At 37.2% G+C, this 69,034-nt stretch overlaps 7 protein-coding genes across 12 annotated transcripts; 6 read left to right on the top strand and 1 right to left on the bottom strand.

The window, feature by feature from the left end:
* Positions 1-10,169: 10,169 nt before the first annotated feature.
* On the bottom strand, positions 10,170-14,356 carry LOC133707120 (putative glycerol-3-phosphate transporter 4). Its single transcript, XM_062132658.1, has 3 exons — positions 12,939-14,356; positions 11,387-11,929; positions 10,170-10,600 (listed from the first exon to the last, which is right to left on the bottom strand). The coding sequence occupies exons 1-3, from the start codon at positions 13,984-13,986 to the stop codon at positions 10,563-10,565; spliced, it is 1,629 nt and encodes a 542-aa protein (XP_061988642.1). The 5' UTR covers positions 13,987-14,356; the 3' UTR covers positions 10,170-10,562.
* A 1,315-nt stretch (positions 14,357-15,671) lies between these two features.
* Positions 15,672-17,393, top strand: LOC133707285 (large ribosomal subunit protein bL19c-like). The gene is made up of 5 exons (XM_062132846.1): positions 15,672-15,831; positions 15,928-16,293; positions 16,515-16,601; positions 16,692-16,825; positions 17,047-17,393. The coding sequence occupies exons 1-5, from the start codon at positions 15,808-15,810 to the stop codon at positions 17,153-17,155; spliced, it is 720 nt and encodes a 239-aa protein (XP_061988830.1). The 5' UTR covers positions 15,672-15,807; the 3' UTR covers positions 17,156-17,393.
* A 7,030-nt stretch (positions 17,394-24,423) lies between these two features.
* Positions 24,424-29,064, top strand: LOC133746560 (vesicle-associated protein 2-1-like). Of its 3 annotated transcripts, none has more exons than XM_062174729.1 (9): positions 24,424-25,564; positions 26,670-26,740; positions 26,828-26,909; positions 27,320-27,435; positions 27,539-27,619; positions 27,815-27,886; positions 28,260-28,290; positions 28,516-28,569; positions 28,724-29,061. In XM_062174729.1, the coding sequence occupies exons 1-9, from the start codon at positions 25,435-25,437 to the stop codon at positions 28,747-28,749; spliced, it is 663 nt and encodes a 220-aa protein (XP_062030713.1). In that variant the 5' UTR covers positions 24,424-25,434; the 3' UTR covers positions 28,750-29,061. The 3 variants fall into 3 exon arrangements, with proteins under 3 accessions (XP_062030713.1, XP_062030712.1, XP_062030711.1); XM_062174728.1 differs by having other exon boundaries at positions 24,425-25,564; positions 28,516-28,621; positions 28,724-29,064; XM_062174727.1 differs by having other exon boundaries at positions 24,431-25,564; positions 28,516-28,658; positions 28,724-29,060.
* A 1,569-nt stretch (positions 29,065-30,633) lies between these two features.
* Positions 30,634-34,602, top strand: LOC133746559 (vesicle-associated protein 2-1-like). Its single transcript, XM_062174726.1, has 8 exons — positions 30,634-30,868; positions 31,002-31,124; positions 32,284-32,354; positions 32,448-32,529; positions 33,032-33,147; positions 33,244-33,366; positions 33,843-33,917; positions 34,248-34,602. Exons 2-8 carry the CDS (start codon positions 31,064-31,066, stop codon positions 34,416-34,418), a joined length of 699 nt encoding a protein of 232 aa, XP_062030710.1. The 5' UTR covers positions 30,634-30,868; positions 31,002-31,063; the 3' UTR covers positions 34,419-34,602.
* A 7,511-nt stretch (positions 34,603-42,113) lies between these two features.
* On the top strand, positions 42,114-48,500 carry LOC133742061 (uncharacterized). 3 transcript variants are annotated; one of them, XM_062169756.1, is made up of 16 exons: positions 42,114-42,530; positions 42,629-42,678; positions 43,259-44,911; positions 44,990-45,056; positions 45,159-45,221; positions 45,408-45,471; positions 45,563-45,656; positions 45,774-45,857; positions 45,944-46,033; positions 46,130-46,157; positions 46,415-46,549; positions 46,658-46,945; positions 47,031-47,089; positions 47,611-47,720; positions 47,824-47,911; positions 47,999-48,500. In XM_062169756.1, the coding sequence occupies exons 1-16, from the start codon at positions 42,149-42,151 to the stop codon at positions 48,233-48,235; spliced, it is 3,492 nt and encodes a 1,163-aa protein (XP_062025740.1). In that variant the 5' UTR covers positions 42,114-42,148; the 3' UTR covers positions 48,236-48,500. The 3 variants fall into 3 exon arrangements, with proteins under 3 accessions (XP_062025740.1, XP_062025739.1, XP_062025741.1); XM_062169755.1 differs by having other exon boundaries at positions 44,996-45,056; positions 46,415-46,945; XM_062169757.1 differs by having other exon boundaries at positions 46,415-46,945.
* Positions 48,501-50,132: 1,632 nt separating this feature from the next.
* On the top strand, positions 50,133-52,575 carry LOC133743184 (bax inhibitor 1-like). The gene is made up of 6 exons (XM_062171033.1): positions 50,133-50,299; positions 51,111-51,254; positions 51,347-51,438; positions 51,732-51,918; positions 52,022-52,177; positions 52,267-52,575. Exons 1-6 carry the CDS (start codon positions 50,183-50,185, stop codon positions 52,312-52,314), a joined length of 744 nt encoding a protein of 247 aa, XP_062027017.1. The 5' UTR covers positions 50,133-50,182; the 3' UTR covers positions 52,315-52,575.
* A 1,321-nt stretch (positions 52,576-53,896) lies between these two features.
* LOC133743187 (vicilin-like seed storage protein At2g18540) lies at positions 53,897-56,411 on the top strand. 2 transcript variants are annotated; one of them, XM_062171034.1, is made up of 4 exons: positions 53,897-53,983; positions 54,078-54,245; positions 55,470-55,580; positions 55,986-56,411. In XM_062171034.1, exons 2-4 carry the CDS (start codon positions 54,129-54,131, stop codon positions 56,217-56,219), a joined length of 462 nt encoding a protein of 153 aa, XP_062027018.1. In that variant the 5' UTR covers positions 53,897-53,983; positions 54,078-54,128; the 3' UTR covers positions 56,220-56,411. The 2 variants fall into 2 exon arrangements, with proteins under 2 accessions (XP_062027018.1, XP_062027019.1); XM_062171035.1 differs by having other exon boundaries at positions 53,928-53,983; positions 54,057-54,245.
* Positions 56,412-69,034: the final 12,623 nt, after the last annotated feature.

Genomic DNA, 69,034 nt, shown 5'->3' with positions numbered 1-69,034 from the left:
AGTTTTAAACACAGCGATTAGTTTGTTTACGTTGCTGTCCCAGCCTCATTCTCCGTACTGATATGCACCCGCTGGCTTGTTTATTAATGCGATCTCTGCACTTTTCAAACATTATACTTTTGAAGCCACCATCAAAGATTCAACATGCCAATGATACTGGGTCATTTTGAAATAGATTACATGTGCACTTATATTAGCGAGGAATGTCGCTGTAAGACCATCTCCAATGGATTAGTCTTTTTGCCACTTAGACAATTGAACGGCTACTTTTGACATATTTGTTTACTCCAATTCATGTGCCATTTCTGACGTGGTCTGATGTAGCAAAAGACAGATTGAGGAGGCTGTCAAATTTGACAGTCCAAAGGCAAACTGTCTTTTATTTTTTTATTCTCCTCTCCTCTCTTCTTCTGTCTTCTATCTTCTCTCTTTCCTCATCTCTCTCGTTCATTCTCTTCTTCATACCCAGTATCTACTATCCAGACCAAAGCAAAATCAAGAAGGAGAATCTTCATTTCAACAACACCCCCTTCCTAATTTCTTGGGTTTTCCAAGAACAGCAAAAAATGGTCCTAATTCTATCCCCAAAATTTCTTCTCTTTCTCTAATTCTCTGGGATTAATGGCCCGCTTGCAAATCCACCTATGGCAAAGCTACGAGGAAGCGCCTCTCTTGGTTGCTTTGTTGGTCTTTGGTCAGCTTTTGGTCTGAAATCCGTGTTAGAAATGGGGAAGGGAGATGTTGGGCAGAAGTTGTTTCGGAGACGATGGTGGTGGACGGAGATGGACATTGAGGGAGGTCAGACTTCACCGTTATGCAGCGATGCGGCTCGAGATGGTAGATGCCTGCTTGGCCTTTGTAATACGTACGAAGTTACTTTAGTTATCGATGCAAACAATTTTTTTTTTTAATTTGACCAGCATATACATTGGCCTGATTAGTGAGTCACTACAAGAAAACTAAAATACTAGTTTTTCTTTGTTAGTTTATGGATTTGATTGATTTTGAGTGTTTCTATTCGTACCTCCAAAATTGGTATTTGGACCTCTATACTTTTTATACCTCCAACTTTCTTTTTTAAATAACCAATATACTAAGTACACCTCCCTAGTTTTTCTGAATTGGCCTTATCTTATAAACAAAACTCAAGTTAAAATTTTTCTACATAAGCATGAATAGGTAAATAGCTACCATTAGTTCTTCTCTCCAACTTAAACTATTATTGTTCATGAAAATCTTACCAACAGTAATAATCCTGAAATATCTTAGGTTTCTTGAAGATTATGAGAATTAAGCTGATAATCTAGTGATTTAAACAACATAGCAAGATCTCATGTCAAAGCTATTCCTTGGCTGAATCGTCGATTGACTTAGAGTCTAGAATCTACCTTGGGCTTTGATGGGATTGAAGGAGATGATGAGCATCCACTCCCATCTTACCTCTGAGATCATTGATGCTCCTCTCTCTAACTTACTTGTATATTCAATAGAAACTTAAATGTATTACTATCAGACCCACTTTTGTTTTACTGGACATATACGTTTTGTAGATAAAGAACTATCAGACCCAATTGTTGGCCAATTTCAAGAAGATTCATGAGCAAGGACAATCACTCTTTTATAGGCTAGACAACAACTGATTACATCAACAAGCAAACCCCATTTATATTTTCTTTCGTGGACTTCTGGAATACAAGGGTTAGCATAAGATGACCACGGACCTCAACATGCAACACAGGCCGGAACCATCTTCCAAGAACTATATCTTCCCATAGCATTCATAAATTTAACCTTGAAAATCATACAATTTCATTCTTCAGTTTGTTACTCTTTGTCACAGGTCATGACTAAAAGATAGTATGAATCATCATCTCATGCTGGGTTCATTTGAATAGATAGAGATTGTTTTTCTCTCATTTGTCCTAATTTGTAATTTTGTACTAGTTGACAAAGTCAATTATCAGTTAAAAAAATAAGAAGGTCTAAATACCAATTTTGGACGTATGAATAGAAGCACCATTGATTTTTTGTTGACACAATTCTTAGGAATGTAAATGATCAATAGTTGAAATCGTTGAGTTAGGTTGTACAGTACTAGGGAATAATAGTAAAAATCCTCAAATTTAAAAACTAAGGAGGTTCTCTCTAGAACGGGCCTCATATAATTATAGAAGGAGGTTCTGGAGAAGACTTCATTAAATTTGAAATTTGAGAATGTTTTTATTTTGAGCAAGTAGTTTAAGAATCTAAAACCCTCATTCTCTAGTTACATATACATGTATATGAATCCTACAAAAAAAATAGCCAAATCAGAAGACATTTACAATTTTTTTTTCTTTCACTTTCAAGTTTTAGGGACTCTTTCAAACATCCTCTATTTCTTTCAGTGACATTTTTTCATATAAAGACTTTTTTTTATTGTAATAGTAAAATGATATTTTTATTAGATTTGAGGACATATTTAGCATTGTAATAAACATTAGATGATGCTTTTATGAGATTCATTGACTTTTTTCAGTGTCTTGTGTCCTATTATACATTAGAGAAAGTTTTTTGAGTTTAGATTACATTTTTCTTGCGTCCTACTGATAACTAGATGACACTTTTTTAAGAATAAATAATGTTTTTACAATATCTTTATAGTCATTAGACCATATTTTTCGGACATCCTCGTAGGATACTTACCATTACTCCTTAATTGATGACGTTTTTGGGAAGTGTTATCTAGTATTTTCAATGTCATTAAAAAAAAATTTGGTATAGTGTGGATAAGTTTTGATTTCGCGTGCAACTCTGTATCATTGGCTTACATGACCCTCTTCAAAATAGTATTTGATTATCTAAAGTATAGTGGAAAGCCTTATGCAACTAGTGTTGTTGCTTCTAGAGACTACAAGGATGAGTTATAGGATAGGGATTCCATTGTTTATATAGGGCAAGGAGCATATGTGATGACTGATTAGGACCTTGAACTAGATCACCTAGCCCCCGCAAATAGTGTGGATCTTAAAAATCTAGTGAGAGTGATCTAATTCTAAGGATGATCTTCTTCTATGATGGCCTGTACATTAGCTATCAAGAGGAGAATGACCACAGTGATAAATGTATATTCAAATTCAAACTCTACATGAATGAGGAAAGTTAACCTTCATGAATAAGGTAATTGGATGTTTCAGTTTGATAATGTTGAATGTTTTATTTTGATAATGCTGGATATTTTAGCTTGATAATGCCAGATGTTGCAATTTGATAATGATGCATGTTTCAATTTGATAATTAATGGCATAAATACTTTGTTTTTTCCTTGATTCTATTATCAGTTTACACACTAAGTTATCAATTTTACCCAATAAAAACTATATTTTCAAAAGTTTGCCAGTTTTCACATTTATGTTATGGTGTGTTTGGATGAAGGAAAAAAAACGAGGAATTCAAAATTCTTAAACATTAATTATCAAGTTTGACATTCTACACTTGGAAATTATAAATTTCTCTGTGAAAAAAAATGAAGGAATTGGTTGTCTGAATTCTTCACTTCAATTTCCATCAAAATATGTGTCATTTAGAATTTCCTTGTAGAAGTTTCCTTCATTTCGTTATTAGTTTCCACAACAAAATATATTTTTTCATTTTAAAATTTAATTTGTTTTAAACTTTCTTAATTTATTACACATTTCCAAACTCTAAATAGATATAACCAAAAAATGGAAATTGTAATTAATGGAATTATAATTGATGGAGTTATAGATTCAATCATTCCACAATTTCTCAAAAATTTAAAATTGTCTCATTCAAACGCAACGTTAAGTTTCATCGTTAAGTATCCTCACATTGCAAACACGTGAGGATACTTTGATTATTTTCATTACTTTGATTCTTGGATTACATTGCACAAAGTTGGTTCTGCATTTGGATTGATTTGTTTTTGTTTCTCAATCGCCTTCCATGCCTGGTGTTAGTGGTGTACCGGATCAAAGGTCACCGCCAAATTCGCCAATTCTAAACCAATGTTGACTCAAGAACAGGAGTCAAAGCATAGTAGTGATCTATGATCACTAGAGGATTAACCCGCGTGATGCTGTGGGTTTCTTTTCTTCCTGAATTTTGTACATAACAAAGTAGCAATCATAATTGAAGAAACGTTATTATTTTACGTATTGCCAAAACCAATACATCCATGTAGTAGTCCCCTAATACGGTGAAGGAATCGTAGACCTCCCCGTCACTGCTTTTCTTGTACTAAAAAAGAAAAGATGTGTGATTGAATGCTGTCAGTTTCACAAATTCCCAGCCATGGTTAGAGACTCCAACCTGGTTGTTGTTGGCTAAAGTCAGATAAGTGGCTTCCAGCTCCTCCAACAACAACATGGTTTGTTCCCACAAATTTCCCGAAGTAGCGAGATCTTTCTGAAGATATGCATTGGTTACCACCACATGTTGGACATCACTACCGAGTGTCGACACCTCCATTTCACTTTGTGAGGGTAATACAGATAGCGAGATAAACTTAGATATGTCTGATCCAGCTGAGAAGATATTGATAATTGTAACTTAAACCACAGTTTAAGAAATCAATAGGGCAATTTATTATGCTCGTCAACAAAGTCTCATACAATGCACTCTTTGGTTTACTGACTGCACCAAAATTAGTACACAATTTAAAACCATATCAATGTAGTAAGAATAAGTGGGGATCGTTCTCAACCGGGGATTGAGGATTATTTATTCCTACAAAAAGAAAATGTTAGACAACAAAAGAAAAATATATTTACATAGTATTATTAACGATTTACAAGAAATAGCTAAATTTTAATCGGACAACTAACCAATATATAAGTGACTAGCTCACCAAAACACAGAATCAAGTAGATAATCATAAATGAAATGAAATATAGATGTAATTAACCACTATTAACATGTTGGCAAGGTTTCAAAACTCAAATCACGAATCAAAACATGTCATAGCAAGGAATCAATCAAGAACATAGATGAACACATACAAAGTCTTTTTTACTTCCGTTAATTAAATTAACTAGATGAACACACCATAGTTAACCCTACTAAGCATGCAATTACTAGTGATAGCTAATCACTAACAAAAACACAATCAACGCATTAAGCATATATGGAAGTTTGATCAATTCAAGCAAAGATAACAAGTTAGAACGCTAATCTTATCATGCAAAACTCATTGTTGATTTACCTAAGGAACTATAGGCTTTCCACTTCAATTACATGCTTATTAATCAAAGTATGCATCCTAAGATCAATTAACATATAAACGATGGGTTATTCGCACAAAACCAACAATCATGCATAAACATATTGAAATCACAATTTTCTGTTTTGAAAACCTAAAACATGCTTCATAGTATTCGAAAATTAAACATCTAAAATCAAAGCTTCATTCTCACAGAAATCGCAACAACCATTGAACAAAAACAAAAACCAAAATCGAAATTGAAATAGAATTTGTTTTACAAAGTATCAAAATCGAAAACAATAAAAAGGTGTTCATGGTTACACTTTTGTATTTTTCAAGGATGCAAGAAGCTTCAAAGATGGTGGAATGTTGAAGATGGCTCACGGCAAGGACGCTTGATGGAGCTGATGATGCTTCACGGCCTTGAACTTTGGAGAATGGAAGAATGCCGAAACTTGAGAGAAATAAGGGAAGTGTTTGTGAATTTGATTATGAATTTTGTGGTGGTGAAAACGTCTTCAAAATGCTCCCTATATATAGTGCACGGCCTCTCTCCTAGAGTCTTGATTAATTTATACTTCAATGACATCATTCAACCAATCAAAATATTCCTTGAGAAGTAGAGAACAATTTTGAATTAATTTTCATTGTAATCTTCTTTGCCAAAAATACTATGCACTTTCCCTCAATTTGATCTTCATTCAACTTGTATGCAATCAGGAAACCTAAATTGATAATTATTCTCTTTTATTTTCTTTTCCATAATTCCTACGAAGTAGATATTCTCCAAAACTCTTCCTTTTTGATCAATTGCTGAAATCTTCTTTTATTTTCCTTTATTTCTCACGGAAAAAAGAAAATATTATGGGATTAGGACTCCTCCAAGATGTCTTGATCATTCTAGAAGTCACATAGAAGTCATATGCTTCAATCTTTGGGCCAGGCTTTTTCACTTGGACATTTCAAAGCCCATCTTCTAATTATGACACCAACTTTGATATTTTAGAACATTCTTGCATATTCTTGAGTCATCTTGAAGCCACGGCATCTCCTAACCTTCCCAGATATTCTAGTATCATCAGGACTGCTAATGTTAACAGGTTTCCTAATCCATTTAGGACTCTTCATTTCCGAGATGTTCTAGAACCTTCCGAAGCTTTCCTTGTTCAACAGGGACTCCTAGTCATGTTAGATTTCCTTTTCCTAACAGGAACGGGTTTCCTTGTCCAACTGAGATTCTATCATTTGTCATTTCTGTCATCATTTTCACAAACTTACTCTTAGTTGACTCAGGATTCCTACTTCAACTGGGATTCCTTCTCCTAATAGGATTGAAAAAACTTTATTTCTCCATTTCTTTCTCATTTCTGCGCTATTTCTTCCTTGCCTGCCTTTATGGACTCAAAAGTACCTAAAAACAGAAACTAAGTTAGAAATGATGATGTTAAGAGAATAACTAAGTAAAATGTAGAGAGAATAACGTTAAAAACATAGTAAATATTGCTCTCATCATTTACTGATAATGACAGTAAAAAATGATTAAATTAACCAAATATGGTCGGTTAACATATAATTAGAAGTGTAGTACATCATGGTAACACCACTTATCTTGTCACTCACCTTCTCCCAATCCTAAGGTAATCCCTTGAACAAAACAAATGTTCCATTACTTGAAAGAAACTTGCAATTTAGGTCTTACTAATTTTAATGTTTGCTTTCTTCTTTCACTCTGTTTAGGCAAACAACTTAGATTTTTTTTATAAACGGACATGACCATTGCTTGCAGTACATCAATGATCCTAACAGGTACATATAATTCTCATATCAAACTATATGTTCTTCGCATGTGGGTTTGGTTGTTACCGCAGTAAAATAGAATTTTTTTACCTGTAGAGGTGACTCCAAGGGAGAGGTGATATAAAATGGTGGGATCCAAAAAGAGTACTATGATGGCCAAGGTTTTATGTCGGTACAAATGACTAAAACCAGTGCTGATATACAATTCTATGATATCTTTGGCAATGTTTTGCACAAATGGAGCAAATTTAAAGAACTCAACTCAGTACGTCATGCATAGGAAACCTATGCTTAAAAGAAAGGGAAAATGTCCATTTACCCAAATATCTTATGAGATTGCCCACTTACCCAATAATTTACATATCTTTTGCCCTAATACCCAATTAAGTTTTTTTTATTGTTTTCTATTTATTTTTAGGACAATTTTGCCCTCTCTTTCTTTGTCACTTAGAGAGAGAGTCATCAGAGACTTCGCGGGACTCCGGTGATCGACCGCTGGAGTCCGGTGGCCGGATTCCGGCAACCGGTCACCGGACAGTGATCGGATTCCTGCAACCGGTCACCGGAATCCGGCGTCTGATTTTATTGCCCCCCAATAATTTTATTATTGGCCCCCAATAATTGTATTATTACCCCCAATAATCTTATTATTTCCCCCCAATAAAAAGTTTATTAGGGGTCAATAATGTTTTATTAGAGGCAATAGAAGCTTTAAAAACTTTAAATTACTTTAAAATAATCTCATGTATTTCTTAGTGATCCATAAACCATTGCCATGAAATAAAACTAATACAGCAATAGTGGATAGTATATACGGCCACTCACTAAAGACCAAGATTACACTGCCAAAGTATCAAATATATACAAGAACATGGAACAAAGACTCCAACCTCACCCCTAACCCATCTGCTACCCACCACTAACATATTTAAATATTCAAAAAACTTCTTTTTGCTTCAAAAACTTAGGTTTTGTTACCAGTCATCGGAAATTGAGTAACAGAGCTGTCATACTCCAATACAACACGTGTAAAAGTACAGCAGCCAAGCACAATTAACCGATCATCCTTCGTCGAAATCACTCTTACCAGAGCCATGGCAATAGCTTCGAAAAGAAACCGTCTTGAAATAGCCTGTTCAAAACCACCATAGCTTGGCCGCCGTGCTTCAAGTCCTTGTTCCTCAATGACTGAGTTTATCAAGAATACGAATTTAGCAGCAATCTGGATTATGAACAATGCAAAAGAAATGGAATTGTGTACATTATTGAGCATAGGGATGAGAATTTCATCGAGAGGCTCGTTTCTCCGAGCGGCGTCGTTTAGGTACTGGTAGAGGAAGCGGAGGGAGTTGTCCAGCGAGCCTGAGATGGAGACATGGCCGGTGGAGTTGTCGAGGAAGAGGAGAGAGTCGCGAAATGGCGTCATGTAGCTTTTGGGGGCGGGTGGAGAGGAGAGAGGCCATTACTCTGCCGAGCGTGACTGACGTCATTGACTTCGGTGATGAATCTGATAACTCCGACGAGGTGGAGTGGGGGAGTAGGAAGTGGCTTTGTGGTTCCATTGGATTGAGAATTTTCGCTGGTGAGGATCAAACCGGAGTCGAAACCGGAGACAAAAGAGAATCATCAGAGAGATTTTTAGAGATGATGACGGGCACTATTCCGGCTACCAAGCCCTCGTCGTCGTGAGAGAGAGAGAGAGAGAGAGAGAGAGAGAGACAGCGTCGTTGCTGTTAGGGTAGGAGAGATAGATAGTAGCACATTGTAATTTAATAAATGAGTTGAACCTAAAATTGTATTTCTACCTTTAAATTGGATAAGTGGGCACACAAATCTTTTAGTGAAGTAAGTGAGCATTTGTTAGGCCTAAATTGGGTAAATGGTCTATTTCTACCTTTAAATTGGATAAGTGGGCACACAAATCTTTTAGTGAAGTAAGTGAGCATTTGTTAGGCCTAAATTGGGTAAATGGTCTAGATCCCTAAAAGAAAAGCTTTGATGCATGAAGGAAAAGTTGTATAACTCATATCTAGTTGGAAGCGTTATCATAAATTACTCAATAATTGTGGAAGCAGGAGACAACGACGTGAAAATTGAGACTGACAATAAATGGGAGTGAATAACAATCTGTTGGAAAGCATCAACTAAAAGGCAGAGATAATCAAGTAATATATATATGCATCATACAACAAAACCAATGTAAATGAGATGAGCATATATACACACTATAAATAGTGTAAATGTTAAAAATCATAATTCGGGAAGCACAATGAGGAGAAAAACTCCAAAACATGAAAAATAAGGATATACATGATTGGCGTTGCAGTTTATCATACTTAATTAAGGCAACAATGAATGAAAAATGTACACATTTAAGAAGATAACATTAGATTCAAATGGAGTGAAGCAAATGTGATCCAGTTAGTTCGATAGTTGATGGCAATTTCTCGGTTCAGGTGGTTTATACATATGGCCACAGAGCAGGGAAGAGGTTATGTCTTGTTTACTACTGTCTAGTGAGAAACTCATAATGGAAAGGTTTCAACTTTAATCACAAAAAAGAAAAGAGTAGTTCTAGTTTCAACTCCCATTTCTACACCAAATGGCTAATTGAATTCATGAACTAAACAGAACTAAAGCCTTTGCTAACAACCAATCAATCCATATGTGAAAATCACTATGATGTTTTTGAGAACAAACGCCTAAAAGAGTCATGTTAACTAAGAAAATCACTAGTATGTTTCTGAAAGCCATGACGGAACAACAACAGTAGTAGAGAGAGCGCGCAAGGAATACAAATGAAGTAGGAATGATCAGAGAGAGAGAGAGAGAGAGATCGATGCACAAACTGAAAATTTGAATGAAGAAGATTGTGGCCACTCGTGCATATATGTTGTGCATGACTTTTGGCCGAGATAGGGACTGAAAAGGTTTCCAATTCAATAGCATTTTGGAAAAATAGACTTGCTCCTTGTAGGATGTGTAAAACCAAATAAAAGAAGGATTACAAACTCATATCTACTACCAGTCTCTTCAAGGAGTTGGGACCGCTGGATCAGTATCTAATTCCAATCGGTAATACTCATAGATTATTAATTAACCAATCGTTTCCAACTCCTGTAATACTTCTCATGAAACATTTAAAAACCATGCATAAGAATATTGAGCCTGAAGAAAACTGAAGTGCAGGGCCACCTAGATGGATCGAGAGAGCAAACATATGTTCTCACGATAGAATCTATCTTCAGCAATAGTCATAAATAATTTCAAAGACGAAGTTCTACTTGGAGAGGACAACTGACCAAAGTACAAAAAATCTAAATATTAATTATCAGTATACATATATTACAGACGATGAACACCAAAATGGGTGCTAGAAACTACTTCTGGAGCCAATACAAATTTGACATATAATGAGGCTTTTGGTTTTCTTTTGTAATACGGCCAAAAGAAATTTTGTTCAAGAGTACAAGGTACCACCTATATTTTGAGCTTGGATGTCTCAATATACTGAAATTTTCGTTATCTCCGGCATATGATGAAGCTTCTGCAGACCTTAGTATCATCGTTGATCACTTAAAAGTGGTTGGGATGCAGGAGCTACAAAAAAAAAAAGTAAAGAACAAAGAAGATTATCAGTGCGGCCAACCAATATAAACATTATTGTGTACTCACTTCTTAGGAGTCATAATCAGAACCGAACCATATCACACCATATCAAAAACAAAAATCATGTCAGAATATCCAGAAGGGTAGGCTATTTAAAAGCATTCCTCGTCTTTTAAAAACCTACTTAACTACAGCAGCAACTCAAATTCACTAAACCCATGAATCAGTTCACAATCAGAAAGGAAAAAAAAAACATGAATCATAAGATTCTGAACTGGCTCAACAGAATACCTTGAAACTTTATTAGTAAAGACGAAAACATATATAGTAGTTGAAATAGTGTAATCCATACAAGGAAGCATGTGCTGAGCAATAATCCACATTAATTCAGGCAATTGCTTAAACCATATTAGTTGCTCGACCTAGTAATGTGAGGTTTTAAATATGATAGTCAACATCTGATCAAGCACCCACTTGATTTGCGTTACAACAGATTGGCCACCATGTCTAGATTAGCTTAAAGGATCACACATAAGGACTTTGGTTTCCCAAAGAAGGGAGTAGTATAGCACATATGCGTATGGCCACGTAAAAGAGGAGTGATGGAGAATGCTTAACACTAGTTCACGGTGATTGGTTAAGCAAATAAGGGATCATCCAGTCATTTGATATAATTAATATTGACTGGATAGATTGGCTGGAGAAAGGGCAATGAGTTTGTTTATGCACATACCTCCTTCCTAAGAAAACACAAAGGGAACATACAAGAAACATTACCTCCAAAACTACGTCGCCCACTGGACACAGACGGTTTGCAAGTCTTCTCAGAAATTTCAGAGATAACTAAACGTGATAAAAGAAGCCCCGCTATAAGTGCACAGACCATTAGCATCACAAATACTGCATCCCATCCCTTTGTTGAAAGGAAACCAGTCAGAAGAGGACCAAAAGCTGCACCAACCGATCCAGTACCATCAATGATGGCAGTAACTGTTGCCAGTGCTCGAGAATCACCTCTAAGTGAACTGTGCGTGCCAAGGTCTGCAGAAACTGCTGTAGTGATAAGTGCATAGGGCCCATTAATAAACAGTCCAGCAATCATCATAAGCACAATGTTGATATTGTGTGAAATACTCCCATATCTGCGATACAAAAGCATTGCTGGAATTGCAGCATACATGAAGCAGGCTGCTGTGGTAGCTCGAGCATTAAGTTTATCGGATATGTAGCCTGCAAGGATTCCACCAACTATGCCCCCAACATCAAACAAAGTGGAGAGATTTCCAGCAGACTTCACAGAAACATACTCTCCTCCTATTTCTGCATAGTGATAAGAGGGAACAAGGTGAGAACTTACATTAGTTACATTTATCAAATAATGCCTCGAAAATTCAACTACAGAGATGTCACTTTAGTTTTTCATGGCCAGTTCATAAACTGCATTTATAAATTTTTAGAGTGATAGCAGCAATGCCTCTAAATAACAACAACATTAAGGATAGTGAAATATATATATATATATATATATATATATATATATATATATATATATATATATATATATATATATATATATATATATAACTAAATAAAAAAATGAAGTTTTAGTTTACTATCAACAAAAGTACGCATTCATGCATACATTGATAGGGGACCATCATAGAGATATCCAACTTAGATCATCAAAGGACTCTGTTGGTGCTGTTACTCAAACATGTTTGCCAACCAGATAAACCACCTATGGAATACTAATAGCTGCCAAAGACTTGCTAGATCGCTAATTGTTTAAAACCTACATTGTCAGCTAAAAGTTCATTAAATACTCTTATATCTGATTTAGTAAAGGTTTTATAACTATTAAGTTTTAATTGATCGCAGTGACTACCATCCATATGATGTTTGGCGAAATCAAACATCTCTCTTTCAGAACTTGTGTCATTAAACACAAATGCACATAAAGTAATAGCATTGCTTGTAGGATCAATGAGCTGCCGTAGATTACAGAAAATAAGATAAATGAATTCAACTCAATAAACTAGTCAGTGTCTGATACAGAAGTTTTGGGCTTGTATATCACAGAGAAATGCTAGACCATAGTAGCCAACATTATTCTTGACTATGAATAATGAATAAACAACCCTGGATACTTGCAACGTTCTGTATCTTCTTATTCTAAACTGAAGCACTAAAGTACATTTGATAGAAAAGAAAAGACTAGAATCTATCTAACAAACAACACACGTTACAAGGTTTAAGTTATATCAGCAACTACATGGCAAAAAAGCAAATATTGCAACCCAGGAATAAAAAGCTGTGAGGGATAAATTACCTGTCTGACTTAAATAAAATGGTAGCCAGTACAGAAATGTGTAGGCCACAAGCTTTGCAAAGAAGAGGCATAACGCAAAGGGTATAACTCCTGGTATGGTACAAGCTTCAAGAAGACCAACACCTGTCCTACTCACAGACCCAGCTCTTGGAATATTTGTTTCACTTTCCACCCCAATTCCTTTTCCCATATTAGCTTCGTCATCATTAGGAACTGCCTCCAAACTCGCAGCTGAACCATGTGGACTAGAAAATCCAATATCCTCAGGATATGCAGGCAAGAACAAGAAAACTAGCACTCCTGCCAATGCAATAAACGCGCCAGGAACTATAAAACACCAACCCCAACCATAGTCCAGAACGCTAGCAGCAAGAAGCGAGCCGCTAATATTCCCAACCGACGTATGTGCATTCCATATACCCATTATCAAACCCCTCTTTCCCTTTCCAAACCAATTACCAATCACAGCAACAACAGAAGGCCAACCTGTTGCTTGGAACAAGCCAGCAACCATTTGCATCCCCAGATAGAATCCAAACACATGAATGTTCCAAAAGTACCCCATCCCAAATAGCGCAACGAAAACGCCACTCCCAATCATCCCACATGTCAAGAACAGCCGGAGGTCCAGCCTATCTCCCAAATGCCCAGCAGCATACATTCCTAGAGAGTAACATGCTAGAAATGCAACGTCAATCTCACCCAACTTCGACGTCCCGTCCTTGGTATTAAAAGGAGCCCAGCCCTTGTCTCTCAACCTATGATGATGATGATGATGACTCTCATTCCCCCCAGACACTGTCTTAATAGAAAACTGGCCAAGCCAGGGGAGGACCAAGCCATTGTCCTTATTGGTGGGCTCAGGATACAGAACACTTTTAACTATACTACTGGGTTTTCTTGAAGCATGGTAACTAGCATAAGCTACAAACGTAACAAACAAAACCACATATCTATACGTAGAAAACCTCCAATCTTTTCCTCTAATGCTTCTGATCAACAAAATCCCAGGTGGGCTTCCTCTCACTGTATCAAAATCACGATCCATTCTTCCTCCAAAACCCAACAAAACCCAAACCCAGAAGAACACTTTCTCTTTCTCTCTTCACAAACGTTGCACCACCCTCATATCATATCACATTCATCTCCCAAATCCAAGCAACACCCAGAACGCAAAATCGTAACTTTCATACGTCAAAAGTAATAAAAAAATAAAAATAAAAAATAAAAAACAGAGAGAAAGAGCCTTACTGAATTGGACGGCGATGGTCGAAATTGAAAGAAACAGAGTGTGTGGGGAAAAGCGAAGAAGGCGGAGGAGACACAGAGAGCAATGAAGAAATGAGGGAGGACACGTGGCAGGGTGTGAGAAAGAGAGAGAGAGCATTTGTTTGTTTCTAATTACTGGACTTGGGCGCCACGCCAAATTTTCCAAACAGAGCATGACGATTGATCGTGATGGGGTGACCCGACCGGCGGTTTTTTATTGAATGGAGTGACGGTGCGGGACGCGTGGCGGGTGTTGCGAAGCATGAATCACGCAATGAGTACAAACTGCAAAAAATATAGAGCGCAGCATGATCAACGCTCAAATAGTCTGGACTCTTTCACCTCAACCAGAAATTTGCAAGCGTCATTTGATTCTCATTTTAAATAAAGGGCACTAAATTAGTGTTTTCATATATCACAAATGATTTTTTCAGCGAATTACTAAGGAGTGGGATTGAAATTGAGCATAGTCGGATATCAGTATATCATCCTCAACCCAAATCCTTTTTCCTGCATTTAAAAATGCGCATTTCTAGCTAGCTGATGTGCTATCTAGTTAGTGATTACATTGATGAGGTACAAATAATCAAACTAAAGAAGTTAAAAAATGACATCACTTGATAAAACTCCCTCCAGCCACGAACCAGTCAACTTCTTAATTTGCGCATTTTAATTTGAACATATTCTTTTTTCTTTTTTCTTTTTTTGTCCTTTCGTGTAACAAACTTAAAAATATAAGAAGCACATTTATAGATCTAAATATTTATCAAAGTTCCTATATGTTCCGTATCTTGAGTAGGTGCAGCACATGCAATTTGCTCAACATATAGTGGCTACATGCGTTGAAACTCCTTTGATATATAGTTGCAATAGCTCAACCCTAAGTCTCATACACTCACTCAGTCACTTGCCTCCAAAATGTACTTAGTTGGTTTATTCTTGCCATTTCAATGTTTTTTTTTTTTTTCTTTCTCTAACCTGCCTAGTATACTTGTAGTGGTGTTCCAAACCCACCCACACTTTTAAGATTGTGAAACCTTATATTTTCTCATTTGGGGTTTGAGATATTGTAAGTTTCCAATTTTTTTGGTTACTTAGGTGTATTCGTTCTTATGATATAATAAGTAATCCAAAATCATAACAGTGTATACAGTATATACATTGCCTTGGGTGTTAATTTAATTTTTAATTGATGACATGACTCTAAACCCAAGCTTCTCAAAATCCTAACAATAAGGAGTATACAATGTATTGGTTTGATCTCATTCGACCGGTATAAAATCTCAGAGAAATGGGGAATCAAACCGGCAATTGTACATTTACAACGAAGAAAGAAGGGGCCAAAAAAATTAAAATAAAAATAAAAATAAAAATTCAGTGCAGAGTGGCACGACGAAGTTTCAAAAATTAGTGTATCACGTGTAAATCACGTGACAATTAGATAGAATAGATAAGAGACCTTCGTCTTCCTCCTCCTCTGAGCTCTAATCCATCCACACTCCCATGACCTCTCCTCTCTAACTCTCTCTCTCTCTCTCTCTCTCTCTCTCTCTCTCTCCCTCCAACTCCTCATTCCCACAAACCCTAAATTCCCATAATCATGGGCTCCAAAGTCCTTCCTCAGGTACTTTCCTCTCTCTTTCTATGTGCACATTGATTGAGTGGGTATGTGTGCCAATTCTCACAATGAAATGAATTTGAATTTGTGTGTGTTGTGCAGGCTCTGCTAACAATCCCAAGAAACCCTAACCACTACGCGCCGGTAAAGCTCGGGTTTTCAGCCGCCGTGTCTCGTCGGTCTTTCTTCAATTCCACTGGGGTTTCGCTCTGCACGGCTTCATCGAGCTCGATTAGGTCCAAATTCAGCCCCATTGTGGCTGCAAAATCTAGACGGGGCTTTGCTGTGAGAGCCGAGTCGGAAGGTGAGGCGGGAGCCACCGAGAATGAAGAAGCTGTTACTGAACCGGCTTCAGAGACCGTGGTGGAAGCTGAAGCAGAAGCAGTTCTGGAGTCTGAGCCTGAGCCTGAGCCTGAAGAAAAGAAGCCGCCGCGGAAGCCTCGTATCAAGCTCGGTGACATAATGGGGGTAACTTATTGAATCAATCCTTTGCCTTTTTCGTTTTCTTGTAATCGAAATTGCAATGTAGTTTCCAAGTATGCATTGTCATTGGGTGTTTTGAGCTGGAATGTGGATTTAAGCATGTAATCGAGGAGTTAAATTGATTGTTCTGATGGCTGTAAACCTGTTTCTTTGTTTGGTTCTTGAAAATGTAGATTAGGTTTGACTGAACTCTTTTGATTGTGTAGATACTAAATAGCCGGGCAATTGAGGCGGCAGAGAAGGAAAGGCCAGTTCCAGACATTAGGAGTGGAGACGTTGTGCAAATTAAACTGGTATTTGTGTTTGTGATTTGGCTTTCCTTCAGATTTTATACCATTTCGAAGTGAACGTTTTGTGATTCTGTGTATGTATATGGGCTGCAGGAAGTTCCTGAAAACAAGCGTAGGTTGTCTATCTATAAAGGTATTGTTATTTCAAAGCAAAATGCTGGCATTCATACAACATTTCGCATTCGGAGGATTATTGCTGGCATAGGGGTTGAGATTGTTTTCCCTCTGTAAGTTCTTCTTCTATGTACTATATGTTCACTTGTCCTTCCCTTGATTTGCTACTTATGTATGCCCCTAACATGCTTGGATTCTCCTGCCCCCTCCCCTGCTCCCCTGAAGACTCTCCTCGAGTTCTAATTAGTGAAAATCTTAAAATGTTTGTCATCATATCTTATATTTTCTGTGAAGGGAGTGTAGATGTTTTATGTTTCATTCCTTGTTATTGCAGATACTCACCGAACATTAAGGAGTTGAAGGTACTTAGTCATAGGAAGGTCAGAAGGGCAAGGCTGTACTATTTGAGAGACAAACTTCCTAGGTTCTCGACTTTCAAGTGAGAAATAGAGATGCAGCCGTTCTTCGGTTGTTTTTGTGTCAGACTAGTCCCCTGAATCCTGTCACGTTGTAAGAACTATATCCTCGAATGCATTTGATGTCATGTGTATCACTTGTCTCCAATAGTTTTGTTGTATGTATCAGTTCTTTCCCTTTTTCAATTGTTCTTTAAACTCTGCTACTAGAAAGGAAGAAGTTTTTCCTCCAACTATGACATCAAACTTTCGACACTGCATGTAATTTTTGTTTTCTTTACTGGCCACCCAACTGAAGTGTGGAGATAATACCCTGTCTCTGTGTGACATGTCTGTGTGTGTATGGATGTGAGTAGCTTGCAAATAGAGCTCTGTCTCAGAACACGTCTCAACCATTTGTTAGGGCCACAATGTCCAGTTCCATGGTAAAGCATCATTTTCGTAGAAAATTGTTTCATTCTTTCTGTATAATCATAAGATGCATTATGCCTTTCATGTTTTACTGTTGTCTGTTGTCATCATGCAAGCACCAGTACTGTTCTCTCTCTCTTCCCACCCACCCCCCCCCCCGGTTTTCCCTCCTTCCCTGCCTCCATGTATGCTATACTGAACTACACTAATGTATTGCTTCAATGATTCTTAATGTGTCAGCATTGGTGCTGGTTATTTGATTTTGTCTGTGGTTTTTAAGAATAGTAACTAAATTGCTTCAAAATTAGCATTTGCTTCTGTTAGTTTTGTGTTAAATCAGGCACATCTTAGACACAATTATTACACACACACACACAGCCATCTTGCTTTCTCTAGGTTTAGATTACACTAACATCTCTTGTCATGATGAATTTGAAAGTAATCATTAGTGATAGAGATTGATTGCAATTTTAGTGTGGATTCTGTTCAAGCTTTTGTGATCAATCAATTATGACATTATTGACTGCTTGACTCTCCTTGGCTGGAAAGAAGCACCAGATCCCTCAAAACCAGACTGGCTCTGTTGTATATCCTTTTCCTTAGACTATATTTTCTAGTTTTGTAGCTCTCTTCATATTTTTATCATTCTGATAGAAGAACATGAGGAATGTCAGGAGAGGATCATGGGAAAAATAAATGAAATAATTTCTTATTTCCAGATTTATGGAGGAAAAAGCTATTCATAGTCCTCTTTGTTCACTTTACTACTCGGAGCTTGTTCTTTCTTCAAAATTTTCCAGTTTAGTCTTGAATAGAGTTGAGAACAAATTAATTAGGAGGTTTGTGTTGTCAACAATAATCTGCATTCTATAGGTTCAATAGATGACCCATTTTATTGATGAGATTTTTACAGCAGATACAAACGTTATTTGCCCAACTTGAATATATTGAAATTAGAAAAATTAAATGCTTTTGACTTGGACATTATCACTCTCTGGTGCTGGGGTTGGACTTGCAGTGAAGTGGTGATCTGATATTGGTAGTGACCTTGACGTGAAGTTTTTGTCCTGCTTGGCAGTGGCCTTATTCCTTGAGAGTCCTAGCATACCACTGTGGTTCGAAGTTTCTACCACAGACGAAGTGGTAGTCGTCGGGTTTGTCAAGAGGGATAGCATGCTGGTCAGCAACATAGAAGGCGATAGGAGACCTTGTGTTGCAGGATTGATAGGAGACCTTCTCTAGTTACTTTGATCAGGTTATGAAATTCCTAATTGTAAGAGAAAAGTGGAGCATCTCCAACGTGAAACTCTTTTGTGGATGTCCAATTCTTGTAATCACTGAAAATACTCCACCCAATTGAGTCGCCGACATTATAAACAGCTCCAGCTTTGTGAATATCCTCAGATGAAGAAGCTTCTAAACAAACACTCAGAAGAACCATTGTAACAAAGAAAATTGTTATGGAATAACTCAAAGCCATGATGGAACAACAACTCTAGTAGAGAGACCGAAACAGGAGAGTGCAAGGAATTACAAACGGAGTATCAAAGAGAGAGAGAGATCTATTTGCGACTGAAAATTTGTGTGACAAATATTGCGCCACTTGGGCACATAGGTGGTGATTTAGCCTAAATGACTAAAATAAGGACCAAGCGGGGTGTGTACTGGCAGTACTAGGGATTGGTTACTTGAGCCCGCAAACTTGTGAGTTTTTAGCCTTAATAAATGGGTTGCATTTTTGTCTTCAAGCGGGGTTTTCACACTTGGAGATTGAAGGTGATGCTCAGAACATTTTTACGGCTCTTAACTCTCCACAGGAGGATTTTAGCCCGGATGGAGCATTAGTAGAGGAAGCCAAGGTTCTTTTGAGTCATTTTCAGTCTTGTAGTTGGGGTTATATCCCTAGCGAGTGTAATAAGGTTGTCCATTGTGTGGCCAGAGCTGGCCTATCTATGTCGTTCCCTACTTATTGGTGGAGAATGACACCAGATTGGCTAAATCCAATTCTAGTCGACGATCTAAGTCAGTGAGTTATGTCATTGAGTCTTTGATATGGAGTGTGGTACTCTTCCCTCTGGTTTTGTAGGGTTTAATGAGGCCACTATATACTTCTTGATGTAGTTCTTTATTGAGGATTAATGAATTCCCATTTTGATAAAAATAAAAATAAAAAAAATATTAAAAAAACTTCCAATGACGAAATGTGAGAGTGCTCCACTTGATTTTGTATGGGAATGCAACCACTCAAGACGTACAAACTTTTGTACTTACATCCTCAATTGGGCAATTTGTTTCTACAGAATGCATGAAATGGTCACCTAAGTCTTAAGACCTAAAGAGTTAGTCAGACATACACTAAATTCATGAACATTTCAACCAGTCACTAGCTCCTATCAGTTCAATCTCATCTCCAATTCTCCAAAAGTTAGAGTACCATGGCACTGACTTAAAACAATCTAGAGAAAGTGCTATCTTGCCTCAGACAACAAAATCCCCAAGCAGCAACACATTACAGAATATAGAACGACAATATATGTGTGTCAAAACATCCTCAATTCAAATCAATAAACACAATCTACTATCATACCCAGTACCCAACTCTCCCCTAATCGAACAACATTTCACAAAAAAATTCAATCTCCCCTACCAATCTTCTACAGAAGAATATGTTGATAGGATAATGTGGAATTTAAACATGATAGACAAACTAGTCAGTGTTTTTGAATTACATTTTTTTTTTAGCGAGAAAAACTTAGTTTTATTACTACTACCACTATTATTATTATTCTTATTATTATTATTATTGATCGCAAAATTACATAATAAAAGAAAAGAATGACCGACTTTTTGAAGGTACTCTGTTTTCAAAGACCGTGAAACAAAGCCAAAAAATAGAAGTTCTCTGAAATATAACCACTCTCTCTCTCTGAGTACTAGACCTGCCCACTGCGAACTCATCTCCGTCAACTATCTCCAGGTAAAACTTCCCCCCTCCTCCCTCTCCTCTCTCTCCCCCTCTCCTCTCTCTCAATCTTCTCTCTCTCTCTCTTCTCTAAATTGCTTGTTCTAGGGTTGAGGTTCTGGGCTTAAACCCTCCCTTCTTGAATCTATTTCTAGTCACCTATTCTCTTTTTCTTCTCTAAATTTCTTATTCTTGACAGGGGTTGAGGTTCTGGGATTAAACCCGGCCTTTTGAACCTATTTCTAATCACCTATGATGCATGGAAACGCCAAAATGGCCGCGTTTCCCGTTTCGGAAACGGAAACGGGTCGGAAACGCTCGGAAACGCGTATCCGAATTTGGAAACGGTTTGGAAACGTCTGTATCCAATGTGGAAACGCCAGAATGTAAATAAATAGGAAACGTGGGGGTAATACTGACTTTTTACTTGTACAAAAAAAAAAAAAAAAAAAAAAAAAAAAACAACAGACCTAGATCGAGAGAGAGGTCATGAACTAGTACTTTGTTTATGTTTTATAAATAGGAACCTTTGGATTGATAATGTTTGATTGTCATAAACTAGTACTTTGTTTATGTTTCATATTTTTTTTTTCTAATTATATATATATATATATATATATAATTGGCGTTTCCTTCACGTTTCCGTTTCCTATTACATTTAAGATTTGTCGTTTCCACGTTTCCGATCGTAACGTATCCGGAAACTCGTACCCGTTTCAGTGCTTCTTAGCTAATCACCTAATCTCTAACTCTTTGTTCTCTAAATTACTTATTCTTGACATGGGCTGAGGTTTTGGGCATAAATCATGCCTTCTTGAACCTAATTCTAATCACTTACATGAAATGAACACTCATATTGCTATCTTATTTTTCTTTCTTTCAAGCCTACAGACTAACCTGCTCCTTTGAAAGGTGAACAGCAAGAATCAAAGAATCAGGAAAATCTTTATCTGCTTCTTCTCAGAAATTTTTAAAACAGAGACTTGATGATTCTTCAGGATGTATGTTGCCTTATTGGACCCATGGCCACAAACAAATGTACTATGTCAAATGCTTTAATAGGAAAGTATAGGAAATCACTTAGTTTTTTTTTTTTTTTGAAACGGGGTTTGAAAATCACTTAGTTATCTTTGAGGTGAAGGCATAAGCAAGTCTGTATTTCAATGGTATTTAATCTTGTCTGGAAACAATAGGAGTAATTTATGACTCTAATTGTGTTAATAAGCAGAAATAGGTTATTCTGCTAGCTTCTATCTACCTTCATATAGTCTGTTTTCAAGAACTGTGAAACAGAGTACCAAAAAATAGAAGTTCCTATTTTTATTGGATATTAGATTTTCCATCCAATTTCCCCATTAACTTGCTGGGCGTTTTTGTCTTTCCAATTGTCACCCAAAAAAAAAAATCCTTAACCATGAGACTCTTTTTTTTTTCTTTTCTTTTCGAGAGAAATTAAACGATAAAAGCGAAGAGATGAAAAGAAAAAATATTACCCTCATGTTATTTTGTTTTTGTACGAATTGACATTCTTGAACAATTAGTTTGTTAAGTTTTTTTTCTTTTTTTTTCTTTTGGGTGACAGTTGGAAAGACGAAAACGCCCAGCAAGTTAACGGAGAAATTGGATGGAAATTCTAAAAGTTAACGGTAAGGTGTGATTCGGCAAGAATTAGAAAAGTAAGGGTGTGAAAAATCAAAATTGAAATGTCAAGGGATAAATTGGCAGTTATGGAAAAAGTTAAGGGGTAATTTGGCTATTTTGCCTATTTAAAATGGGCCCTTTTTTTTATCTCAAACAAGAAAATGGGCCTAAGAGTTTCTAAATTTATGGAACCGAAAGAAGTAATTCTTCAGGTATTCCAATCCGTTTTTTTTTTTTTTTTTTTTTTTTTTTTTTTTTTTTATGGGATAACAAGGAAGTTCCAATCCTTAAAGGAGAAGGAGAGAACCAGTTAGGGTTCACTTCTCTATAAATAAGATAAACCGGTACCCTGCCCAACTCCTCTCTTCCAATGAAGATTTGAAGCAGATGAAGGTCAACGAGAGACAGTTTTTTTGTAGCAGCGTATATCAATCATTTCCTAAAACAGAACCTCTGCCCTCCGAGCATGTGGCGGACATGGTTCCGATCAGATTTACGCTGTGGAATTACTTCAAAAGGTTTATTATAAAACATATCGGTCAGCCATTACAAGGTCAACCTCTCCGGGAAGAATAAGTGATTAGGGTTTCTCTGTCCAGCCTCAAGCTTTCATCTAGGAGACGTGAGCACAAAGAGACCTTGATTGAGATTGTTTCCCAAATGTAGGATCATATCCTATAAGATAGGCTTCGAGCTATTGTTGATAAGATTTCTGAGGTGGTTGATGATGAACGGACGCCTTGCGGCCTATTAGTGTGAGTAGATCGAACGTGAATTTGAGTTTGTACTGTTCTAGGCCTCTAACTGTTCCAGTCTTTACCATTCACCTGCCATTGCTCCTCCTACATTTAAAACATCACCGGATTTCAAATAATCGAGTCAAGGCAAAATGCCACCTTCCGTGATGTTGACACCAGTGACACCGTCCATGGTGACCGACGTCCTCCTCCTCCCCTCCATCAAAATGACAACGATGTCTTGATGGGTTTTGCTGATGCAGGGTATCTCTCTGACCCTCACAAATGTCGCTCCCAAACTGGTTATGTCTTTACCATGGGAAGCACAGCGATATCTTGGAGGTCTACAGAGCAGACCCTTGTTGCTACTTCCTCAAATCATGCAGAGATTATTGCTCTACATGAAGCCTTGTGAGAATGCATATGGCTAAGGTCTGTAGTTAGACACATTTGAGGAACTTGTGGTTTGAAGTCTACCACAGATGAACCTACATGCATTTATGAAGATAATGCAGCTTGTATTGAGCAAATGAAATTAGGTTTCATCAAGGGCGACAACACCAAGCATATATCGCCTAAGTTCTTTTACAATCAGCAACAACAAGCACTTCTAAATCTTGAAGTGAATCAAATCCGATCTGAGGATAATATAGCTGACTTATTTACTAAGTCGTTACCTAAATCCACTTTCGAGAAACATGTGAAGAGCATTGGATTAAGAAAGTTATCCGAACTCCCATGATTATTGCAATCAGGGGGAGGTATGATGTCTACATGTTCGATCTCGAAGAGTGAAGGACGTGTTGTGCTCTTTTTGTCCTTCGACCAGGGTTATTTTTGTCCCACAGAGTTTTTGTTACCTGGCAAGGTTTTTAGTGAGGCAACGATCAAAGCGTCATCACCACGTTTGAGCGGCACAAGGGGGAGTGTTGAAGGATGTCGACATCATGTGTGCCTCTTCAAACTAGGGTTTTAGTCGTAGAGTTGTAATAGGAGAATGTTCTAGATTTCGTAGTTGATTCGGATTCTATTTCCTTTCATGTACTCTGTAACTCCCTATATAAAGGGCTCCTATTATCAATAATACAACACAATTCTCTCTGCAATTCCATTTTACTTTAACAAAAAAAAACTTTTGACATGTACATTATCGATCACCGAGGTGTAGTGCTAGGGTTGGACTTGCAATGAAATGGTGATTTGACATTGGTAGTGACCTTGACGTGAAGCTTTTGTCCTGCTTGGCAACTGTGGCATGGTTCCTTGAGAGTCGTATAGCATACCACTCTAGTTCAAAATATCTACCACAAATGAAGTAATAGTCGCCAGGTTTGTTAAGAGGGATAGAATCATGTCCGGAAGCATAGTGTGCTAGAAGAGACTTTTTGTTGCAAGATTGGGAATCTTCTCCATTCACTTCCATCAAGTTATGAAATTTTCTTATTATAAACAAAAAGTAGAGTGTCTCCAACATGAAATTCTTTTGTGGAATTCCCCATAGCATTTAGAAAACACACAGATACAATAACAGTGGGAAAGAAAAAGGCTATGTGCTGCATTGGGTTTTGATTTGGTATGCCTTGTTTAATCCATACTGGATTGTCCCAATAACACCTGTAATAGAGGGGATTGATCCCTTATTAGTGGCTAATGTCATTAGCCACTATTATCAGTGTGTATTGGGATAAAGGGAATTAATTCAAATCAGTGTGGAATGGGGAAATTTCTAGTAGTGGAAGTCCAGTTCTTGTAATCACCGAAAATACTCACCCAATTGAGTCACCGACATTATGAACTACTCCAGCTCTGTGAACAGCCTCAAATGAAAAGGCATTGGAACAAACTCGTAAAAGAGTCATCGTAACAAAGAAAATCACTATGATACTTCTGAAAGCCATGACGGAACAACAAAAGTAGTAGGAATACAAATCAAGTAGAAATGACCAAAGAGAGATCGATGCACAACTAAGAATTTGAATGAAAAAGTTTGTGGCCACTCGCGCATATATATTGTGCGTGACTTTTAGCCGACATATATAGGAACTGGAAAGGTTTCCAATTCAATAGCATTTTAGAAATAGACTTTGTTCCTTGTAGGATATGCAAAACCAAATAAGAGGAGGATTACAAATTCTACAAGCAGAAATTTAATTAAAATTGAAAACCAGCGGGACACGTCAACAATGGCCTCACTCCTCTCTCAAAACTCATAAGCTTCTCCTTGCTCCCCTGGCCTTCCCCCTCTCCGTCTTACCTTAGGAAACGGACTTCACCATTTGCTTCCTGCTGACACATGTCCTCTACACTGGCATGTGTCCTCTCTCATTGCTCTATTTTTCTCCCGGACACCGAAGCAGAGCAAGTTGGATTGAAGAAATTGGAAACCCTACATTTTCTGCTGCTTCCGCCATGTGTTAGTCCCCAACTGAACTTCTCCCTAGCCTCTCATACGTTTTCTTTTACGATTCAATTCTCACCTACTTTTTCGCTTTCACTCACTCACAGATTTAGGGATTAGTTCACTCTTTCTGAGCTAGGGTTTGTTTATTGTGGTAATGTGCATAAATGGAAGAGACGGGTGTGGTAAAGGAAGAGAACCGTTCTTATCTTGCTGTTCGTCTTTTAAGAGTGACGGTGGTGGTTTTCACTTGATCTCTGTTCATCCCGATGAGCTCAGATTTCCATGTACTTTCTCTATCTTTCTCTTCCCATATCTTGAACAATGATAATTGAATTGAATTGCATAAACAAGAAACCTTGGGCATTTTGTTCTTTGTGGTTATATGAAAATATATTAGACATTAGATATTATTGATTATTCGAATGTTAAGATCTAGAGAGGGACTGGAGAGGCTTTTTAAGTTACAATTTGATGGTAGATAGGGTTGAAATAACGTGATCAAAGATCATCGTCTAGGAAGCCATTGGAAGTCATATAGAGAGTTTTTGTTTTAACTGATTTGATACGGTTGTGTATTGCTCGACCTCTCATCGACACTGATTGCTTTCTTATTTAGTAATATTGTGCTTCTCTTGATTAGTTCACATGCATGGCCTCTGAATTAGTATCGTTTGGGTTTTGAGCTCTTAGTAATTAAGCTTCTTCCTAATCTGCATCTGCGGTGGTTTGAGCTAACTGAGTGTCACTTGGCTATAATTGTATGCTTAATACCACTCCCATGGTTACAAGCTAGGTTTTGGTGCGAATTGGGACATAATGAGGTTCTAGCCTGAAATATATGTAATATGTATATCACTGAGTGTGAAACTGTGAATATATGTAATGTGTTTATCACTCGAGTTGTAAATATGTAATGGAAACTGGTGATTATATCACTAGTAGTCCTAGCACAATTTGGAAGCAATATAGGAATAGCTGAATGGGAGTTATAACAGGTATGTAAATATACCCTGCTAAAGAGTCCCACTAGAAACCACATGAAAAACTGGTGCGAACAGCAGAGCACATGAAGCTCACTTGCCAATCACAAGTTATCAAAGATATCTTTCTCAAAGTTAAGCAGGTCTTAGATCCATGATTTAAAAAGTCATGTACAATGCATATGATAATTGCTGCAAATACTAGTCTGCTTGGTCTTTGAAATGTTCCTAACTGAAAGAATTTGTGCTATAGGTAATCTGATAACAGCTAATGTACTATAACATGATTTGTTTTATAGTCCAGGCAGGAGTAGTTCACATTCTTGGTTAAGTATTTTCTTCTGTCATAGTATGATTTGTTTTTTCTTCTTTTTTCCAATACACTTATATTTTGACATATGTTGATCAGTTGAACTGAAAAAGGAAAGCTTTTGTGATCTAAAAGTTGTCAATAATACAGAACACCATGTAGCTTTCAAGGTACCGATTTTGTTTGGTTAATCAGTTTTAATTTTGTCATTGTAAATCTGTTCTGTTCTATTTTTGATTGTTTCCTCTATTCTCTAGGTTAAAACCAGTGCACCTATGAAGTTCTTTGTACGGCCCAACATGGGGGTTATAAAGGCTCAGGACTCATGTATCATCAGAGGTGTTACTTGTTACTTGTTATACATTTACAGTTCTCATTTTGCTTTTTAATTATATCGCCTTTACCTCAATAGTACTAAGAAATGTCTGACAACATATGGAGGTATCTTAAGATTGCACTGCAACGCAAATGATTTCTCAGTTCTTTAGCTATAACTTGAACAAGTTTGGTATACACTGCCCAAAGGAATATGTCTAAGGAAATACTGTCATATACTCAATTGCGAACTTTTGATCAAAGAATTACTATCTGGCTCGGAGCAGTTATAAGAAAGTAATTAAGATACAGCATGTTGTGCTCTATCAACAAGTCTTCTAAGTGCCTAATAGTGCTTATCATATTCTTCTTTATTTCTTTAGAAGATTTAACAATACTGGCTTTTAATTAACTGCTGGGTCTGCACTATGCAGTCAACCTCCGTGGCCAACGAAAATATCCTCCAAATATGGAGTGCAAAGATAAGTTTCTCCTACAGAGCACAATAGTGCCTCCAAATTCTGATTTTGATGAGCTTCCAAAATATACCGTAAGAAGCAGTTTGAGTTGGATACTATTCTCTCTCTTTTACTAGGTTCCTTTGTCAGTTTGAAATGGTAGTGACATTGTCCACCAATTAATGTATCACCCAGTTCACCGAGGGAATCGGAAGGACAATAGAGGAATGCAAGTTTAGGGTTGTGTATATCTATCCGGGTGCAGTTCACCTACAGGTGTGTTTACATTTCCATATTCATGTACACTACTAGAAAACCTCTAATAGTCGATCATCGCCACACTGCCATATGTGCTTTCTTTCAGTCCATACTGAAAAATTGTAATCTGTTTCCTTGTGAAAGCTCTTCACAGTGGTTAGTATATTTGCAATCTTTTCTTATTCTTAATATTTGAAATGTTTTTTGCTGTAGAATTCTTTGCAGCGCTTGAAGGAAGAAAGAGATTCAGCTGTTAAACAAACACAGATACTTCAAGAGGAACTGGTCAGTTTATATATAGTTGATTAATTCTTCTTCCTATTCTACACATACAAAAGACTGAGGTAGCTAGTGCTATAACATACGCACAAAAATACTGAAGTTAAATGTTCAAAACAACATTACAAGGAGTTAAGAGAGAGCATCTGTACATTAGCATAACCTTTCTGTAATGAGAGTTTGATCTTTTTTTTATTTCTTCACACATTCTCAACATGCTTATTAAACAGTACGTATGAGTGAGGTTAATAAGGGCTGAAACAAGTACTGGAAGCTTTATATATAGTTACATATTTTTAAGTATCAAAGCCAAGGTAATTATCACTTGCAACTGTCACCACTGACGTCTATTCTATCTCCTTTTCTTCGCAACATGCAGGATATCCTGAAGAGGCAAAGATCTCGGAAAGGTGACCAAGCTTTTTCTTCACCTTTGGAATTTCTGTATACTTAATTTAGTACCAATTTCTGTTCAATTTCTATCCCTCACACAGTCACACTACATTTTCTTTTACCATTCAATTTGCGCCTACGTTTTCTCTTTCTCTCAAACATGTACTTCAGAGTTCAGAGGGATTAGTTCTCTGTTTTTTTTTTCTGAGCTAGGGTTTGTTTTGGCAATGTGAATGTGGCAGGGTTTGGACAAAGATTCAGATCTTGGTGGTCGTCCATCATGAGTGGCGGTTGTGGTAATCATATGATCTGTGTTCATCCCAATGAGCTCAATTAAGTACCGGAAATGTAGTCACTTATACACTCGATCGGTATCAAATCCAAGGTAATAATTACTTGCAACTCTCACCGGCCACTGACGTTCTCTTATATCTCCTTTATTTGCTACAGGATATACGGAAGATGCCAAGCTTTGAGAGTCAAAGGTGACCCGGCCCGGGCTTAATTTCTACTCACCCTTAATTTGGAATCATTATATATTTGCATATCGATCTCTCTTTCCCCAAGTTCAAGTTTCAAGAGAATAAGGTTCAGTCATGCATGATGAATTTGAAAGAAGTACGTTAATTGTAGTGCTAGCTAGCAGGTCGAGAGTGATTGCAACAGTGTATTGAATTTCTGAATAGACCCTCGAGATCAAATCAATTATAGCATCATGACCATATCACGCACACTGGCTCAATGGCATATATAACATTTTGCTCATCTAATTTTAGCTTTTCTAGCTTTATAGGTTTTTCAATTTATTTTTTATTTTGTATATATATTACTCTTTTGAGAAGAGACAACAATATCTATTATTGATAATGCAGTCATAATTCAGAATAGTCAACCCTAAATCTGAACCCTCCGGAATTGGTTTACCCGTAACTATATCTAAACCCTCCGGATCATCATTTCCTGTCCAGTTAAAAACTATTCATGTGTTTCAACTCCGACCAATTTCCAGCACCATCAAACAGCCATTTGCTTTCAACACCCAAACCAAAAACTCAGGTTAGTCAGTATCGTCATCGTAGTGGTCGTGCCTTTGTACACACCCAAGAGATGAAGTCCAAAAAAAAACCAGGTCTCCTTCAACAGGCCTTTCAAATACTACATTGAAATAATTGAAAATGATGATCAACCTACTCCAGTACGTAGTAGTACTGCTGATCATGAACGGACCCGATCCAATCAAACTATCACCAGTTCTCCAAAATAACATTCATTGTCAGCAAGGTTATTGAAAGACACGATCTTGCCATACCAAAAACCACGATACAATCGACTCTCTCCATTCATCAGTCTCACTATAGAAAGCCGATGTTGAATTTGAAAAACATTGATAATCGCGTGGCACTTTTGGATTGGCTAGTCGATCAATATTAGTAGTATAACTCCTTTTTTGTTTTTTGTTTTTTGAGAAGATAGTAGTATAACTTCTTGAGAGAGATTAACGAGCAGACGTGCTCCGGTATGTCTAACCAATCATATTTCTCTATTTTTTAATTGTATTCTGAAACTACCCATATTTAATTAAAATGAAGTACCCAAAACAATCCCTTGCATACACATTGATTGGCTGGTGTATTGCCACATGGCACTCCTGCCTTACCTAAGAATATCTAGTATATTGATGACATGCTAAAGATCTTCTCTTATCTACAGTATTTCTTCTAACAGATACGATGATACTACTAGCCAATAACAACCTCACCAAGTGTATTATTGCATCACATAGCATGATGCGTCTACCAATCAGAAATCACTTTTATATAAAGATTTTTTTAGTTGATCTTAAATATTTTGAAGAGATGAAGGCTATCCTACACATGTGCGTCAAGGCAAACCTACAACCTTGACTCTGAAGAACTGACATGTGACACATACAATCATACATATCTCCATAACCCTCAAATATGGATTTATGCATAAAATTTACAGACCACGTGACCCAACGCAAGACTAATAACAGCGAAAATCAAACTTAGATTGATACTCAACCACAAGCACGCTGCACACCCATACCAACTGAACTAACCCATGTTAGTCACTTCTAATAGCTCATATTATCTTTGACAATTGTCCCATAAAATTTTGAAAACATCTCCCACTCAACCCTTGCATTGGTCATTGGTACCAACTCCTCCTACCCTATTGGCAAATAAATTATTTTATTTCCAGATTAAAAGGCAGAGAGACACGTCAACGTAATAAAATACCAGATCAATTGACACGTCATGAGGTCCCACTTCCAGTCTGGTAGTTGTAAAGACCGGTACGCATTTTCTCTCTCTCTCTCACTTTTGAAGCGGGCTTCACCATTCCCCTGCTGTCGCCACGTGTCCTCTGCTACACTCCCTCCCGTCTCTCTCATTGAAATTCCGAAGCAGCTCCGCCATTCCAAAATTCCCGAGCACGGTTTTGTGGTGTGGGCGCTGAAGAAAGAAGATCGCTCTCTCTCTCGGACCGACGCCCGATCTTGGCGGCCCGATTTGGACCGAGCAATCCGTACCATTCTTCATTCCTCCACCTACGCTGCTTCCTCCATGTGTTAGTCCCCAATTCAATTTCACTCTCTCTCACACACACATTTTCCTTCTCCATTCAATTTGCCTACCTTCTCTCTCTCTCTCTCTCTCTCTCTGAAACATGTTAGAGTTTGTTGTGCTAATGTGAATGGCAGGGTTTGAAATTGTTTGGTGAATCACTTGCAAAAATTAGAAAACAGTACGTGTTCGTGGAATCATGAGTGCCGGTGGTGGTAATCAGTTGATCTCTGTTCTTCCGGAGGAGCTCAGATTTCAATGTAATAATCTCTCTGTTATTCCCTGTGCATTTCTGAAATTGTTCTGCAATAGTAATGTAGTTCTTGGAGATATTGATGATAATCGAAATGCATGAACGTGGAAAATTAGGCATTTTCTTGATCATGTTAATTGTTTTTTTTTTTTGGATCAATTGAACAGTAGATTATTTATAATCAGAAGTTTGATCAGTAAAAGCTAAGCAAAGTTTATGATATAGATTAATGACCTCAAAAGGCTTGAGATACAATTCATACAAACTTTCTGGTAGGTATGGTTGAGCTGTTGAGATTAGTATCTTAACTCTTAAGATGGCAGTAGGTGCCAAGACTAGGTGGAATATGATCAAAGATCGTAGCATCTGAAGAAAATGAAAGCCGGAAATGTGTTTGGGAATAAAATTTAGGGATGGTTTCTTTACCTGATTTAATATGGTTGTGTGCCTGACCTCTCACCTGACACTGGGACATTCTTGTTCACTGCTAATGTGCTTCTCTTGTAATCTTGTTTGGTTCCTCATGGCCTCTGGATTTGTATCCTTTGCATTTTCTAAGCTCTGCTTTTTACCTTTTTTTCCCCCTTAATTGAGATCTGCGCGGTTCTTTGAGCTAAGTGGTAGTTTTGTTACTACCGTATCGCTTTACACCATCCCCATGGCCACAACCTAGGTTTTGGTAGGAATCTTCACATATTAGGTTCTAGTCTGAGTATGTAAAGAAAACTGGTATATCAGTAGTAGTCCTAGCTAAGTTTAACAGAATATAAGAATAGCAGCAATAGCTGGATGCTGGAAATAATATACAATAAGCTGGTACAGAGTCAACTAGAAACCATATGAACATGCCAACACTGGACCACATGAAGCTCACTTGCTTCCCCTAGTTATGAAACTTTTCTTTTTCCTCAAGGTTAAATTTGTATTGACCCATAATAAGATAAGGATATACACCACATATGATGACTTTTCTTTGAAAGGATTCAAATTAAAAAGTTCTTTCTAGTAGTTAATGCAAATAAGCACACATTGAACTGTGACCTGATCTCCTTATAGTACCACTCCAGGCAGGTTTTCAAACTATTGGTCATGTATTTCTTCTTTGATAGTTTAGTATTGTTTGATACTGTTCTAATGGACTAGTGGTTTTGACATTTGCTGATCAGTTGAGCTGGAAAAGCAAAGCTTTTGTGATCTAAAAGTCATCAACAACACAGAAAACCATGTTGCTTTCAAGGTACGAGTTATGTTGGTGAATGATATTTAGTTTTTGTCACTAAAAGTACATTTTGTTCAACATGTTTTTGATAGTTTCCACTTTTTTCCCTAGGTTAAAACCACTTCCCCTAAGAAGTACTTTGTACGGCCCAACACTGGTGTTATACAGGCTTGGGACTCATGTGTAATCAGAGGTGCTACTTGTTACAGTTTTACGGTTTTCATTTTTGATTTTCTATTTTTATTAGCTTCACATTGAAAGAAATTGTGACAAAATGTGAAGGTATCCTAGAACTATGCTGCAAAGCAGATGATCTCCCCACTGCTTTAGCTAATAAGATATAGAGGTATCTTAGGAATACACTGTAAATTTGATACCTTACAATAAGTTGAGTACTAAATTTCTTAGGACATATAAAGGTTTCTTAGAAATACACTCGCCAATAATCATCTCCATTGCTTTAGCTGTAACTGTAATGAGTGCAGTAGAAATTTCTCACCTATGATGAAATTTTAGGAATACACTGCCCAACGAATGAGAACCTTTTAATCTAAGAGTTGTACCAGTTGTAAGAGTGTAATATTTTCTCAAGCTCTATCCACAAGCCTGCAAAAGTGCTAATAGTGCTTATTTCTCCTCTATTCTCTTTTAAAGATTTTATAATTACTGTCTTCCACTAACTGCTGGGTCTGCAGTCACCCTCCAAGCCCAACGAGAATATCCTCCAGACATGCAGTGCAAAGATAAATTTCTCCTACAGAGTACAACGGTGCCTCCAAATTCTGATGTTGATGAACTTCCACAAGATACTGTAAGACGCTTAAGTTGAACACTATTGTCTTTTACATATTAGCTTGCTTCATATGAAATAGTAGTGACGTTGTGCACTATTTAATGTTTCATCCAGTTCACCAAAGAAAGTGGAAGGACAATAGAGGAGTGCAAGCTTAGAGTTGTCTATTTAACTCCGGGTTCAGGTCAAGGAAACTCAGAAGACGGAGCTTCTATGCGTGGTCTTGATGCCAATTCTGTGAGTTTTATTGAAGTACACGATTTTGGAATAACCGTTTGTCTTGCTAAAATGTGCATGTACAGATTATTGTTTTGGTTTGTTGAGGCCAGTTCTTCACTGAATTACTTCACATATTTAGTCCAAGAATGTGGTGCATATTAAATTTCCTCCCTTGCAAGTTGCAATATGATTTGTAACTAGAAACCCAAACCCCAGCTCTAGACTTCTTGAGATTACAAGTAGTGTGTGAATTAAGTGAGGGTGGTATTCAGTATGATATTAAAATAGCAAAGGGATGATGTGAAGAGGCTCCAGTTGCTAGCACAACTACGAGTGTGGCTATATTGTTCTAGCTTAATTTTTTTCAATCCATAGTTCCTTACTGAAATCTTGTAAAGTCCAATATCTAGTTTCTTGCTAAGCACACCACATTGGTGTATAGTATGATAGTTTTTCATATTCTTACTCTTTAAATTTATTTATTTTTACTGTAGAATCAGGCTTTCCAGCGCCTGAAGGAAGAAAGAGATTCTGCTGTTAGACAAACACAGACACTTCAACAGGAACTGGTCAGTTTATAATTATTCTTCTTCTTGCTATACAGTGACATACAGAAGACTTTAGTAGTTAACCTGTCCTAGAACTTTACCATAAATAGAAGGAGTTAAAAAGGAAATAGCATAATCTGTCTGTATTTTTCATTTTTGCTTCGTTCACTTTCTCTCAACATAAGGTCAAATAGTATACCTGAGGTTGACAAGAGCTGAAAGCCTGAAATAAGTAGTGGGTATAGTCCCATATTAAATATAGAGATGTCGTTTGAAAGAACATATACATAAAGAGCATCAAATATTTACTCGCAGCCCTCACCACTGATGGTCTACTCTTGTTCACTGCAGGACGTACTGAAGAGGCGGAGATACCGGAAAGGTGACCCAGGCTTTTCCTTCACCTTTGCAATTTTTGTGGGACTTATTGGACTCATGGTTGGCTTCCTCTTGAATCTGTCATTGTCTTCACCACCCATAGAAGCTTCATCATCCACAGAATCTTCACCATTAATGGATTGACGTTATTCAGGACATCAGGAGATATCTTCGTGACAAAATTCATTGTATAATCCCTTTGGGCGTTCTGGTTGATGGAAAGTTTGCTTTACTTCAATTTTTTTTTCCTTTTGTATATTGATGATTGTTGCAAATTTGCATCGTGATTAGTTGATTTATTATAAATATATATGTTTCTATTTGTCTACTTTTCATCGTGTTATGTTGCACTGTTCCTGTGATTCTATTACTGAATTCAAATTGTCTAAACGCATACAAGGAAGATGATTGTTATATTCACAAAAATCACAATAGTATCACTGACCACATATAATTGAAACAGAGCAATCCAAAGATACCTGAAAATGATTGAATAGATGACCAAAATTTGCCTCCTTTACTCAACAGCCAAGGGAACTCGATCAAATAGATAAATGAGAAAAATCATACGCTTATAGCTCGGTAAATCCTAATTTTAATCTCTCCACCATACTGGCCAGACCAGCTTGCTGGATATAGAGAAGTTAGCACAGCTGTAGGTGTCGACCGCTTCTATAAGGATGAAGGATTTGGGGTAGTGGCGGATACAAGATATAAAGTTGGGGTGGGCTAATTTTAGTAGGTGTGTGTGTGTATTGTATTAGACACTAAAAAATTGGAAATTCTCTTAAAGAAACACTAATGGAAGTGTAGAACTAAATAAGAAAACATTTTAGAAATTTTTTCAAAGAAACACTAGTAAAAAAGTAGAAAATTGGTAAAACAAGGAAAAAGAAATTGTAACCAAAGGAAGGAGCGATTGCTTTCTGTCGACTCCATTGGGGTGTTTCGTTCTTGTACTGCTTGCTGAATTTAATGAAAGAGCTGACCTATTTTCGTCAAAAAAATAGAAAAAATGAATGCGCGGTAAGACGGTTATGCAGCTGAGTTATCTCACCTTAGGTCGAGTGTTCAATCCGTGGTAACCCCCATTTTTGTACCAAAAATAAAAGAAGAAAGAAGAACCTGGGGGAAAACTGGAAAAGCATAAAAAGAAGCAACTTTACTTCTAAGGGAACTCGAACCTTGGATAGGTGGAAAGAGACCAGCTGCCTTGCTAATTAAAGAGGTGGAGATACCGGCAAGGTGACCCAGGCTTTTTTCCTTCACCTTCGCAATTTTTTTGGGACTTATTATCGGACTCATGGTTGGCTTTGTTGGATAATTTAATATTAAATTATTAATTTTTTATAATTTGTGGATGACTAATATAATGAAAATGTGTGAAGTTGAATAGATATAAATGACTATGTAGTGAGAAGTCATAACTATTCACATAAGACAATTTTGATGAAAAGTCATTTCTCTTCCAATAGTCATCTTACCGCTATAAAATACTGTCACATTACATTCAATATCATTAAAAAAATTGATTGAAAAAAGACATCCAAGTAAAAAGAATAGTTTGTCGCATGAGCTCCAAGAAAGTCTAGCGTGCTCACTGTCTAGTTCCAATGCCCCGTCTGGGGGCGCGTTCTTAGGACGTCGTCGTCGGACAGGAAACTTAGTTCTGTAAGTCCACTGACGCGGTACAGTAGTGTTGGGGCCGGAGCAAGAGCAAGGCAGTGGTGCACCTCTAATCTGCGCATATGTAGAGAACGAAAGCAAGGGTGGCACAGTGGAGATGAACTGTTATCTGGTGGAGACGATTTTGGGCTCCGAGGCAGGCTGTCGTTGTTTTTTCCCTAGTGTTGGGGTTGTGGGAAGCTGATGGAGGTCGTGGTGATCTTCCCTGGATTCGATATGGGTTTGGATTGAAACCGAGATCCTGGGAGATCTGGCCGGGAAAATCAGTTGGTGGCGAAGGTTCGGTGAAGCAACGTGACTTGTTGGAGGCTGAGGTGCAGTCTCGGCAGTGCTGAAGGTGCGCAGCCATGCGCAGCTACCTTGCTGCTGCTGTATGCTTTTGGGCCTGCCCTAGGCTTCTAGGCCATTTCTGGTGGGTTGTGTCTTTACATTAATTAAGGATTAAATGGGTCTAGGCTTCTACTTTAGGCCCAATCTCTTTTACTATTTATTTTTCGTTATTTTGTTAGTATAATCAAATATAGTTTTATGCCGGCAATAAGTCCTTACTATTTTGTAGTAAGGCGACGTGGGCTCTGTCCCGGACTGCACGCCTTGTATGTCTGGTCTGCCTAGTTAGGAGGCGAGTTCCTTGTTTTGTCAAATGGTGTTCGTAACCTTCTAATGGCAGGATGAAACTAATGTTATCAAATTCTTTTTTCAGTGGCAACATCGTGGGAAAACTGATATTATTAATATATTATGCCTTTGAGTAAGCATATACTTTCAGGTATATCACTACATTTGTAAAGCAAGCAGGGTAGCCAAAAGTGCATTCTTCGCTAATTGGTAATGTTATAACACTCTCGTTATTATCTCGAGATGTTCCCTTTATATTTATTGTAAGTTGGGGATCATGTATCATCCCCCCCGCCTCAACATGTATTCTACAATATCATTAATGATCAAGGCTTAAAGGCAGCCGTACTGGCCCTCTTTCAAAAAATTGAATTTGATCTCTCCTCCTCTCCTTTTGCATATGAGTTTTTCCTAGTGTCTTGAAATTCAATTGAGTCATTTTCAAGAGAGAGTTCAAACACAATCTAAGTTCGTTGTTCTTAAGTTTGGAGTGCTACTACCCCAAGAAAAAGATTGTTGTATCATGGAAAACGTTTGCCAATAAAACCTTTAAACATTGATAAAGAGACAATTTCATCTTAAGGACATAGAACCAAGTTCTAGACTTGATCAAATTATTCAAGGTTGTTTTAACTTTTATTGGTTTTGAATGAACAACAATAACTAAATACTATTTACTCTCTATATTTTGAGGGTCTCTACAGTTCAATCCCTCGACTTCTAATTTCGTCAAAATACTCTCTGAATTCTCAATTCTCACCCAATAGGTCCAATCCGTCAAGTTTTCGTCCAAATATTCCGTTAACTTGTGACATGGCAAATTCTTCCAAGCTAACTCAGTTTCGTGGGACATATTTTAAAGGTGAAATTTCTATTTTACCCCTCCCTTCCTCCCTTTTTTTTTTTCCTTCTCATTTTTCATTTTGCAAACCTCTTCTTTTTAGGCAGAGCTCAACCCCATCACCACCATTGATCTCAGTTTTCCGATCACAAACCCACAAACACTGAGCTCAACCCACAAATTTTTCTTCCTAAGCCAAAGCTCGAGGGTTTTAACAGTTAAACTCCCACCTTTCCAAACCTCCCGATCCAATATCCCATTCTCTGTCAATCTCAATTCTCTTCGATCCATTCAACCCCATCGCGGTTTCCCAGCGACTCCCATATCCAAAACGGCATCGTTGGCCTCATCTGCGACCTTCCTATCCCCATCGACAACGCTGACACCGTCATCTACAACAACCCAGTCTGATTCAAACTCGAGAACCCAGTTTTTGAATGTGGGTATTGATCTTTCTGTGAATCTGAATGAGGTTATGTATGTGGGTTTTTCTTTTGTGTGGCGCTGGTGATTTTTGAGGCAATTGTGACTATTATTCATTATTGCTGTTCTTGGTGGGCAATTGTATGTGGGTATTCATTCTCACTATTAACTTTCAGTTAAATAAGTTCTCATGGATGACTTAATTCTCATTTTGTTCATTGTTATAAGTCGCTCAAGGTTTTATACCAATTTGGGGTTTTTCGATGGTTCTGGTTTCAATTGTGGTAAAGGAAAATGGCTGTTTTGCCTAGCTCTTCTAGGGAAGAAAAAGAGGTATGCAGAAAAATAAAATAAAAAATATTTTAAAAATTAAAAGGGGAGGAAGTTAGGGTTAGAATAGAAATTTTACCATTAAAATGGGTCCCACCAAGCTGAAGTGGCGTAGAATGATTTGCCACGTCACGAGTTAATGGCACATTTAGACGGAAAGTTAATGGAATGGACGTCTTGAGTGAGATTTGAGAGTCCGAGGAGTATTTTGTTGAGATTAGAAGGTAAATGATTGGAATGTAGAGACCCTCAAAGTATAGAGAGTAAGCAGTATTTTGTCTGAACAACAAATATGGTATTCCATGAAAGAGTGAAAAATCACACTACATATCTTTTCCTTTCAATTATAAGAGATAACTAGATTCATCTCTATCTCCTCAATTGCTATATCCATCCTAACCATCGTTATCTCTATCTCATTTCTTTGTGTTTCTTCAAATCATCATCAATGGAGAGTTTAGCCCAACCCTCGCCCATAAATCCTCCCATAACCCATTACCCTACCAGCTTGAACAACAAATCATGAACAACTTGAAATGTCACGATATCTGTCTGTGACATACAAAACCTTCTAAACCCAAGATGACAAGGGCTTTATCACCCACTTGATCCTCTTGGTCGGCTTAGTGTTAAAGGCCCTTCTCTCCAAGTTCTTTAGATCCATAAAGCCTCAAAAGAGGGGAACTTGCGATAGATTCTTCACCGTGTGCAAAATTTGTAAGCATAAGAGAAGATTGTTTGGCTCCAGTTTTTGTTGCAGCTGGTCAACAGTCTCTTTTATGCGCGGGCGTGCCAGCACCGTTCGGGTGCGGTCGTTGGGGGTGTCCCTTGACCTGACTTCTATCAAGCGATTGTAGACGAGGAGAGCACCAACCTCGTCGCGGGATTCTTTATGCCTCGTGGTGAGGACTTTTGTTGAGTTTCTTCTTGTTCACACAATCGATACTCGACGTCGTAGATCGAGCAGAGCGAAAATCACCGGGAAGTGGGGAGAACTTGCTAAAGCGTGACTTTAGCTTAGCTGGTTTGCGAGGGCGTTACCCTTGCTTGGCTGGTTCTGTAACCGTTGTGGTCGCGGCACTACCGTCGGCTCCCGAGGAGACTAGGACCGAAGCACGTTGACAGAGGGTTTGGTACTTGCTAAAGCGTGACTTTAGCTTGGCTGGGTTGCTAGGGCGTTACCCTTGCTTGGCTGGTTCTGTAACCGTTGTGGTCGCGGCACTACCGTCGGCTCCCGAGGAGACTAGGACCGAAGCACGTTGACAGAGGGTTTGGTGGCACTGAAAGTCGGCTTCTGAGAAGACTAGGACTAGGAGTGTGATCACCGATAAGAGAAAGAGAAGGAAAGGAGTTGCTCTTAGAGAGGTTTGCTCTAGAGAGAACTTAGATCATCTTAGAGATGTTTTGATGTATGAATGAGTGTTTTTTTCTATGTTGTAGCCTCTATTTATAGGCTACCAAGCAACACTATTTGGCCTTAAACAACTCATAATGGGTTAGGTTTTAGCACTTAAACATTAATGGAATGTTAGGTTTGAATACTTAAACACTTAATGAAATTTGTTAGGTTTAAGTCATTTTCTGCTCCCTTATCCCTCAATTTTTATCTCCACTAAGAACTCAGATTCAACCTTCGATTTCTTCATATGAAATGATCCACCATGAATGTAGATTATTGTGGTAAAATTTCAGAATTTATTTCCATGTGGTTGGGCTGGAAATGCTGCTGGACCTCTTACAGGTCCAGTTTCCAAGTTTTGCTTCTGCAGAAAATTGGACTGTTTGTTTGAAGGTTTTCCACTCCGAACGAGCTTTGGCACTCTTCATAAGAAATGATCAATGGGATGTCTAGAATTAATCTGGAAAGTTTCAACTCATTTGGAGTTCGGATGGTTAGTCCGCCATCCCTCATTTCTTGTCTAGCTCGCTTTCTCCTAGCCGAAGTAGGAAAATGTGCTAAAGTTGATTTTTCATTTCCATGTTTGGTAGGCCTTATTTAGCCTCTTAATAATATATTTTTGAACTTATCGAAAATATATATGTGAGTCACTGATATTGGCTCAATTTCTCCAAGACACGCTTTGTCAAACAAAAATGCTCATTTTGGGTCCAAACAAAGATAAGATTAGTTGTTATTTCGATATCAATATATGCACAATTTCATTAGGTTTGGATAACGAATGTGATAATGAATGAAACTCCATCATATTTGGTATTGAAATATAAATATTCTTGATGGAATATGATAATCACTTGACGAAATTGGCAAGTAAAAACTGAAAAAGGAAGTAAACAAGAGGAAAAAAAAAACCTTTCAAGGCCAAGGAGGAGGAACATTAAAGCTCCTTAGATGCTATGCAATCTATAGGAGCATTCTGTTCTGCTCTAATTTTTTCCATACCACCCATTTCTAGGAAGAAATAAGTTGGTTTGAATAATCTTAATCGTCTCTCTGCTTTTGTTTCTCCCATTCTATTTCTTTCCATCCTACCTCTAAAAAGAAAAGAATTGACACTCAAAAGTTTCAAATCGACAACCATGAGCTAAGAAAAGAACACGACTGATGACTCACATATGTAGCGAGAAAGAAGGTACGAATAAATTTATAGAAAACTGGAGGACAAAACCGATGGGGGAATCAAAGTTTATTTTGGTAGTGGCGTATGCAGAGCACCCATATAGCAGTTACAGAAGTAAAGAGTTGGGTGTAAGCAATTTCTAACACCTTATTGATTTTCATCATGTCATTTCGCGTGAAAGTGCACGTAACTCATGTAGAACTTCCATAAATAAGAACTTTTAATAGGTTTTTCATAAACTTTTCACAGGTTTTCACGCTATAGTGCAAAGCATCCATGTAGCGGTTAAATGAGTAAAAATCTAGGCATAAGCAATTTTAACACGAAAATGTATCATTTCAACTTTCAAGTGAAAGTGCACATAACTCACGTAGAACTTCCATAATAATTTTTTTAACAGGTTTTCCATAAACTTTCACGGGTTTTCACATCATAGTGCAGAGCACCCATATAGTAGTTACATGAGCAAAGAGCTAGTTATAAGCAATTTCTTACACACCTTATTGATTTTCATGTCATTTCATGTGAAAGTGCACATATCTCATGCAATACTTTCATAAAAGGATAATTTGTCAAACAATACATGAACTAAAGGTCACTGTGAATTAACGTTCCTCATTTTACATTAATTACACTTTGGTACCTAGACTATAAAACCCGACCAACTTTTGGTACACGCCATCAATAACTCCGTTAGTTGGCAAGTCACCTGACATATTTTCAAGGATAAACTCGTCTCCTGACTATCCACCTTTTTTTTTTTGACTATCCACCTTTAGAAAGTCAATCTTTTTTAATAAAAAGGAAAAGAATAGTGGTGGTGCGATCTTGAACGTAGATCCACCTTGGAAAATCTTTTTTTTTTTTTTAATAAATAAAAAAGAAAAGAAAATTTCTTGGGGTTGTTCCACAGCACGAAATCGGACCAAACATCACCGTCCTTGTCGGAGTGTTTGGAATGCAAGGGAAGTGGAACAGACCCGGCTTCGGCTTCGGCGCCGTCCCAGATAAAAAAAAGCTCTAGAAATCTTAGAGCAGACGGAAATCCTAGAGTATTCGGACGTTGTCTACTCTGTGGAGCTGGTTAGATGAGGATATCAATAAAAAAACTTAGTTTTAATCAGATTTTATAATTGTCAAAAAAAAAAAAATTAGAGTTTATTTATTTTTTTTTTTTAGAAGAAAAAAAAAATTAGATTAGAGTTTAGAAAATTAGATTAGACGCAAAACGTTAGCACCATCACATTTTAAATTCAAAATTGGAAAAACAGTAATGGCGGGAACTTCTCACTCTCTCAATCTCAAACCCTACACGTGTCCCCGCATTGCCGCCTCTCTTTCCCCCTCAATTCTACATCTCTCTCTCTCTCCCCGATCCAAATCTCAGACCCACAGCCATGGCAACTAACCCACTCGACTCAGCCCTCACCGCCTCAACCATCTCCGACTCCGACAAGGCTTGGCACCTCCTCGCCCTCCTCTTATCTCTCGGCCGCCGCACCCCGCCCTCCGAGCTCGCCGCCCGATGCACGGCGTTCCCGGCAACTACTCATTTGGTCCGACGCCTTTGCTCCGTCGCCAATTCGCCGCTCTCCTTGTCCGACGATCTATACGTCACGCCGTCTCTACTCGCCGTAACCGCTCTCGCGGAGTCCGTTTCATGTTCCGGCGCCGCCGCCGGTGCACTGAGAACCTACTCAGGGAAGAGGAAGCGCGTCGTTTTGGATTGCGGATTTGTGCCCTCGGCCAAACGGAGATTGATTGTGGATTTTGAAAATGGTAAATTGTCGCTTTTCTTTTCATTTTTTTCCTATTAATTTTTTTTTTTGGATAAATTTATGATGAGTTTGGTTAGTAATTGTGGCGATGAATTGCAGTATATGAAGAGAAAGGAGCGCGGAAATCAGTCGTAATTTCTCCTCCAAAGGTAAAATTAAGCGGTTTCGCAATGCATCTGTAGTTGTGTAAATTAATTGTTTTTCTTCTGAATAATTTTATTTTTGAGTCTATAGATGTTGAATAAACTTAAAATAGTAGAATTTGGTGTACATTAAGTTGAGATCCCATTTATCTTGTTACCAAAATCCAAAATTACGTATGACAACTGTTAGAGCTTTGCTTAAATTATTTAATTTTCGCATATTATAAACTTTACTTTTCCTCATTAGTCTAGCTAGTCATAGCAATATGAACAAATTTCTTTTCCCAAGTTTCGTCATTCAAAGAACTGTGGCCTTAGTTTGGCGAAAAGTAAATAGTCCGAGTGATTTGATATTCTAAGATACAAAAAAGTGGCTAGTTTAGTTGCATTCTCTGGTAAAGCGGCTGTGTCTGTACTCCTGTCCTTCTTTCTCTTTTGTTTGAAGCACTCTTTTGTTTGAAGCACAATCCCCTCCAGGTTTTCGGCTTCTCTATTCATTTTAAAAGAGTTTTTGTTGCATGCTTAAAAGTACAACCAAGCAAAGTTGCTTTTCCGGACAGCTTTTAAACCAGATCATTTTTTGCAGATACATTTTCATATGACTGACTACCTCAGCAGAAAAATAAATATGCTACCAAGTGATGTGGCTGTGGGGTTGAATAAACCGATGTTCAGTTCTCCATTATTTATTGAATATAGTGCTGAGCCATCCAGTGGTGGAGTGAAGAACATTGATAATGTAGAAGATCAAATGGAGACCGATCTAACTCTGCAAAGGAACATTAACAAAACAGTTATGGCCTGTGTAGATGATTTAGAGCCAACTGTTCCAACAGTGTCAGAAGATTTAGTACTTTATGAAGAAGCTAACATGCACGAGATAGATAGCTTGGCCAAATCTTACCTAGAGAAAAGTAAAGAAAGCATTTTGTCACCTATGCTGGATGAGAATGTTAGCGGTAGTTGTAAAGTTGCAAATTCTACAATCCTTGAAGATGAAAGAATTGTGGCAGATTCGGAGGAAGAATTGTTAGTAGATCCAGGCAACCACAACGGTGAAAGAGAAAACACGTCCCACCCACAAACTGCTGTCTCTGATAAGCTGCCTGGAATCGACTCCAGAAGATTAGAAGAGGAGGACTATGAAGACACAATACCTTTGAGAAAAAGGCTTATAAGAATACTTGAGACCCGAGTCAAACTTCCAGTTACTGATTTCTCTGTTGCTGAAAAGCAATTGTTGCAGCCATTTGAAAAGGTGTCCAAGGATTTAGTACTCTATGAAAGAGCTAACATGCATGAGAAAACCAAAGAAAGCATAATCTCACCAGCTTTGGATGAGAGTGTTAGCGGTAGTCGTAAAGTTACAAACGCTACAATTCTTGAAGATGAAAGAACTGTGGGAAATCATGAGGAAGAACTGTTCATAGATCCTGGCAACCCTAATGGAGAGACTGAGAATCTATCACAGACATTTGCTGCTGTTTCTGATAAGCAGCCTGGAACAGGCTCCAGAAGCTTAAAAGAGCAGGATTTTGAAGATACGATACCATTGCATAAAGAGCGACATGAGAACCAAACCATTTGTGTGGCCACTGATCTCTCCTCTCCTAAGGTGTCCAATGATTTAGTACTCTATGAAGGAGCTGACATGCATGAGATAGATATCCAGGGAAACTCTTACCAAGAGAAAATCAAAGAAAGCATAATGCCAGAGAGTGTTAGTGGTAACTGTAAAGGTACAAATGCTACAATCCTTGAAGATAAACGAATTGTGGGAGATGCAGAGGAAGGATTGTTAGTAAATCCTGGCAACCCTATTGGAGAAACAGAAATTCTATACCAGTCATATACTAATGTTTCTGACAAGCTGGCTGGAATTGACTTCAGAAGATTGAATGAGGATGATTATGAAGATACAACACCTGTGAATAAAAGTCTTATGACAAGAAATGAGACCCAAACCACCTGTCCTGCTACTGAATTCTATGTTCCTCAAAAGCAGTTGTTGAAGTCCTCTGCAACAATGAAGGCCATGAACAAGGATAAAATATCTTCAAGATTGCAATCTCTATATAGTTGTAGTCTAGAGCAAGATCAGACTGTTGCCACTCCCAAAGTGAACCTCCACCATAAAATGGATCAGAAGACAAATAGCATGGTACACAAATCAAAGCAGAATTGTGGTGACATGCATATTAATGAAAGAAAGAGACGATACAAATCTATTTCCTCTAAGGTATGCTGCACTAATAAAAATTAATGTCAATAACTGCAAGTATGCTTTTATTATGATCTTAACTCTAATGCTTTGTAGGATCAGCCAGAGAAAAAAGAACTTCCAAATTTTGATTCTTATATGGTAGAAGAAGAAGAAGGTTCAGGTATGTATAGGCGTAAAGCTCTTACTTAGATATTGAAAATTGGTATCCTTAACAAGCTGTTTGTATTGTGGATTAATTAATTGCTGTTTCCTAAACTGGTAGGTGGTTATGGCACTGTTTACAGGGCGAGGAGTAAGAATGACAGGACAAGGGTTGCCATTAAGTGTAAGTGAGACATTTTTTTTTGTCCTGCCTGATCTAAGGCTTAAAAGGGGTTTGAGCTGCATCCCATACCTTAAAGCCCTTCTAGTTAGAGGTTTCTGGTTCATTATGAAAGTTGTTGCTGCTCACCCCTGTGAGTTTAACCCAAATTGAAGTTCCTGGTCTCAAATTTCTAAAATGGCCCTGCAGGTCCACATGCTAATGCTCATAAGAGCCATGTTAACAATGAGTTGAGAATGCTGGAAAGGTTTGGGTAAGTATTTGAGAAGTTTTACTCCAGCCAATGTTGTGCTTCTGACACATGAAGTAGTAAATTCTTATTTCCCTGTAAATTTGTAATTTAGGGGGAAGAACTTTGTGATCAAATATGAAGGCTGTATCAAGAATGGAAATTCAAGTTGCTTTGTATTACAGCATGTTGAGCATGATAGGCCTGAGGTAACCTTGGACATTTTGATAACTTGCAGTTTTATTTACTTCACTTTACTTCTATTTTTTTTTCTTCAGAAGACGCTACTTTTTGGTCTTATTTTTTTACGTCGGTATTACCTTTAGGTTTTAAAGAAAGAGATAGATGTTTGTGAGCTCCGGTGGTATGGATATTGCTTGTTTAGAGCACTTGCAAGCCTTCATAAGCAGGTAGGCACAGTTGCTATCTATATTCTATTTGGATTCTGGATCTTTTAGTAAAAGTTTCTCTATAATGTATATAATCTGCATTCCAGGGAATCGTACATAGAGATGTTAAACCCGGCAATTTCCTTTTCTCTCGTAAGGCCAACAAGGGTTACCTTATTGATTTCAATCTATCCATGGTTAGTTTACTTGTAGTGGTATTCTATTTTCTTATTAGTTTGTGTCACTATTTATGTATTTGTCTAATTGTATTTCATTTATATTTTGTTTGACAGGACTTGCATCAGAAGTATGGAAATAATAGTAAGCTTTCATCTCCCTTCGTGTATCTAGATTTTCTGTTGACATGGTTTTAGTTATTAGACTCAGATTTTGTTCCGCTATTGATTAAATAGATTGTCACGAGTTAAGATTAGTTTGATTGCTATATATCTGATACATTTTGTCTTTGAGCAAACTCTCTCTCCCTCTCTCTCTCTCTCTCTCTCTCTCTCTCTCTGTCACTAGTATATGGCATTAAAATATTATAACATGGTGAAACTAATTTGAAAAATTCACAGGTAAGTCAAGAGGGGGATTTGATGTAAGCAGCAATGATGAGAAGCTTATGACTGCAAAAAATTTACCTCCAATCACACTTAGGAAGTTGCCAAGTGGTAAATCTTTACTAACAGCCAATGGAGAGACCTCAAAAGGTTTGAAATCCACTTTTGATATGAAGGATCTAAAAAAGATGGCTTTCAGCCAAATGAAGGCCAATAATGATTCGGGTAGTAGGAAGGTAATCAAAAGTCAGGGTGCAGATGGCTCAGGCATAACGTCAGTAAAGGATGTTACAAGTACCAGAACTCCTTCGGCAGAAAGGATGAGAGAACCTTTGCCATGCCAAGGAAGGAAAGAACTGATCAGCCTAGTACAGGAAGCAAGGGAGAGTCCAAATCATGAGGCATCAAGTATTTCAGCTCTTATGAGAAAGAGGGTTCCTGCCCCTCCCGTAAATGTTGATGGCAAGCTTTTCCATGTCACTCCGATGCCTATGCACTCAACTACCAGTGGTATTGGTGGTGGTCCATGCTTGATAAGAAGCAGAGGTTTGTTTCTCTTTATTAATTTGGTCAATCTGGTTGGAGTAAACATTTTTCTTTCCTCAAATTTTCATGTTAAATTTTTTCTTAGGTCTTGGAAAACATAAAGAAGGCCCTTGTGCTGGAACAAAAGGCTTCAGGGCTCCAGAGGTGTGGTTTCCTAATAAACATTAAATATTGCCTTGCTTTAAATCTTTATATCCTCAATATGAGTGTTGCAAGTACACGTATGATTGTGATTATTTACAATAAGAAACATTCTTAAGTCGACAGCAACAGATATATTGAGTTTTTGCCAACTATGAACGCAAAATAGTTGAAAGTTACCACTGGTAAATGATTGAAGTTGCTTTCTGTTTTCCCAAAATAATACTGTCTCTTCAGGAGAAACAAGTAGGTGGGGAGTTGCTAAATGAATATGACTCATACCCCTTTTACCTAATCTAAAAGCAATTATGTTATTTTGTAAAAGTGTAGTTTTGACTCAATGGATCATGGGAATAGGTTCCAGATTTTAGAGAGAAAAAAAATCTTTTGTTTTTAGTTAGTACCCTGTGCACTTACAAATGATTATATTTTATAATATATGTAACCTTATAGCATTTAGTATGCGTTTCATTTCTGGAAACTTTTTCTTGGACTGACGGGGCTACTGACCATGGTCTATGCAGGTTCTCTTCAGATCTCCACATCAAGGCCCCAAAATTGATATCTGGTCTGCCGGAGTCACGCTACTCTACTTGTTGATTGGCAGAACACCCTTCCTTGGTGAACCTGAACTGTAAATACTCAAATATCCTTGCTTTTGATCCTTAAGATTTATGAGTACTTGTCTTTTGCATTCTAATTTTTCATTTTGCCAACCATATTATGGTTATTACCAGGAACATCAAGGATATAGCAAAGCTGAGAGGCAGTGAAGATTTATGGGAAGTTGCCAAGCTACACGACCGTGAATCCTCATTTCCAGTGGTATTTATTATTCATAACTGTGAATTACTTAACCGATAGTGTTCATGAGAAGATATATTGAATTGCGAAATATTATTTTTTTCACAGGAGCTCTATAGTACAGATTGTTTGCCCTCTATTAAACTAAAGGAGTGGTGTAGAATGAACACAAAGAGACCGGAGTTCTTTGAGCAAATCCCAAGACCCCTTTTCGATCTTGTGGATAAATGCTTGATGGTGAACCCTAGGGTTAGATTGAGTGCAGAGGAAGCGCTTAAACATGAGTTTTTCGCTCCATGCCATGAAGAACTGAGAAAGCACAGGCTTCAAAGGCAGGTATTATAGCCTGTACTCTAGAATAGAAGGTGCTCTATACATGACAAGGCATCATCACCAAGCCAATTAACATTGTCTCAATTGAAGGCTTAATCAGCTAACAAATCATGGTAAATTCCATTCTAATTAAAGGCTCCAAAGTTCAACTTTATGATGCTGTATTCTTCCTGTAACTTGTAAAGCTTGTAATTACTAACGTAACAGAAATCAGAAATTATGTCAACCCTTCTTCTGAAGGATATTTCTAGGAAGTGTTTCTTCCTATATATGCACATGCACGACACGATGAGAATATAGGTGATATATTTATTTAATTTATGCCGGTAAAGTTAAGGGTATAAAATTTCATTTCAAAAAGCGTGTTGGGTATGCGAATTTGATCGATATGAATCATGCATAATTACCCCTTTACCTACTCACTACCTCATGTTACATTATATGGTTAATCACAATTACCATGTATAAATTACCAAAATGCGATAGTTTAGACAAGGACTTGCTGAAGTCAATGTTTAGTTCTGCACATATAGTTATACTTATATCAAGTGGTAATTGACTATTGTAAGTAAATTGGGACTGATTGTGACCAATCAGAGCAAACAATGTCATGTTGTTGACGTGGCAGCGTTCGATTGGTGAGGTTTTGTTGTTAGATTATTTTCTTATGGGCAAAGTTAAAATCGTCAACAAGAAGCGGATGAACCTAAACCGGATTTATTGCTCGTCATTACCGAGCCGAGTCAACCCAACGAGAAAGGTCCAGAACCATCCGTCAATTTTACCAAAATACCCCTGTCTAAACCATTTATGATTAAATTTAACTCATTTCGGTGAGTTTGGTATGCCGACATGATACAAAACTTATTAGTTTTTGAAAATAAGAAATATCTGATTAAAATTGGAACTTGGATGATACTTTTGTGAAATTTTCAATAGCAATTCCTAAACATTTCAAAATTAGAATGTGTTCTGGTCACAAAGAGGATGCAACACACTCATTATCTAAAATTATGAAAAATAATTTAATGTGCTCAACTTGTATTTATGATAGTGATAACTTGAAAAGTTAACGAGAGTATAAATGATCTTATTCTATTTTAGGGAGAATTTCACTTCCCATTTTACCATCCACATTCTTTTTTTTTGCTTTTTAATAACTTAAATTTTGTTTTTAATTTCATACTGACATACATTTTGTCTTTTTATAAGAATTTTAACCTGAAAAAGAAAGTAGTGTGGTTTATAAAATTAGAAGTGTGGATTTCACTTTTTTTTTTATTTCATTAGAGAGAAATTGAACCCTGATGCAACCTAGTTCTAACTCAATTCACAATCTTTCCTCATCATTTGGCTAACCCAAAAAATATAATAAAATTTTCCAAAATATAAAAATTCATTACTATCCAAGTGTTTAACTCCCTCCAATTTCAACCCCCAATTTTTTTTAAAATATTTTTCAGTATTTATTTTTTATTTTTTTTCTTATAAAAATGGTAGCCAAATGAGCTACCATTTCGGGGCCGAGAGCAACTTAAGTATGTTCCCTCCCGAATGAATGTTTTTCACAAGTTGGGGTTCGAACCAAAGACTTTCTATTATCAAGAGAAACTTTGCTGCATCCGCCCTACTTACAGCCTAGTATGCTTCCATTAGACCAACTCCATTGGGTCAGTATTCATTCTCTTTGGCGAACAAAAGAAACAAAGTATTTATTTTCGACCAAACAAAAACAATGTTTTCGGATCCTAAGCAAATTTTGATGGATCTCATTCCATACCACAAGGACATTTCGGTCAATTGGCTTCTGTACCTATCAAGGTCATTTTCGTCATTAAAATCTGGAAGTTTCCAGGTAACAATCTACAAGACACCGCTATAAATATCAGATCCCCAATTCCTCTATATTTCAGTATTTCACATTTTTTCCGAGCAAATTTCTTTTCCGCGAAGCAAGCAATGGACGCCTTCACATCCTTCTTCGATTCCCAATCGTCTTCAAGGAACCGCTGGACTTACGATTCGCTCAAGAATTTCCGTCAGATCTCTCCCGTCGTTCAGAACCATCTCAAACTGGTAAGCCTCTTTCTCCGATCAGATTTTCTCTCTCCGTTCCGGCCGTGTTTGGTTTCCGAGAAATTTAGGAAGAAGATCGTTATATTTGTATGAAATTTCTTATCTGTGTGTGTGTTTTATCGTTCTTGTTCGCCTTCATTTGGTTTATCTTTGTGATTACAGTTTTTGATCAGAAAATTGTGCTGGTTGTGATATCTGTTTCCTTTACTGAAGAAGAGGAAAATACGTATATGATTTTCTTATGTTGTGTATTATAGTTTCTGGTTCACATTCGTTTCGTATATTTTTCTGATTTCAATTATTTGATGAGAAAAGAATTGTAATCTCGCTTCTTCTTTTTTTAAAATTTTTTTTTATTTTATTTATAGATTGTGATATCTAGTCGGTTTGTTCTCTGTTCGGAAATTTGTTTTCTGTGGTCATGGTGTTGTAATTCGCGAATGCGTTGGTACTGTATTTGTTCATGTTTAGTTCTTTTAGAAAAGATTAGAAGGAGATGAGGTTCGAGATGTAAAAGAGAAAGAGAAACACGTATGTAATGGTTTTCAAAATTAGTATTCCAGATAAACAGAATTAAAGAACATAGAGGAACATGCCCTTAGTGTTCGGCTATTTTGGTTAGGTTGATTGCTTGGAATTGAGAGTACAATTGTTCCTTTATTGCTGGACAACTTATTTCGCTTAGTTTTGTGGTTGAGTTCTTAGGATTAGCTTGGTTGAATTTTTGTTTTGGTTCTCTTCTTTGCTTGGCCCAAATGGCTTACTTGTTTAAACTTTAAACAATGTGATTTATTGTTTAATGTCATATTAGGTCTACCTCACACTATGCTGTGCTCTCGTCGGTGCGGCTGCTGGAGCTTACCTGCATCTTATCTGGAACATTGGTGGCCTTTTAACAACTCTTGCCACAGTGGGATGTACTATCTGGTTACTCTCCACCCCTCCCTATGAAGAGGTAGAGTTATTCATTGTTCTTTCTTTTGCCTCCTGCATTCATGTGTTTTTGTGATGTTTTGTCTGTATTGATTGTTATTTTCTGTTGAACAGAAAAAGAGGGTATCTCTACTAATGGCGGCTGCAACCTTTCAAGGGGCTACTGTTGGTCCTCTCATTGATCTGGCCATTAACATGAACCCAAGGTATGTACCTGTTATTAGGTTTTTGCTGTGCATTTCTCTGTAACAGTAATTGCCAGTTACTTTAGATTGAACTGTATTGTTAGCTTTGAGCAACGAACCATGCAATTATGGGAACTAAGTTCTTAGAACACAATTGGTTTTGTTTCACCTTGATGAGAGTATGATAGTTGTATCCTTTCATTTTTATGGGTTATCCAACTTAAGTTTGGCTAATTTTATGGTTTAACTTGTGGATATTAGATTTTGAGCACTATCCTGATCTGTTTTTTTTTTCCTTTCTCTTTTTTGAACAGCATCCTGATCAGTGCCTTTGGGGGAACTGCTTTGGCCTTTGGTTGTTTCTCAGCAGCAGCCATGTTGGCAAAGCGCAGAGAATTCCTTTACCTTGGGGGCTTGCTCTCTTCAGGCGTGTCCATCCTTCTCTGGTTGCGATTTGCTTCTGCCATCTTTGGTGGTTCTGCTTCCCTTTTTGAGTTTGAGGTAATGAATCATAATGTACTAATGTGACAATGTTCTACATGGTCATTTGAAGAAGTAGGGAGGTATTTTTTGGCTGTTTACACCTGTTTATTCGTGTTTGCAGTTGTATTTTGGGCTTATGATTTTCGTGGGCTACATGGTAGTCGACACCCAGGAGATGATTGAGAGGGCACACCTTGGTGATCTGGACTATGTGAAGCATGCCCTAACCCTTTTCACTGATTTCATTGCTGTTTTTGTTCGCATACTCATCATCATGGTAAGTAACGAAGTAATTTTTCTTCTGTTGTCAGTTTTTGCAGTTCTTTCTAGATTGAGACCCTAAATAATTGCTTGTTGCTTATGCAGTTGAAGAATGCTGACAAGAATGAGAAGAAGAAGAAAAGGAGGGATTGAGCTGTTTTTCCCTGGATAACAAGAGTGCATACAAAGGCAACAATATCAGAGTTACATGTCAATAGGGTTTTATGTCCAACTTTGGAAACACCATAATTTCTGTTAATATTCCCTACTTTTGTGGGTGGTAGACTGGTAGTGGTTTTCTGGTGTTGCTGCTAGTTGTGGCATGGCTACTTGCAGAATGCTTTGAATGCTACCTATTATAAGCTACTTGTAAACCTGACGAGTTTAGTGTTGATAAATGTCTCTTTTTTTTTCTTTTTTTTTTTAAAATTTATTTATGAGATGACTACTGAACGTATGGTCTTGGCTTCATACAAGACACAACGTGCGGAACGTATGTCATTAGATCAACTCCCCAATTTCGATTCTTCAAATCAACACGCCACTAACTCCACAATTACTCATAAGTTGACGGAAAATGTCTTGGTTCGGTAATGTAGTTAACCGGTGTGTCTGCCAAAAAATACAAAAAAATATCAGCGTGAGTATAGTTTTCAGACACTGGTTATCCAATAACTGAATCGATGGAAGTCTCTACCGGAAACTTTATACTTTAAATTTGGGACAACATCTTTTTGAGAAGCCACCTGATTGTATTGAATGAAGACTCCAAAAAGATTAAGTAACCTCACTTGATTGTGTTGAATGAAGACTCCAAAAAGATTAAATAGACCCTCACTGAAAGCGAGACTTGTTCTTGCTAGTTAGTTTTTCGGACTTCTAACCCTTCTTGTAACAAAAAAAAAAAAAAAAAATCCGTTAGAATTTTCAAATCAACCATCGAATGATTTGTTCTAATTTTTATTACTTAGTGAGAATTTTACGAGAACTCTCTGTTAAGAGTTTCACCCCATCCGGGTTATACAAAACCGGGAGTGCTACGTATAAAGCTAAGAAATGATACGGATCCAAAACCGCATATGTTGTCCATAAGAGCAAGTCCACCGGTGTTGGATTGCCCGGGCAAAACCATGGAATGATGATGTGGTGAACAGTCAAATGTCAAATCTCCCTTCCACCGGTGTAAATTCAACCAGGCAAACTCTGCCTTTCTTTGACCAAGGGCAAGAATAATTCCATGCCGTTGCCTTTTTTCTTGCCCAGGCTTGGGCTGCTGCAAGGTTGGAGAGAAGCAGCTCGTGGCTGACGTCAGAGGTACTGCGCAGAGATTGAGGGCGTGTTCTCCACGGACGAATGGGGGAGCGCAGTTGTTTCTTGCGTGTGAATCAGTTTTTGCCTTTGAAATAAAATATAATTTTTTTTTTCTATTTATAGAAAATTTTCAGATTTCAAAAATTCATAATAAATTCATACAAACTCCGATTTTTGCATTTCACATATGTACGAACTCATATCGACGATCTCTATAACTTTCATGAAGGAAGTTTTCCCAAATTATATATGTGTAAAAAGTCGATTTTCGAGACCCCCCCTAAAATTATATAATAATGAACAGTGTTGACCGGGCAAGAAAAACAACGGGTGTAAACCCATGTCCAGTGGCAGTGAATAGTAACTTGACCGGTCGAATTCTTGACTTCTCGACTTTGCCTTTTCTTGACTACGGGTGCACTTGCTCTAACCGGCCCAAACAAGCCCCGACTCTGGTCAGTCTCAATCGCCAGCATTTCTATCGGGGCACCCATTGTTTCCACTCCCCAAGGTCAGAAAATTTTCATGATTTCAAATTCTTTTCCTATTTGTCATATTGAAATCGAGGGATGATTTAAACGCAGCGTTTTAATTGAAATCGGCAGATTCGACTCAGAGGACTCTGCGATTCTAATCGCGAGTGTTAGGAGGTTGGTATGAATAAGATTTTGGATTTCGGAAGGAAAGCTCTGTTCTACGCCAGGGTTCTTTCCGGCTATGAAGAGCGGAGAATCCGAAGCTATCGCTTGCAGGTCGAGAAGCGTATCAAACAGGTCGAGAAGCTTTTCTTTTCTTTTCTTTTTTCTAATCTCTGAATTCTTATTCTTCTTGTTTTAATCCGATCCTAAACCCTCAACTGTTGTTATTCTTTTGATTGATACAAATTCTGTTGAAATGAAATTATAGATGTAGGGCCGTTCCTTGATTATGTTGAAGAATTAGTTGCTACCGAGCATTGGAAGAGAATCGGATCCGGTTTGAGATAAAATCAAAACAATAATGGAATGTAGAATTTGAGGAGAGTTGCGAATCCTTTGTTTTTCATTTTTGTTAACCTAGTTGTGAAATGAGCCTGAGGGCCTTCTCAGTTCTCAGGTTCGTTCTAAAGAATCGAGCGTTACCTTAGGTTTTAGTGTTTAGGGTCCTAGTTTAACTTTAATATTCACCAGGTCAGGACATTTTATGCTTTGCAGCTAATATAGTGATCATTTTATACAAAAAATGATGCAAATTCACGACTTAAACGTCGTTTACTTTCTAACGAATTAAGAACTATTTACTAGTGCCGGTTAAGAACTTGTTTACTACTTAAGACAATGGTGGATAGCTTTCACCTGCGAATTGTATATGGGCTTAACATGTACAGTGTTTTCATGAATGACCAAGAAAATATCCTGATGAACTTCTTCCCTGTCTTGTGTGGCCTTAAAATCCGCATCAAAAGGGTGGGCTGAGACTAGAGAGATAAATGAAGAAAGATTACCCCACTTTTTACTGAAATGTTTGTTTTCTCCTTACTCATTTATCATTCTTGCTTTTTAATATTCATTACTTGCCCTCTGTATGTTCCGACTTTGGTGATTAGAAAACATAACATCATAAGGAGGATTTAGATGTAGACGAGCAAACGGAAAATTATTCTATGCACCAAGTATGATAATTCAACTGTTTCATGTTCAAGAATTTGAATGAATTTGTGGAAATGACTTGTACTTGTCAATTCTTCTGCAATTTGTAATTGTTCTCTTTTTGAACTATTTATTATCTGCAATAGAAGCAATTCTGTCCTCAGAACTGTGCATCATGGCTTTACTTTAGAATGAAACATTTTAGACTGGATCTCTTACTTGGTATCTCCTTTTCTCGCCCTTGTTGCTATAAAATATCTAGCTTTAGAGTACACCAGTAGCCGAACTGCACCTGCCTTAATACTCTATGAGTGCAAAATCCTTTTCCCACCTCTTTTCTTATCAAAGCACTTATCTTTCTCTTTCCAGGCAGAAGAGCGGAAGCTGGCTATAAGAAAGCTTCCTGAGCAGACTATTTTGTCAGAGGTTCGCCGTATGGTTGAGGAGATGCAGAATTTAAATAAGAAGCTAGAAGAGACTGTAAGTTCTATTGCCAGTGCTGATCTCATTTGGGATAAGCTTATGTTAGTAGAATTTTGATAACTTCCTGTTTTTCTATTTAAAATCTCATCACAAAGATATCTGTGTGATTGAAAGCATTATCCTTCGAGACATATACTGGATACATTTGCCATCTTTCGCACCTCAAAACTCAATCAAAAGTTTTAAAATTGAACATAATGGCATAATAATTATGTACCGCAAATTCCCCTCAATAAAGCATACACCCCAAAATCCCCCTTGGTGTTGGTTTTAATCATGCCTGCAGTATAAGAAATCGTTTTTTTTTTCTACCTACTTTAGTATACCTGTCTTTTTGTATGCTTTCTCTGATGAAGCCTGTCTCATCTAACGAAATTGAATGCATTTCTGATTTTTCTGCAGGAGGCTGCTATTGAAGACTACTTCAAGCCACTCGACCAAGAGGCTCAGAGGATAATGAAAACACAACTTGAAGGAGAGGAGAGAACAATGAAGCAGATGATGAAAACCATGCATGACCAGGCTATGCTTGATATAGCTGAAGAGGAGAGAAAAATAAAAGCACAAATAGTGGACACAAACCAGAAGAACCAAGACCCAAGACCTAATACCCAACATCTGCCACCGCCCCCCTGAAGGTTAGACAAGATGATTTTGTAATAATTGGTAATATAGCTTTAGGATTACTCCTGTACGAGCATTATCAGTTTTGGTTGTTTCAGTAACTGTGCTTTGGTATGAATATAAGAGAAGTACTTTGTACTGCAAGTTTTACCACAACTCTTGGATTATGAACCGACTTTGCAATAAAGTAATTGTCTCATCATATGTAACACAGTTCTCTCCCCTCGCCATTTCTTCAGTAATGAATTTATACAACATCACGTCACGATTGTTGTATATAATACTGCATTCGTTGCATGCATCTTGGACAATTTGGCTACAAATGAATTAGAACGAAAAAGCACAAGGAAAAGGGAGTGATTTTGCTGCTGAGACCGGAGACCCCCTCTCCTCCCTATACAATTGCAGTTTGTGATGGCTGAGATTAGACTGAAGTAATTGTTGGAAGGTTCTCGCGTGCCAAATAAATCTCTACTCAACCTTTACTCCTAAGTCTCTGGATGTGGGAGCTTTGTAGCCGTCGTTGTGAGTATTAACTCCTATACGTCAGGTCCCAAGTTCTGTTCAAACCCCGCGGGACTGGGGTGACTGAGCGCCTCGTGTTGCCTTCAAAGACCGGCTACTCGTGCTCCTTCCGGACTCAAACATAGCAGTATTGAACTCCATTTCTGCCTTTCCAAGCATGTAGGCCAAGGACTAATTACCAAACTTGACTGGAATTAGGCTGCCTCTACTTGCGTATTTATTGACCCTGCCCACCTTCATAATCCGTGAAAACTGAAAACTGATGCAGTCAACAACTCAACATAAAGATACAGGTGGATTATCCACATTCATCACAAAAAGCCAACTCAAATTGCATTTCGTTCTCCGAAAGTAGGATAAAATAATTGCCTCAAATAGCTCAGCCCAAGTCCTTTCAAATTAATGCATCTGATGGAGTCTATTCATTGGACTTTGTCTTAGTAAAGGGATACATCATGATTTTCTATCTTTATTGGGTCTTGTTGGATCTACCCCTGGTTCCATGGCTTCAAGCAAATGGAGTCACTCGCATATAATGTGAAAGCTTTTACTTTGGCAAGACCTAACTAAAACGACTGAGAGCACATGCGAGGGTCAGTGGGGTATTTTGGATCAATGGCAATTTCAAAATATAATTCATGTATGCTTAGTTTTAATAATTTAATTGACATATTGAATTGCAGACGTGTCACAGCAACCGTATCCATTACTTAGAGCAAGTATACCCGTTGGATCATTGGGTCATGGTCACTGGATCAGATACTGTTCATTGCTTTTTTATGTTTGTTTCCATCCGTTGGGTGTAGGTCACTGAGTCAGTTTGGAAATTGATCTGGGTCACTTTGAGTCTGTTTATAGGTTAGGAAACTGATGACTAATAGAGTGACAAGAATGACCCAAAACTGATCCAGTAATCCAGACCTAACGGGTGAAAATAAACATAAAAGTAATGACAAAGGGTCAGTGGGGGTACTTTAGATATTTTATCCTATAAAAGCAATGACAATGACAATTTCAAAATAGAATTCATATACGCTTAATTTTAATAATTTAATTAATATGTTGGCACAGCAGCCGTATCCATTACTTAGGCAGCAAAGCTAGCTTGGCAATATTTCTTTTCTGGGTGTTTTAACCTTTTTTCCTTGTATGACCTACCTTTTTCCTCCATTCCTTCTACTTTAACTTGAGCTAGAAGCCTAGAAGCTCATGACCATGGACGTGTGGGTTCAACTTTGGAGCTAGGATATTTCAGTGGATTTAGCATCTAGTTGTGGCCATTGGGATGGTTAGTCATGTCAATTAAAATGGCCTAAAATAGACCACATGATTCGAGTTGTTTATATATATTAATGTTCCTTATGGGGCATGTAGCTGTTAAATGGGATTTGGTTGGGTGACATTTGATGGAGGACAAATGCCAAATTATAGCCCTTTTTCCCATGTGCTAATCTAATCAAATCCTGTAATGGCTTGTTCATTAATTAATCCAAGCATCTCCAGTACCCTCTCTTTGTCCGCACATTCAATTCTTTAAGTAAGATCAACAATTGGAACCCAAATAGGTTACATTGCCTTTTTTTTTTTTTTTTTTTTTAACCTATAGGGCACAATAAACATAAAAGATACTCTCTAATGATCTGTAAAAAAATTATTAGGGTTTTTGATCTGTAAAAAAATTATTGGGGTTTTTGACTAAAAGCACTAAAATTCAGCAAAATTATCTCACTTGCCTCAACAACAGATTTTATTCTCACTAACCCAATTTAAAATAAAATGACAATTTTGCCATTCGTATAATTAAGAAACTGCATGCCAATCTTTCCTCTCTCTCTCTCTCTCTCTCTCTCTCTCTCTCTCTCTCTCTCTCGCCAGTCGCCCCTCTTGAACTGAGTCTACATTAATCACCGATCGGCGGAGTGCTGGCCCAGTGGTCGTCGCCGTCGTCCTCCGCCGCCGAAAATCTCTTTCTCAAAGGATAAGTATTGGACGGTGGAGGAAGAAGAAGAAGATCGGTCATCTACGTCTAGGGATCGAAATTTGAATTCCATGGAAGCTAATCGGTTAAAAGGAACCAAATTAGGATGAAACCCGCCCCGACTATGTTTGCGTTTCCAGCGTAGCTATTGAACTCGTTTTGGTTGGCATCACCTTTCTTGCGGTAGCTGATGAACGTTTCGGAGTCGGCGTTGGTTGTCGTCGATATAGCGGGTGAAGGAAAGCATGTGATTGTTGGAGGTCGAGTCGAAGGAAGTGAATCAAAGATTGGGGACGTTGATCCGGTCGTGGTAGCTGCTGAAATAGCTAGACCTGACGAAGGCCCCGGCCGCTACGCGCAAGACGTACAAGTACACCTTCGAACACGACCCCGGTTTCCCTCTCCTCCCCAACGTCTTCTGGTAAGCTATCACTCTCAGATCGATTTAGGGATTGAAAGCCCCAAATATGAGCCGCCTGAGTTTGGTTTTCTTTAGAGAGGAAACCTTGAACTTAGAGTTTCGGTCCTGGGTCTGCAACCGGCGAAGAAGGGAGAACCGCAAAAGACGTGGGTGTCCAAATCAATTTTTTTTTTTTGGTGAAATGGTGGCAGAAGGCTTAGAAGGAAAGAATATATGTCTATTGGGAGGCAATACATGTCTATTGACAGGCAATACATGTTTTGAATTGATGTAATTTGTTTTTTTGTTCATTAATCAAAGATTTATTTGTTTAATTTTAAGGAGATTAGTTTCCATTCCGGCGACCGAAAGGTCTATTGGGGGGCAATAGAGGTTTATTGGCGAGGGCAATAAACCTCTCCGGCTCCCTATGAGATCTTCGTCGGCAATAAACCTCTCCAGCTCCCTATGAGATCTCCGACGACCTCTTTGGGGACATCCGGCGAGGTTTCATACACTTTTATTGCCCCCCAATAGAGGTTTATTGGGGGGCAATAAATGTCTATTTGGGGGGGGAGGGAATAAACCTTTCTGGCGACCTATGAGATCTCCGACGATTTCTTTGAGGAGCTCCGATGAGGTTTTCAGAGAAATCTGGTGGGCGGCGACCGATGATCAGAATCCCGCTACAAGTGACAGGACTCCAGCGAAGTCTCTTATGACTTGTTTCTCTTCCACTCTCTCTCTCTCTCTCTCTCTCTCTCTCTATGTAACAAATGGGTAAGGGTAAAATAGTCTAAAAAATAAACAAAAACAAAAACAAAAAACTTATTTGGGTATTAGGGAAGACCTCATTAGAGTCTTTATGGGTAAGGGGGAATTAAAAAAAACTTAATGGAGTAAGTGAGATAAATGACCCTAGAATTCGGGTTAATTGAAAAAAAAAAACCAAAACATTATTGGCTGATGTTTGGCTCCAATTTTGCTGCAGCTGGTCAACAGTCTCTTTTCTTGCGCGGGCGTGCCAGCACCGTTCGGGTGCGGTCGTCGGGGGTGTCCCTTGACCTGACTTCTTTCAAGTGATTGTAGACGAGGAGAGCACCAACCTCATCGTGGGATTCTTTGTGCCTCGTGGTGAGGACTTTGCTGAAGTTTCTTCTTGTTAACACAATCGATACTCGATGTTGTAGATCGAGCAGAGCGAGAACCACTGGGAAGTGAGGAGAACTTGCTAAAGCGTGACTTTAGCTTGGCTGGGTTGCTAGGGCGTTACCCTTGCTTGGCTGGTTCTGTAACCGTTGTGGTCGCGGCACTACCGTCGGCTCCCGAGGAGACTAGGACCGAAGCACGTTGACAGAGGGTTTGGTGGCACTGAAGGTCGGCTTCTGAGAAGACTAGGACTAGGAGTGTGATCACCGGTAAGAGAAAGAGAAAGAGAGGGAGAGGAGTTGCTCTTAGAGAGGTTTGCTCTAGAGAGAACTTAGATCATCTTAGAGATGTTGTTGTTGAATGTGAATGTGTGTGTGTTAGAATGAGAGGAGAAGGTGTTTATATAGGGAAGAAAAAGAAGAGTGAAATGATGAGTGGAAGAAAAATAATGAAAGTAGATCTAAGTTCACTTGTAAAATATGGAAAAGATAGAGAAAAGATGAAATGAAAGCAAAGCATGAAGGTGCAGCAACATGGAAGTGGTGATGATCTATTAAAGAGATTGTAGAAGAAAAATATATCCAAGGAAAAAGAGAAAAGCATCTAGCTTTCTTCATGTGGGTAGGAAACATGAACATGTGAATATTGAGCTGGTTTTAGGTCAGTTTCTGCCCCTTTATTCCTTCAATTATTTCTCCAACAAGACTTCATTATATGCCTTCGACTACTTCATATGAAATGTTCCACTATGAGTGTAGATCATCCTGACAAATTTTCAGATTTTTATTCCATGTGGTTGGGCCGAAAATGCTGCTGGACCTCTTACAGGTCCAGTTTTCCAGTTTTGCTTCTGTAGAAAATTGGGCTGATTGTTTGAAGGCCTTCCACTCAAAAAAAAGCTCTGGAACTCTTCATAAGAAATGATCCTTGGGCTGTCTAGAATGGATCTGCAGAGTTTCAGCTCATTTCAAGTTCATTTGGTCAGTCTGCCGCCCCTCCTTCCTTGTTTAGCTCGGTTTCTCCTAGCCGAAGTAGGAAAATGTGCTAAAGTTGACTTTTCATGTTTCCATGCTTCCATGATTTCATAGTAGGCTTTATTTAGCCTCTAAATATATATTTCGAACTTGTCGACAATATATAGCTTGAGCCACTGACATTGGCTCAATTTCTCCAAGACACGCCTTGTCAGGCCAAAATGCTTATTTTGGGTCCAAACAGCTGATTCTAGTTTGACCTCCAAATTTGATATTTAGACCTCACCCACTTATTAAACGTCCAATTTACTTTTTTAAATACTTAAAAGGCTGCAAATACAAATGTTCTATTGATAGGAGCATTTTAATGTGGTATTTTAATAGTTAATTCCTCACATTTTGCTTAGTTAATTCCTTAACGAATCGATTTTTAATTCAATTTTTATTTTTAGGTACATTGGAGTAGATGATGATGAAATAAGTGTTAGGTCCATAAAATGATGGAGAAAAATGGAAATGCACTAAAAAGGTCAACTTTACACATTTTCCTACTCCGGCTAGGAGAAACCAAGCCAAGCAAGGAAGAAGGAGCGACCACCTGACCAAATGAACTTCAAATGAGCTGAAACCTTCCAGATCCATTCTAGACATCCTAAGAAACATTTCTTATGAAGAGTGCAAGAGCCAAAAAGAAGTGGAAGGCCTTCAAACAGTCAGCCCAATTTTCTGCAGAAGCAAAACTGGAAAACTGGACCTGTAAGGAGTCCAGCAGAAATTCCGGCCCAAACACATGGAGATAAATTCTGAAAATTTTACAGAATGATCTACACTCATGATGGATCATTTCATATGAAGAAGTCACGGGCAAAATCTGAAGTCTTGGTAGAGAATTAATTGAAGGAAAAATGAGTAGAAAGTGACTCAAACCTAACAAATTCCATTAGTGTTTAAATATTCAAACCTAACAAATTCCATTAGTGTTTAAATATTCAAACCTAATAAATTCCATTAATGTTTAAATGCTCAAACCTAACATATCATCATTTGTTTAAATCCAAATAGTTTTGCTTGGTAGCCTATAAATAGAGGCTACAACAAAGAAGAAAGGACATTCCTTCATCCATTCCATTTTCTTTGTCTCTCCATTTCCTTTCCATTTTCCTTTCCATCCTCTAGTTTCAAGTTTAGTCATCTCCACGAGTTCAAGCAAGGCCAAAGAAGAAGAAGAGAAGCCGTGAGCACTTCCATCCATAGCCATCCTTGAAGCTTGCTTTCGAGTTTCAAGAATCCACAACGTGAATCATCCATCTCATCTTCATCCACGGTGTAATCCTATTCTCCTTTGTAACCTTTGCTTTGAATTTCGTTGGTTATGAACTAGTTGACATATATGTTTGAACAAAGTATTATTTCTGGAATTTTTATGATTAATTGAGAATTTTCAGATTCATATATTGTGATTCGAGAGTTGCTTATGTGGGTTTGTTTAATTAAATTTGCGTTATAGATAACTTTTGTATTTTAATCTTATGTGGTTGCAAACACTTAGGGTTTCGATATGAATGGTGCTAGGTTTAAGAACATGAAATCGACTTTTCGTTTTGTGTAAACTTGAATCAAAGTAGTAAAGGTTTTGTACAAAGATCGAATTTAATTAAAGAGAATTGCAATTAGGTGGACTTTTCCATACTAAGTTGTACACTTGAGTTGATAGCCTTTCTCTATGTGTAATGCGTTAAACATGACATGATTGACTAGCTTTCTAGGGTTTGATTGCATGTTTGATAGGATTAATCTAGGTGCTTTCGCTTAGGTTAATTAGCATTGAAAAGTAAAAAATGGGAATTCATTTGCTTTCGAATGTTTCACATGATCAACTCCTTTCTCATGACTTAGATGAACAATATTAGGGTTTGAATCAATTTTAATCATAAGTTTCGGTTTTGATCTTTGTTCCTTCATTCCATTCGTATTTTTATGTTTTTGCATTTTAATTGTTTTTGTTAACTTAGTTTCATTTTCGAAAAAACCAAAAACAAAATCCCCCCTTTTCGTGTAAAATGTTTATATTTTGTGAATACATTTGTGAATATTATACTTTGTTTTAATTTTAATTGTTTAATTGTTTGACAATGACAGGTGTACCCTCAATCCCCGGAATAGAACGATCCCTATTTGCTTATACTACTAACGATCTTTTCAGGGTTAAATTATGCGCTTGCTTTGAGCGTATCAATTTTTGGCGCCGTTGCCGGGGAATTGAAAAATCACTTGTTTTTGTTTATAATTGTTGTATATAAACTGTTTGATACTTAGTTTAAATTAACTAGGTTGTTTTTTTTTATTGTTGAATACGAATTTAATTGTAGGTTGTAAATTAAAGAAGGAATAGGTGAAGTCGTGTTTATTAATATTGGCCTAAACCCCTTATTGGTACCTAGTTCAGGTCCCTTAAGGTTGAGGGCGGCCTTTATTAACATTCATTGAACTGTCTAACACACTTAGGACCTTTTACATCCTAGTAAGAATATCCTATGTGAGATGGTGTCTAGGAAGGGGACAACGTTCATGACGGGTTTTTGAATCCAGAAGTGCTTATAAATGGGCTTAGCTCATGCCAAAATGGATTTTTCCTCTCGTGTTCACCCTCCCCTACCTGGCCATTTCAGTAAGGTTGCCCAACGGATGTAGGAGGGACTTTGTGTCTAGACGACTATACTTGGGCCGCACGTCCACTTGATTTACCGCTTGGAATTAGATTTGATATCAATAATGTTTATAACAAAAGAAATACTTGTGCATACTCTTTACGTGTAAATTATTTTGTTGTTTCACACTTTATACTTGTAAAAATACTTTTTACGTTTTATACTCACTTGTGTACTTAACTTGTGTCTTATGTACAAAATACTTGTTAATTATACTTGTAGTTTGTAATTCATAGTTACTTGTTTATTTTTTTTGTATTTCTTTGTTAATATTAAGTTACTAACTTTATTTAATGTAGGTACCGTCTGGCTGCAAGACGTAAAATACAAGCGCTGCTTGGGAGGCAACCCAATTCAGAATATAATCAGATTTGCTTTCTCTTCCCCTTTTACTCCTCCATTTTCCTTTTGTTTTAGTAGTTATTTTCGTAAATTCCATCCCTATATGCTTACTTATTTCATTGCATGCTTTTAATTGATTACATTGAGGATAATGCAATATTTAAGTGTGGGGGAAGGGATTTATATTTTTGTCTTTCATTTTGAATCCTATAAATATTTTTGTCTTTCATTTTGAGTCCTATATTTTAAAAAATAATAATAATAATAATAAAAAATAAAAAATAAAAAAAATAAAAAATAAAAAATAATAAAATAATAAAATAAAATGCATTCATTCAGTCTTATTAAATTCAGCTTTTTACAAAAAAAAAAAAAACAAAAATAAATAAATAAAAAAATAATAATAAAAAAAATAAATAAAAAAAAAATATCTCCCAAATTGTATATTTTGTATTTCTTAGTTAATTATAGTTACTAACTTTCTAATTTCTATTCTGTCTGGCTGAAAGACGTTAAACTCAAGCGCTGCTTGGGAGGCAACCCAATTCAGAAGTAGCTGTGAAGGAGTCTACCTACACAGATTTGCTTTCTCTTTCCCTATCTCTTTTTATTTTTTATTTTTTTCTCTTTTGTTTTTATTTTAGGATTTATTTTCATAAATGTCTTCTATCTATGCTTATTTGTTTCATTGCATGCTTATGATTGATTACATTGAGGACAATGCAATATTTAAGTGTGGGGGAAGGGATTTATATTTGAGTCTTTTATTTTGAGTCAGATATATTGTAAAATACAAAAAAATCGAAAAATGTCAAAAATTAAAAAAATTTCGTTGATTTTATTTATTGAGTCTTAGTCCTTTGTTTTTATTTTTGAGTCATAGGATGCCCTTTTAACTGTCTAGGATGAGCTTATATCTCTGAAATTAAGGCTAAAAGAGGATCACAAGATTGGGATAATATTTGATGATATTCTTTGGTTAATTATGATTTATGAAAAGCATATGAATGTGTAGTAGATATGGTGCATGCGTAACTTTGGTACAGAATATGAACATGTGGATGATAAGTTATGATTCATAATAACCCTTGTGAGAATTTGAGCCATGTGCCCTTTCTTTGTTGAGTGATTAATGGAAAAAAAAAAATGAATTATACTCTTATTTTCTTGGCGATGATTCTGTTGATCTCATTATTCTTTCATCTTGATTGATTACATGCCATAGATTAAGTTTAATGGACTAGAGAATGCTAGAATTCGCTCTTGTGCTTGTTAAGACGTTTTGTCAATACATGGCCCTGATTCTGGAAAGGATAGAGGCACCTAGGAACTACCACCATTGCCAAATAAGCCTGTGTCCCTATTTGTGCCCGTCGTGGGACCCCCTTAGATAAACCCCTTTGAGCCTACATTAAGCCTTTTCTTTCATCACCCTAAAAATCCTTAACCCCTGAACCTTAGTATAGTTATAATCCTACCCTTTGTTCTAAAAACTTAGTGGAGCTATCTTTTGAGACTTACTACATGATGGTGACAAGGATTAAGAAGAGGTGAAAATTCAAGTGTGGGGGTAGACTTGTCCATAAAAAAATTAAAAAAAATAAAAATAAAAAAATATAAAAAAAAAAAGAATGTTTATGGATTTTAGTCCCCCATACTTGGTGAGTTTGGAGATTGTTTTGAATTGAAGGCCCACTATCGAAAAATTTGGTCTTTGTCCAATTCACTAGAATCAAAGGGAGTTTAGAATGAAGATGAAGACATTAAGCCCTTTTATAAAGCCTCATGAGTATGACGTTATGCCTTGGTGGATTTCTAGAAGTCTCTCTACATCAACATGAGCTCTGCTAGGTTTTTAGGATACTTTGTTAAAATTCCTTACCCTTTCATTTCTTAAAACCTTGAGCCTTAGCCCCATTACAACCTTTGAGAAGACCTTCTTGATCCTTAAGATGGGACAGCCTTTGATGTGGAGATGAGTTACAAGAGTTGAACATATGGCTTGGGTCCATTCGTGCAAGTAGTTGATATCTTTCATGAGATCTTTTAAAAAAAAAAAAAAAAAATTATATTCACAAAGTGCTTTTTGTTTCTTATATATGTGAGCTATTTGATTGCCTCAAAATATTTTCTCTCACATATAATTGAGTGATTATAAGCTTTTAAGCATGAGCCTTGAATCTTAGAGAAGAAAGAGTGATATATCCATGTGAGGTTTGAATCATGACTTGTTTGAAATATGTTGAGCTCCACTCACCACCATTGTTTACTCCCAAGTCTTACATGCTTATATGTGGATTATATTTTGTAATTACCTCTTGAATATCTTGATGATGTGATTCTTGGTTAAGTGCTAATCTTGGTGTCTTGAAAGTATGAGATTTCTGAGACAATATGTTAAAGGGCAATAGAGGTCTTTGTGATGTCAACATCATGGTCTTTGTCTTTGAATTTACTCTTTTATGTGTGACGTTTTTTTTTTTTTTTTTTTTTTTTCTTTGTGTTTTGCTTTGTGTTTTACGTTTTTGGTTTCTTTGAGTCTTTGTGTTTTTGTTTCCATACTTAGTCAATTTTTTCGTTGGTTTCTTTGTTTTGTGTCATAGTCTTTTTGGTTTGTTAGTTTTTGATTTTGCTAAGGGACTAGCAAAAGCTAAGTGTGGGGGAATTTGATAGGAGCATTTTAATGTGGTATTTTAATAGTTAATTCCTCACATTTTGCTTAGTTAATTCCTTAACGAATCGATTTTTAATTCAATTTTTATTTTTAGGTACATTGGAGTAGATGATGATGAAATAAGTGTTAGGTCCATAAAATGATGGAGAAAAATGGAAATGCACTAAAAAGGTCAACTTTACACATTTTCCTACTCCGGCTAGGAGAAACCAAGCCAAGCAAGGAAGAAGGAGCGACCACCTGACCAAATGAACTTCAAATGAGCTGAAACCTTCCAGATCCATTCTAGACATCCTAAGAAACATTTCTTATGAAGAGTGCAAGAGCCAAAAAGAAGTGGAAGGCCTTCAAACAGTCAGCCCAATTTTCTGCAGAAGCAAAACTGGAAAACTGGACCTGTAAGGAGTCCAGCAGAAATTCCGGCCCAAACACATGGAGATAAATTCTGAAAATTTTACAGAATGATCTACACTCATGATGGATCATTTCATATGAAGAAGTCACGGGCAAAATCTGAAGTCTTGGTAGAGAATTAATTGAAGGAAAAATGAGTAGAAAGTGACTCAAACCTAACAAATTCCATTAGTGTTTAAATATTCAAACCTAACAAATTCCATTAGTGTTTAAATATTCAAACCTAATAAATTCCATTAATGTTTAAATGCTCAAACCTAACATATCATCATTTGTTTAAATCCAAATAGTTTTGCTTGGTAGCCTATAAATAGAGGCTACAACAAAGAAGAAAGGACATTCCTTCATCCATTCCATTTTCTTTGTCTCTCCATTTCCTTTCCATTTTCCTTTCCATCCTCTAGTTTCAAGTTTAGTCATCTCCACGAGTTCAAGCAAGGCCAAAGAAGAAGAAGAGAAGCCGTGAGCACTTCCATCCATAGCCATCCTTGAAGCTTGCTTTCGAGTTTCAAGAATCCACAACGTGAATCATCCATCTCATCTTCATCCACGGTGTAATCCTATTCTCCTTTGTAACCTTTGCTTTGAATTTCGTTGGTTATGAACTAGTTGACATATATGTTTGAACAAAGTATTATTTCTGGAATTTTTATGATTAATTGAGAATTTTCAGATTCATATATTGTGATTCGAGAGTTGCTTATGTGGGTTTGTTTAATTAAATTTGCGTTATAGATAACTTTTGTATTTTAATCTTATGTGGTTGCAAACACTTAGGGTTTCGATATGAATGGTGCTAGGTTTAAGAACATGAAATCGACTTTTCGTTTTGTGTAAACTTGAATCAAAGTAGTAAAGGTTTTGTACAAAGATCGAATTTAATTAAAGAGAATTGCAATTAGGTGGACTTTTCCATACTAAGTTGTACACTTGAGTTGATAGCCTTTCTCTATGTGTAATGCGTTAAACATGACATGATTGACTAGCTTTCTAGGGTTTGATTGCATGTTTGATAGGATTAATCTAGGTGCTTTCGCTTAGGTTAATTAGCATTGAAAAGTAAAAAATGGGAATTCATTTGCTTTCGAATGTTTCACATGATCAACTCCTTTCTCATGACTTAGATGAACAATATTAGGGTTTGAATCAATTTTAATCATAAGTTTCGGTTTTGATCTTTGTTCCTTCATTCCATTCGTATTTTTATGTTTTTGCATTTTAATTGTTTTTGTTAACTTAGTTTCATTTTCGAAAAAACCAAAAACAAAATCCCCCCTTTTCGTGTAAAATGTTTATATTTTGTGAATACATTTGTGAATATTATACTTTGTTTTAATTTTAATTGTTTAATTGTTTGACAATGACAGGTGTACCCTCAATCCCCGGAATAGAACGATCCCTATTTGCTTATACTACTAACGATCTTTTCAGGGTTAAATTATGCGCTTGCTTTGAGCGTATCAATTTTTGGCGCCGTTGCCGGGGAATTGAAAAATCACTTGTTTTTGTTTATAATTGTTGTATATAAACTGTTTGATACTTAGTTTAAATTAACTAGGTTGTTTTTTTTTATTGTTGAATACGAATTTAATTGTAGGTTGTAAATTAAAGAAGGAATAGGTGAAGTCGTGTTTATTAATATTGGCCTAAACCCCTTATTGGT

The sequence above is a fragment of the Rosa rugosa genome, chromosome 4, assembly GCF_958449725.1.
Source record: "Rosa rugosa chromosome 4, drRosRugo1.1, whole genome shotgun sequence".
In the NCBI taxonomy this organism is placed as follows: domain Eukaryota; kingdom Viridiplantae; phylum Streptophyta; class Magnoliopsida; order Rosales; family Rosaceae; genus Rosa; species Rosa rugosa.
Note: the sequence above shows the minus strand (reverse complement) of the source record. Positions and strands in the feature narration are given on the sequence as shown.

What these genes read in the sequence shown, in the direction of transcription:
- LOC133707120 (XM_062132658.1), bottom strand. Translation starts at nt 13,986, where the DNA reads ATGGATCGTGATTTTGATACAGTGAGAGGAAGCCCACCTGGGATTTTG. An exon ending in ATTTTATTTAAGTCAGACAG is followed by an intron (nt 11,930 to 12,938) that starts GTAATTTATCCC and finishes ATCACTATGCAG; the next exon opens with AAATAGGAGGAGAGTATGTT. An exon ending in TGGGCGACGTAGTTTTGGAG is followed by an intron (nt 10,601 to 11,386) that starts GTAATGTTTCTT and finishes TTTTTTTTGTAG; the next exon opens with CTCCTGCATCCCAACCACTT.
- LOC133707285 (XM_062132846.1), top strand. Translation starts at nt 15,808, where the DNA reads ATGGGCTCCAAAGTCCTTCCTCAG. An exon ending in ACGTTGTGCAAATTAAACTG is followed by an intron (nt 16,602 to 16,691) that starts GTATTTGTGTTT and finishes TATGGGCTGCAG; the next exon opens with GAAGTTCCTGAAAACAAGCG. An exon ending in GTTGAGATTGTTTTCCCTCT is followed by an intron (nt 16,826 to 17,046) that starts GTAAGTTCTTCT and finishes TTGTTATTGCAG; the next exon opens with ATACTCACCGAACATTAAGG.
- LOC133746560 (XM_062174728.1), top strand. Translation starts at nt 25,435, where the DNA reads ATGTGCATAAATGGAAGAGACGGGTGTGGTAAAGGAAGAGAACCGTTC. An exon ending in CGATGAGCTCAGATTTCCAT is followed by an intron (nt 25,565 to 26,669) that starts GTACTTTCTCTA and finishes TATGTTGATCAG; the next exon opens with TTGAACTGAAAAAGGAAAGC. An exon ending in GGACTCATGTATCATCAGAG is followed by an intron (nt 26,910 to 27,319) that starts GTGTTACTTGTT and finishes TGCACTATGCAG; the next exon opens with TCAACCTCCGTGGCCAACGA.
- LOC133746559 (XM_062174726.1), top strand. Translation starts at nt 31,064, where the DNA reads ATGAGTGCCGGTGGTGGTAATCAGTTGATCTCTGTTCTTCCGGAGGAG. An exon ending in AAAACCATGTTGCTTTCAAG is followed by an intron (nt 32,355 to 32,447) that starts GTACGAGTTATG and finishes TTTTTTCCCTAG; the next exon opens with GTTAAAACCACTTCCCCTAA. An exon ending in GTGGTCTTGATGCCAATTCT is followed by an intron (nt 33,367 to 33,842) that starts GTGAGTTTTATT and finishes TTTTTACTGTAG; the next exon opens with AATCAGGCTTTCCAGCGCCT.
- LOC133742061 (XM_062169757.1), top strand. Translation starts at nt 42,149, where the DNA reads ATGGCAACTAACCCACTCGACTCAGCCCTCACCGCCTCAACCATCTCC. An exon ending in GATTGTGGATTTTGAAAATG is followed by an intron (nt 42,531 to 42,628) that starts GTAAATTGTCGC and finishes GATGAATTGCAG; the next exon opens with TATATGAAGAGAAAGGAGCG. An exon ending in TTGATTTCAATCTATCCATG is followed by an intron (nt 46,034 to 46,129) that starts GTTAGTTTACTT and finishes TTTGTTTGACAG; the next exon opens with GACTTGCATCAGAAGTATGG.
- LOC133743184 (XM_062171033.1), top strand. Translation starts at nt 50,183, where the DNA reads ATGGACGCCTTCACATCCTTCTTCGATTCCCAATCGTCTTCAAGGAAC. An exon ending in TTCAGAACCATCTCAAACTG is followed by an intron (nt 50,300 to 51,110) that starts GTAAGCCTCTTT and finishes ATGTCATATTAG; the next exon opens with GTCTACCTCACACTATGCTG. An exon ending in GCCATTAACATGAACCCAAG is followed by an intron (nt 51,439 to 51,731) that starts GTATGTACCTGT and finishes TTTTTTGAACAG; the next exon opens with CATCCTGATCAGTGCCTTTG.
- LOC133743187 (XM_062171034.1), top strand. Translation starts at nt 54,129, where the DNA reads ATGAATAAGATTTTGGATTTCGGAAGGAAAGCTCTGTTCTACGCCAGG. An exon ending in TCGAGAAGCGTATCAAACAG is followed by an intron (nt 54,246 to 55,469) that starts GTCGAGAAGCTT and finishes TTCTCTTTCCAG; the next exon opens with GCAGAAGAGCGGAAGCTGGC. An exon ending in ATAAGAAGCTAGAAGAGACT is followed by an intron (nt 55,581 to 55,985) that starts GTAAGTTCTATT and finishes ATTTTTCTGCAG; the next exon opens with GAGGCTGCTATTGAAGACTA.